This window comes from Chrysochloris asiatica, unplaced genomic scaffold (genome assembly GCF_000296735.1).
Source record: "Chrysochloris asiatica unplaced genomic scaffold, ChrAsi1.0 scaffold00040, whole genome shotgun sequence".
Classification (NCBI taxonomy): domain Eukaryota; kingdom Metazoa; phylum Chordata; class Mammalia; order Afrosoricida; family Chrysochloridae; genus Chrysochloris; species Chrysochloris asiatica.
The window spans coordinates 11,071,529-11,143,617 of record NW_006408558.1 but is presented as its reverse complement, the minus strand read 5'-3'; the positions used below and the strand labels follow the sequence as shown (position 1 = coordinate 11,143,617).

At 45.0% G+C, this 72,089-nt stretch overlaps 2 protein-coding genes across 2 annotated transcripts in view; one reads left to right on the top strand and one right to left on the bottom strand.

The window, feature by feature from the left end:
- GMPR (guanosine monophosphate reductase) overlaps positions 1–21,080 on the top strand; it is a 72,357-nt gene extending 51,277 nt beyond the window's left edge. Inside the window, exons 6-9 of the mRNA XM_006860801.1 lie at positions 2,045–2,151; positions 11,565–11,607; positions 15,737–15,896; positions 20,900–21,080. Coding sequence (XP_006860863.1) covers positions 2,045–2,151; positions 11,565–11,607; positions 15,737–15,896; positions 20,900–21,080 — 491 coding nt within the window. The remainder of the gene's footprint in view (positions 1–2,044; positions 2,152–11,564; positions 11,608–15,736; positions 15,897–20,899) is intronic.
- Positions 21,081–34,401: 13,321 nt separating this feature from the next.
- ATXN1 (ataxin 1) lies at positions 34,402–52,952 on the bottom strand. The gene is made up of 2 exons (XM_006861018.1): positions 51,057–52,952; positions 34,402–34,932 (listed from the first exon to the last, which is right to left on the bottom strand). Exons 1-2 carry the CDS (start codon positions 52,950–52,952, stop codon positions 34,402–34,404), a joined length of 2,427 nt encoding a protein of 808 aa, XP_006861080.1.
- Between the last annotated feature and the right edge of the window lie 19,137 nt (positions 52,953–72,089).

The following is a 72,089-nucleotide window of genomic DNA, read 5'->3' as shown; positions in this document are numbered from 1 at the left end:
TGTGCTGATGTATAGACATGATCCTCTGTCTGAGGCCATCCCTTATGACCCATGGCAGAAATATGTGGCTGCTTTGTGCCTCTGGTGGTGGCTAGAAGCAAGAGTAGAGGCAAGGGTTAGGAGTGCTTCCCCTCTGTCATAGGCAGGGGAGATGGTCACATCCAACTTTCACACTGGGATTCCAAAAAATCAAGCCAGCTGCCATCAAGTTGATTCCAGCTCATGGCAACCCCATATGTGCTAATCGACCCAGGTTCTCTAGGGTTTTCAAGGCTGTGACGTTTAGGAAGCAGGTTGCCAGACCTTTCTTCTGAAGCACCTCTGAATGGATTTGAACTGCCAGGTTTTCAATTAGTAATGGAGAGTTTAATCGTTTGCACCACCCAGGGACTCCTATCAGAGTCACAGGGCACCCATAATCCACACTACCAACTAGATAAGGAGCTCTGGTAGCGTTGTGGTTATGAATTGGGCTGCGAACCTCAGGGACAGCAGTTCGAAACTACCAGCTGTTCCGTGGGAGAAAGATGAAGCTTTCTGTTCCTGTAAAGATTTACAGCCTCAGAAACCCTGTACAGGGTCGCTATGAGTCGGAACTGGCTCCACGGCACATATGCACCACCACCAGCTAAATGGAAGGGTCCGAATGAGTACCGAAGCAGTAGACACAGCTACGTGGATGGCTCATTCATTTTTTCAGTGATGATTTAAGCATGCCCTTGTTAAGCACAATGAGTTCTGGTGGCACTATGGATAGGCATTGGCTGCTAACCGCAAGATCAGGAGTTCAAACTCAACAGCCACTCCCCAGGAAAAAGATGAGACTCTCTGCTCCCATAAAGATTTACAGTCTCAAAAACTTTAAACAGGGCCAGTGTGAGTTGCATCGACTTGATGGCAGTGAGCTGTGTTTGCTTTGGGGTATTAAGCACCAGACTCTATTGTAAACCTCGATATACAGCAACAAATACCCATGATCTTAGCTCTCTATGAGCTTACCATCCAGCAGAGAAAGCAGACCCTAAGCATACTCAAACACATAATTATTTAAATACTTCCTTTTAAAATAGGTGCTAGAAATAAAAGCTTCCCCGAGGTTGTGACATTTCAAATGATGAACGATGAGAAAGGGTTGGCTAGACAAGTGGGGGTTGGTCCAGACTGAAGAAGGAACATCGTGTACAGAGAATCCCTGCGGTGGGAAGACACTTGTTCTGTCGGAGAAAAGAAAGGTCAGTGCACAGGCAGGGAGAGGAGGGAGCAGATGGCTGAAGAGGCAAGCAGTATTTATTCTATTGTTTTATTATGCCCAAAATACATATGTTGTTGTTAGGTACCATCGAGTGGCTTTGACTCATTGCAGCGCTACGCACAACACAACCAAACACTGTCCGGTCCTGCACCATCCTCCGTTGTTACTCTTGAGCCCATTGCTGCTGCCACTGTGCCAATCCACCTCATTGGGGTCTCCCTCTTTTTAGCTGACCCTCCACTTTAGCATGAGTACTTTTAGCATGCCCAAAGTACTAGAGACAGAAAATAAATAAACAGATGATAGATTGATATATAGATAGATAGATAGATAGATAGATATATGCTGGAGTCCTGGTATGATGCTGCAGGATAGTGTACTAGACCAAAAATGGGTTTGAACTGCAAGTCAGTGGTTCAAACCCATCAGCTACTCCTCAGAAACCCCATACAGAGTCACTATGAGTTGGAACTGACTTGATGGCACTTAACAACAACAACAACGTATGTCCTCTATCTCGTTTCACAGATAAGAAAATAAGGCTTAGAGAGGCTAAATGATTTGAGAGACGTTGCAGGGAAAGACTCGGTGGATGGAGGCAGCATTTTGAGAGGTTCCTTAGACTAAATTGTGGTTGCCTGGCCTACTGAACAAGCTTATTTCATTCGCCCTGAGAAGTTCAGCCCTAGGGAGCTGGGGCAGGACTGTGGGACCGTGACTGGGGTTCATTTTATTCCACGTTCTGTACATTCACAACCATCTCTCTTTGGGGTCTACTTTTCTCCATGCCAGGTTCTGTGTGCACCACCCGCACCAAGACGGGTGTAGGTTACCCCCAGCTGAGTGCAGTGATCGAGTGTGCTGACTCTGCCCATGGCCTGAAGGGCCACATCATCTCCGTGAGTCTGTGGGCAGGGCTGGGCTGGGGCTGGGGAGCATCTCACACTGTAGGGACCCTGCTCCCTGCTGCCGTTCACCCGATTATCATTCCATGGGCTTAGGAGTATGTGGACACTGGGTTCACAGCAGACACAGTTCCTGCTCTCCACTTACTCTGTAGTGAGGGAAACAGGCATGTTCAGCAGGACAATAGGAGTTGGTAGGTAGTATAAAGGAGCTCTAGTAGTGCAGTGGGTTAAGTGTAGGTCATTGGTTCAAATCCACCAGATGCTCCATGGAAGAAAGATGAGGCTGTCTGCCTCCGTAAAGATTTACAGGAACCCTGTGGATCAGTTCTGTCCTGTCCTACAAGGTCACTCACTATGAGTTGGAATTGACTCAGTAGCCAAGGCTTAAGGTCGCCCAATGAGAGAATGTACAAAGAGCTTTGATGTTTCATAGAGTATGAATGTAGTTTGGCTATATGACAGCAGTTACTGACTCTTCTTGTGTAATATATGGAGACAAAGAGTCATCCAAAGGCAGAAGGGGGTGGGGGTGTCATATAACAGCAAAACAGCACCAGCAAAAAAAAAGACAAGAAAAAAAAACTAACATAAAAAAAAAAAAAATTAACAACAAAAACTAGACTGAATACTGCAGTCTATAATCACAGAAAAAGGAGAGGAGGGAGAGACAAAAAAAAAAAAAAAATCTGTAACCTAATATAATAATCCCTCATATGGATGCAAAAGCTGGACAGTGAATAAGGAAGATTATAGAAGAATTGATGCCTTTGAGTTGTGGTGTTGGAGGAGAATACTAAAAGTGTCATGGGCTGCCAAAAGAACCAATAGATCTGTTTTGGAAGAAGTGCAGCCAGAGTGCTCCTTGGAGGCCAAAATGGCTAAACTTTGTCTCTCCTACTTTGGATATATTGTCAGGAGGAAACAGTCACTGGAGAAGGATGTCATGCTGGATAAGATGGAGGGTCAGAAAAAAGAGGAAGACCCCCAACGAGATGGATCAGCCAGGTGGCACCATTGATGGCGTCAAGTGTGGCAGCAGTAGTGAGGTTGGCCCAGGATCGGACATTGTTTCATTCTGCTGTGCATGGGGTTGCTATGAGTTGGTTCTGACTCGATGGCACCTGACAACAACAACAACAACAATATGAGTGTGACTTTAATGTCCTCTCTTCAGCTTCTTGCTTTCAAAGCTGCCTGAGAGATTTCAGGATGCCAGGAGTGTTGGTTGTTATGCTATACCTCAGGCTTTAATTTTCAGCCTGTTTTGTTTTTAAACTATCCCTCTCTACAGCCCTGTCCTGCCCTTTCCCGTATTAAAAGACAAACAAGCAAAAAACCTTCAGGGCCTGCTCTTGGGCTGAGTATCTGTGTGCTTGCCTGGCTGCCCACCAGTGTGAGGGTAGGGGGTGTCAACTCGCTCAGGCTCCTCCTCTAGTCACCAGAATGGAGGTGGGCAAACAGTGGGCATGCCAATGACCAGATACCAAGAAAAAAAGAAAAGAAAATCAGAACAAAGCAAAACTGACAAAGTGTATCATCTACCTTTGCTCCAAGGTTCCCGCGGCGATTTTCCATGGTGTTTCTGCTCCCCCACTTGGTCTTGCGTTTGGTATCGCCCAATATGTTGGCTCCGGGCCTCCAAGGCCAGCCCAGCAGAGTCAAAAGTACGCGATTTTTTTACTTCAGCTTCAAGTTCCACAAGCTATAAGCCTTCAAACCTTCAAAATAGTCCTATCTCTGTGGTTCTGAGTTTTGGAGCTCTGCCCTGGGTCTGCTTTGCCTGGTATTCTGTGTTCTTGCAGATGGCGAACTTCACTGCACCTCCACCCTAGCCGCCATCAAGCCCCTCCTCCCAAAGAGTTTTGAAAGAAGGAGGAGAGCAATAGATCCCAGATTTGAAGGAGTCAGGAAAGGTTTCCTAGAGTAAGGAAGACGGAGGCCTGATGATTTTAAAGGAATTTGCCAGGCTAAGGGGACGAAGCGAAGGAAAAAGTATTTCAGAAGCAAAAGAAAATGATTCTTTTTTAAAAAACTGGATTTCACGGTGGCGGGGGCTACTGAGCCAGAAGAGGGCTAGGAGTGAGGGGTGGCAGGGAGTCGGCTACAGGGAATAGGTGGGCAAGAACCTGGGAGGCTTGTAAGCCACATTGTGGCTAGGACTTTATCTTACAAACACTGAGCACTGAAGATACCTAAGCAGGAGAGTGACAAGTGGATGTTGGAGCCATTAAACAGGCTGCCTGTGGAGCATTGGCAAAGAGCAAGAAGGGCAGAAGAGGTCTAGGTGGGGACTTGTTAGTAATTCAGGCAGGAGGTGGTGGTGGGGCTAGAGAGCCACACAGAACTGATAAACATTTCAACAGGACTCGACCATTGATGAGGTGTTTATGCAGGGGTGGCCAGGGAGAAGGGGAAACTAAGGATGCTGCTACCTACCTGCCCACTCACTGAAAACTGGAGCAGCAGCAGCAGCAAAGGAAGAAGTTTTGAGGGGGACCGTGTGGAGCTCCTTGTTGTTTTGGCCTTGTTGATTGAGAGGTGCCTGAAGGACATCTGGAGGAACCTTAGTTGCACAGTCATTAAAGCAGTCAGCCACTCTACAGGAGAAAAAAATGTAATAATCTGCTTCTGTAAAGATTTGCAGCCTTGGAAATGGTAGGGTTTCTATTGAGTCACCATGAATAACAATAGACTAGAAGACAGTGGGTTTTGAAGAGGCTTCTAGAATCCCTGGGTAGTACACAGGTGAGCCGGTTTAGGCCGCCCAGAGGTGCCTCTAAAGAAAAGCCTGGTGATATACTTCTGAGAAGTCAAACACTGAAAACCCCATGGGACACAGTTCTACTCTGACACACGGGGGGTCTCTGTAAGTCAGAGCCAACTCCACAGCAACTGGTTTTTTTGGGGGGCATCTAACAGGAATTCCATTAGGTACTGGCATTCTTAGGTTGGAAACTGGAGAGTCAATCATCTCTGTAGATTTCTGAGACTTACTGCAGCCTTGAGTATAGTTGAGAGAGTCTAGGGAGAATATAAGGGTGAGGCATGATGCTGGCCTCAGATTGATCCCAAGGAACCCCGACTTTACGACAAGAGAAGTCCCTTATACTGAGCACCAAGTAGAAGGGACCTGGAGAGAGTGTTACAGGCTGGAGGAAGTGGGCATCTTGGGATTCTTTCACAATATCACTATAGTTTCCAAAGGTAGAGTGTTAAATGACCGAGTTTTAGATCACGTGTTCAGTATGTGCAATCAATGCCACACCAGGAGTTAATGGGAGTCAAATTGGTTAAGTTTTACTGTGAATTTTTTCTTGAGACACCATATTTATATGTTTCTAGAGATGTCAGGCTTGCTCAGTTTCTAGGGTCTGAAACTGGGCACACAGATGAATCCATGATTGGCCGCCACTAATTTGTTGCTTATTCTAGTAGTCTTATAAATGTGGTGCCTGGACTAGCAACATCAGCATCAATTGAGGAGTTGTTAGGAGTGCAATCTCTGCCCCACTCCAAATCTACTAAATTATTTATTCTGTAGGTAAGGCCCTCGGATCTAACAAACCCTTAGATATTTCTGACGTGTTTGTAAGTTCAAGAAACTTTGAGTGTCATAGAGGAGGCTCCGTATACCCTGGCTAGGTCAATATTCCAGAGCTAGGACTCATCTGCTATTGCCTTTAGGGACAGTGACAGACCAGCTTGTGATGTGGATGCTCCAAAGGTAGGACTTCTGGCCCTACCTGTATGCTCCAAAATTCTTGTGTTTACACTCCTGGTGAGACAGTAATTAACCAGATGGATTATTCTTGTTGTTGTTAGCTGGTGTTGAGTTAGACCCAACTCATGGGGACCCCATGTATACCAGAATGAAACTCTGCCCAATCCTGTGCCATCCCCAGGATCTGTTCCTGATCAGCCCACTGTAATCCACGATGTTGTCATCGGCTGATTCAGAAGTAGATTGCATGGCTTTTCCCCTTTTCTGTGGGTCTGGAAGCTCCACTGAAACGTGTTCATTATCATAGCAACTCCCAGGTCTCCACTAACAGAAAGGTGCTGGCTGTACGTCAGCTGCATTGGCCTGGCCTTCTGAATGGGAAGGTAGACTTCTACCATGGAGTCACTAGTGCCTCTATATGGGGTGGTTGCTGTTAAGTGCCCTCAAGTGGATTCCCACTCACAAGCTTCGCCCTGCAGAAGGTTTCTAAGGAGCAGCTGGTGGGTCTGAACCGTCAACCTTGTGGTTAGCAGTCTAGTGCTGATCTTACAGCACCACACCAGGATTCTGTAGTGGATCAGGAGTTCATTTTATACAGTCAAAAGATCAAGTGAGGTTCATGGCATAGATAGGATTTGGACCCCTTGATCTTAGCTCATTCCTTCTAACCGGTTGAGCGTCTTGGGGTTCAAAGCAACCATTCATTGCCCTTTGTCTAGTGGGATTTGATGAGTCCACTTGCCAAGGTTCTCGTCTTGGAAACACATCAGACGTTTGGGGTCCACATCGTCCAATTTCCAGCTGTCTTCTTTTACACTCTAGTTGCTGAATTAGCATATCTGTGTAGTTGCAGTTCAGAAGGAAGCTACAGCCGGGAATCTGTTCAGCAGGTGATGATTCCCAAGAGCCTGAATCTTATTTCTATTTATTGTGGTTCACATGTGCCTCAGGGAGGCAGGCAGCCGAAAAATTCAGGACGCCCCCCTGGCATATGTGAAGATGAAGGTGTGATCCGTTCATTTTTTTTTGGTTTGTCATCTGCTGGAGATATAACACAAAAGAGAGAATTTTGAAGGTGGCAACCGCTTTAGAGAAAATAATGACTCATTTACTGAGTGCCTGTCATTGTTAGTTGCCGTTGAGCCAATTCAAGCTCATGACAACCTTTTGTGTTACAGGGTTGTTGTTAAGTTGCTATCGAATTGGTTCCAACTCATAGCGAGCACCTAGATAGGGTTTCCGAGGAGAGGCTGGTGGGTTTGAAGGACCGACCTTGCGGTTCAAACCCACCTTGCATTCCAGTGGATTATCCCAGAGAACCACACCAAGACTCAGGGTAGAACTGCTCATTAAGGTTTTCTGTGCTGAAAGGACTCCTGCTAGTGCTTTGGGTTAGATGTTAGACTGCCAATTACAAGGTCAGTGGTTCAAACCCACCAGCCACTTCTTGGGAGGAAGATGAGACTGTCTGTTCCCATGAAGATTTACAGTTTCAGAAAGCCTATGAGTCAGAGCCAGTTTGATGACAGTGGATTTGTTGGTTTGTTTACCCTTAATGGAAGCAGATTGCCAGCCCTTTTCTTCTGCAGTACCATGGGGTGGGTTTGAACCATCACCAACTTTTCGGTTAGTTGACAAGCACAAACTTTGTGTGCTACCTAAACAGCCACTTTCTGCCTATTCTCTGCCAGTCAGACTACACATAGAATCTCTAATCCTTGCAACCACCAGACAAGGTAGCTGTTATCCACACCTAAGAGGTAAGGAAACAAAAGCTTAGAGAATTTATAAGGGGGCTTCAAAAAGTGGATGGAAAAATGGAATGAAGAGATACTGGACATTTTTCCACAAACATTTTGAAGCCCCCTGGTAAGTCACTTGCTCAGCATCCCACTGCTAGTGAGGGGCAAAGACGGCATTCAGACTGACATCTATTCATTACCAGTGGGCCACTCCTTTCCATGACCTGCTGATGTAGACAGTGAGGAGGCTTGAAGAAGGTGAAGAGCTTGCTGACAGTTGCCAAGGGCCTACTGCCACCTCAGTCACCCCCACTGCAGCCTAATAAGTCTTTATCACTCCCTGCCTCACTCTTTGGAACATGTCTTCCAGAGAGTGTCCAGCCAAGAGTCAGTACTTGAACATAAATTCGCAGGGGAGGGACTTGAACAATCAAATGAGTTCACTGTCCACTGATAACCAAAAATAACTTGGACTCTTGTCGCACCTCACAAGACCTCAACATGCCGTATCTATGAATGTTGTTGTTGTTGTTGTTAAGTGCCGTCGAGTCGGGTCCGACCCAGAGCGACCCTGTACAGGGTTTCCGAGGGTGTAAATCCTTACGGGAGTAGAAAGCCTCATCTTTCTCCCGCGGAGCGGCTGGTAGTTTCGAACTGCTGACCTTAAGGTTCGCAGCCCGATTCGTAACCACTACGCTAGGTTTATTCAAATCACTGGTATCTTTTCTTCACTCAAGTTCAACATTTTGATCAGGGGATTTTATAAAGAGCCAGAAAGCATGCTTTATCCAGCTTGTAGGAAGCACTGAATTGTGAAGAGGTTGTTAATGACAGAGGACCAAGCTGGTCTACAGAAGTCCCCCCCCCTCTGTCTTCTCTACAGCTGGGCACTGTTCACTGACCCCTGCAAAGTAGTAAAGGTTAATTAGCAAACTTCCTGTAACTTTAGTGATTTAATGTAGTGTGCAATGCACATTGACACAGATAGGAAGAAAGATCTAAAATAATTCATTCTCCCCTTCCATGGGGGAGACTTGAGTTTGATTTCCTGCCACTATACCTCATGCCCAGCCACCACCCACCTGTCAGTGGAGGTTTGTGTCTTGCTGAGCAGGTTGTGTGTGTGTGGGGGGGGGCGCTCCCAGAACAAGACAAACTAGGAAGGAAAGGCCTGAAGATATGTTTTCAAAAAGCAGCCAATGGAAACCCTATGGGTTACAGTGGTTTCCGCAGATTATCCTGAGATAGTGTAGGACCGGGTAGTGTTCTGTTGTGTTGTGTATGGTGTTGTCAAGAGTCGAGTGCTGCCTCAGTGGCAGCTGACAACAGCAGCAGCAACAACAGCAACACAATGCATTCCAGTACCTTCTGGGGATAGGTGATTCCGTCCCTCCAAGGCCCTGGTGCCCCACCCAGTCCTGGTGATACTTTTAGAGCCACATCCACTCTGAGCTGTTATCACAGTAGACACATCTCCTCTGCATCTTTCCTTCCCTGACTCTTCCCGTCATGTCTGGCAGCTGCTCCACTGTCCCCTTCCTGCCCTTACCCAGTGGTGTCACCAGGAGGTGGGTACACCAGGCAACACCATCAGAGGGCGTGCCACCAGAAAGACTGTCTATCAAGTTTTTGTAGAGTGTTTCAGCTAAAAATGTATTGACCCTGTTTACATAATACCAATAAATCCACAAGGCTCAAACTTTATGCCAGGTGTGGCACTGTGGGTTAATGCATCAGACTGCAAAGCTGTTTGAACAGCAAAGCCGGCGGTTCAAGCTCACCAGCTGCTGCTCAGAAACCCTATACAGGGTCGCTATGGGTTGGAATTGACTCGACGGTACTTAACAACAAAAACATGCTTTGGTCAAAGCTGTCATTATTACCCAATTACAGTGAGCTCTGGTAGCATAGTGTTTACAAGTCGGGCTGCTAATCTCAAGGTCAGCAGTTCGAAATTACCAGCTGCTTTGCGGGAGAAAGATGAGGCTTTCTGCTCCTTTAAAGATTTACAGCTTTGGAAACCCTTTGCAGGGTCGCTATGAGTCAGAACCTACTCGCTGGCACATCACCACCACCACCACCACAGTGATGATTTGAATCATGCCTACACGCACACACTGTTGTTTTCTTTGTTGCTGGTGTCTTTAGAGTCACTGATTTTGCCAAGTTCTCTGGTGTTTAGCTACAGTATTGTGGTAAGCAGCATTTGTGAATCTTTATCAATAACTCTTTTGAGAATGAAGTAGTAATTAAAGGAAAAGAAGGAGAAAACTAGAAAAAGGCTTCCCGCTCAGATACTAACAATGTAACTAATAATGTAATTCAATGTAGATAGATTTTACAAAGCAGTTGTGATTTTAGTATTCATATGATCTAAGAACTATTACATTTAAGAATTCACAACTGTATTTACCACATATTATTCTATGATTAACATTTATAATAAACATTACTAAGGATTCTGTATGGTCCAGTAGACGCAGGCAGGGGTGAAGTGTGAGCCTTTGAAGTTACTGCTCTGGGTGACGTGGTCCCTACTGATTCCACTGCCTTCTTGGACTTCACACATGCCAAACTGGGAATGCCAGGTAGCTGCCTGGTCATTTTGTACCTCTTGTGTTTGAAAGGGAGGCCTGGTGGTACAGTGCTTAAGCATTCAGCTGCTAACCAAAAGATCAGCGATCTGAAACCACCACAGGAAAAGGACTAGACAGTCTGTGTTGGTAAAGATCTCCCACCTTGGAAACCCTAGGGACCAGTTTCCCCCTGTCCTCTTGGGTTGTAATGAGTTAGCAGTGGATTTGGTTTGGTTTCGGTTTACATTTGTAAAGGGAGCCCTGGGATCTAGTGGTTAAGTGTGTGGCTCTTCACTGGGAGAAAGATCTGCCAGTTCACTTCCATAAAGAGTCCAGTCTTGGAAACCTAGGGGGAAGTTCGACCCTGTCTTATAGGGTCGCTCAGAGTTGGAATCGATGTGTAGACAACCAATATGTTTTTAAGGAGACTCAGTGACCAGGCATCCCAGAAACCATGTATTTGCATTATGGGTGTTTAAACATAGTTGCGTATCCTGATGTTGCTGGACAGTGTGATAAGAGTCCTCCGCTAACTGTTAAGTCATTCCCAAGATGTGTCTGAATACAGAGAGTGAATGTTTGATGGTTAAGGTAAATACCCGCTACCCAACTCATAGCAACCCTATAGAACAGCATAGATCTGCTCCCAAGAGTTTCTGAGACTGAAGATCTTTATGGGAGCAGACAGCCTTATCATTCTTCTACAAAGCAACTGGTGGGCTTGAACCACTGACCCTGCAGTTTGCAGCCCAATGCTTAACCCATTGCACCAGCTGGGCAACTTATTAAGGTAAATGAGTACCTTAGTACCTATCAGTAAGATAGATAAAAGGAATTAATTCTATGCCTTTTTCAAGGCTCTTAAAACACCTCTTGTACCAAATCAGCCTCACTTCACACCAGGCAGGTAAGGGAAGGTGAAGATGCAGCAGGAAAATGTGCCCTCTGCTTGTCTCGTGTGGATCGTGGATGCAGATGTGTGGATGGCACGACTGGGAGGGATTATGGGACTGGTGGAGGATGAGCTCAGAGCTCCTGGAAGACAGTGGGCTTTGCCAGTCTTACAGAGCAGGTGACCCCAAGTAAAAAGTGTCTGCCAGAGTGAACCCCGGAGAGTCACTTGGCCACCTCTATGTATGGCAGGGCTTGAGGAATGGACAAGGCAGAACTACGGGGAATAGCCTGGGTCTTGAAACAGCAGTAACTCGGCAATGTTAGGTATGGATCTAAAAGGACCAACTCCCCTGGAGTGTACAAATTCTCAGTCATCAGAATGGGGCTGGTGGAAGGAGGCAGGAAGGTGATACATTCATTGATGAACTCCCACTGACTTCCTTTCCTTTCCTTGCTTTTTTCTGTTTGAAGGATGGAGGCTGCACGTGTCCGGGAGATGTCGCCAAAGCCTTTGGTAAGGCCCCTGCTGGGAGCGAGGCTCACTGCCTGCACCCGGATGCAGGTTCAGGCTGCAGGCTGGCGGACCTGAAAGCGGGAGCCGGGACAAGGGGCGGGAATTCACAACGCCTTTCTAGGGTGGTCAGTTACCCTCTCCCTGGGTTTCTGCTGCGGTGATTTCAGCCCTAATTGCCTGGAATCCTGGCATGGGTTTGGTTCTGGCCAGTGGCAGAGTAGCAGAGCGCCCATGAGATGTTTAGAAATGACATCCTGCATGCCGGGAGCGGAAGGCTCAGGGAACCTTTCACAAGGACAGTGCCAGGTGTGATTGGTACTAAATTGTGAGGATGTGGCTGGACTGGGTGGTGTTTCCTTCTGTTGTGCATAGGGTTGCTAGGAGTCGGGAAACGACTCCATGGCCTTTAGAACTCCACTCGGGAAATCCTTCACGAGAGCCTGGAGTCCCAGCTGTCTCTCTCCTGTTTCCCACTAGGGGGCAGCAGTGTCTGGCGACTTTGTGTTTCAGGGATGCTAGCTTCTGGAGAGGCCCCAGCCAGGTTTCCTGGGGTTTCCTCGGAAAAGCACCTGCAAATCCAGAATCTCAAGTAACATGCAGTAACATATAGCTACCAAATTCTATAGCAGCCATGTTAGAGTTCGCAGCACTATGGGAGGCTCCAAACTGTTAAATGAGAGGGGGCTATGAGGGAGGGATGACGGCGGGGGACAGACGAAACTGATAGGCCCTCACCCACCTTTCCTGGTTCTAGGGCCAAGTTTGCTGTCATTTCTTCCGTCTCATCTTTCTTCTTCTCTCTCTTCCACTCTTCCTTTCTTTCTTGTTGTTAAGTGCCATCGAGTCGGTTCCAACTCATAGCAACCCTGTATAGGATTTCCAAGGAGCAGCTGGTGAGTTTGAACTGCCGACCTTGCAGTTAGCAGTCTAGCGCTTATCCTACAGAGCCACACCATTCTAATTTTTTTTAAACTCTAAAAGTGCCCCCCCTCCCAAGACTCCATGGGACAGAGGTTTTTGCAGCCAGGTTTCATAGCATCCCTAGAGAATATCATTAGAATGGTCAACTTCTATATGGGTTAATGTGCTGGCCTGCAAGGTTGGTTTGAACCACAGAGTCAGTGGTTCAAGCTCACCAGCTGCTCCTCAGAAACCCTATATAGGTCACTCTGAGTCAGAAATGACTCAACAGCATTTAACAACAACAATAATCATAGATCTTAGCTGTGGAAAGGAACATGTAGCTCATCTGCCTGATCCAGCTTGCCTATTTTATAGTTGAGGTGACTGAGGCCCAGGGAGGTGAGGGACAAGGCCTGAGTCACATTCAGACAGAACACGAGAATTCAGGATTCCTTCAACTCACTCACTTCTATTACAGGGCTATCAGCCAAGGGCATTTTACCCTTGATTTGTGAACTGAATCTCCTTATTTACTGATGGGTGTTGCTTTCTGCCCAGAGTGGGTGCCCACCAGTCTTTAATGTGAGTGGTCATTAGGGAAGTGCCTCACAGAGAAATGATCTGGGCGTGGTTCTGGCTGTCAGACTCTGGCACAAACCCGAGGCTCCGCTCAGATTCTTCTCACCCTTCACTGCACTCCTCCCATTAAGTGCAGTGCTGGAGGCTTAGACTGTAGAGAGACAGGGCCAGAGAAAACACTGATTTCTGAAGGCTAGGAAGGGACTCAGAAACAGAAGAAACTGGAAACTACTTCAAAGCATTCTTTAAATGGATTTGTGCTCTGTGTTCCTGCTTATCTACTGAATCTGCTCTGCAGCACATGTGTTCTGTTCCTGAGCCTGGTGGACACCAGTTCCCCTCTGTCCCCTTAAATTCATGGCATTTGGGCTAGGGAGCCAGCATTCAAGTTAGGAACCCTAAAAGGGAGGGTCTGCAAAGCTTCCTTTTGAATAGAAATACCCACTTGTGCTTGCCCACCTGAAGACCAGGCCAGCCACAATCCCTGCAGTGTTCCTTGTAGTAATGCTAAAGGCCTGGTGCAAATCCCCAAAGCCTTCTGGTAGATGTTTGAATCACCACTTTTCAGGAATGGCTGTGTTTTCTCTCCTTTCAGGGTTTTGATAGGTTCCTTCCCTCCTTCCTCTACATCACTGTTGCTCTATGCCCTGATACATCTGTGCCCTGGTGTCATGTTCTGTTCTAAACATAAACTCTCAGGAGGACTTATCATTAGGATGAGAGATTGTTATTGTATGCCGTCAAGTCAGTTCCAACCCATAGCGACCCTGTATAGGGTTTCTGAGGAGTGGCAGATGAACTTGAACTGCCGACCTTACGTTTCAAACCAACTTAGCACCCTAACGCATTAACCCACAGCGCCATGCCAAGACTCCTGGAGGAGGAATGGTAGATGTAATAGAGATATACCTCACTTTTTTGTACTTTGCAGATACTGTGCTTTTACAAACTGAGGTTATGTGGCAGCCTTTTGTGCACTGAGCAAGTCTATTGGTGCTATTCTTCCAAAAGCATGTGCTCACTTCGAGTCTCTGTGTCACGTTTTGGTCATTCTTGCAACACTTGAACCCTTTTTGTAACGCTACTACACACTTAATAGACCACAGTGTGGTATAAACCTGAGCTTTATGTGCACTGCGAAATGGAACTATGCGTGCAGCTCTCTTTACTGGGATACTCACTTTATTGTGGTGGTCTGGAAAATGCAGTATCTTTGGGGAATGCCTGTATTGTATGTAATTGTTGCTGTGTGCTGTTGAGTCAGTTCTGACTCACAGAGACCCTGTATAGGGTTTCTGAGAGCAGCTGATGGGTTTGAACTGCTAACCTTGAGGTTACCAGTCTGTTACTTACCCTACAGCACCATATCATGTATAATAGAGATTGAACATGTGATGTAGAGTGTCTCTGCACAACTGTCTGTGAACAGGAAGAGAAGCAGCCCATTTTTATTTTTTCCATTGTCACCTTTTATTTTCTTGACAACTAGGTGTTCTGTACCTGCCACATACCACGTCCCATGAAAAGGCCCTAGGCCTGTTCCAATCTTGCCTACAAAGGCAATGCCAGTATCCCAGTCTTCTTTGTACTTGACCTGGGAATCTCATGTTACTCAGTGGTTAGTGTTGAGTATGTTTTACCCAGAAGTCTAATATCCATCACAGTTGAGGTACAGACAGAGTTTGAACAGCTTATATAATACAGGATCTTCAATCCTCCATACTCAGCCTCTAGTGTGTGCAAGGTTTGGTCTGTTCCAAGGCCCTTCCTTGATCTATGTGAGTAAAGAGTTAGGAGAGCTGGCAGCTTAATGTAGAGACTAGATGTCTGGTATGGCAGATTGGAGAGGAGTCACTGCACTGGGTAGGGAATTGCTTGCTTTTTCAGATGCTGCCCAATTCTTAATGTTTCTCTGATCCTAAAAGAGTTAGATCTCTATTCGGAAAGGCGGTCATAGGTGCTGTCCCATCGGTTCTGACTCATAGCAAGCCTGTAGAAAATTTCCAAGGTTATAAATATTTGTGGGAGCAGAAAGCTTCATCTTTTTTTCATGGAGTGGCTGGTGGGCTTGAACCGCTGACCTTGTGGTTTGCAGTCCAGTGCTTATCTTACAGCGTCACCATACTCCCTGTGGTCCTGTTATGGAGCTGTAGGTTCAAAACCACCAGCTGCTCTTCGGAAACCCTTATACAGGGTCACTATGAGTGGGAACCAACTTGATGGCATTTGACGAAAACAGCAATCATTAAAGATTAATATATTAGCCAGAGTCCCTGGGTGATACAAATGGTTAATGAGCTTGCCTGAGAACCAAAAGGTTGGCGTTTCAAGTCTACCCAGACGTGCCTCAGAGAAAGACTTCCCAAAAGTCAGCCATTGCAAACCCTATAAAGCACAGTTCTACTCTGACCCTACACGGGTAAGGTTGCCATAACTGTATTAGTCACCAACCCTTAGCAAACTCCATTTGCTCTTCTGGGAGCACTCAAGGTATGGGTGACCTTGACACTTATTTTCCAGATGGGAAGAGGTTGAGCCTTTCTCTTGACCATAGACGGGGGAAGGTGAGTTTGGAAAGCACTCTGCTCTTTCCAGAACTGATTTCCTTGGGCCTCCACTTCCTTTTTCCCCCACTGTTGGAGTGTAGGTGCTGGAGCAGATTTTGTCATGCTGGGAGGGATGTTTTCTGGCCATACTGAGTGTGCTGGAGAAGTGATTGAGAGGAACGGCCAGAAACTCAAGCTCTTCTATGGGATGAGCTCCGACACGGCAATGAAGAAACACGCAGGAGGAGTTGCTGAATACAGGTGAGGAGAGCCACCAAGCTTTTAACTGATAAGGCCTCCCGTGTATAGAAAAGGAGCTCTGGTAGTGTAGTGGTTACGAATAGGGTTGCTAACCTCAGGTAAGCAGTTTGAAGCAACCAGCCATTCCAGGAGAGAAAGATGAGGCTTTCTGCTCCCGTAAAGATTTATATCCTCTGAAACCCAGTACAGGGTCGCTATGCATGGGAACCGACTCTACAGCACACCACCGCCGCCCACTGTGTATAGAAACGGGATAGACACAGGGCTTAAAGAATACCAATTCTGTTTATATTAACATGCTGTGAGAAGGGGCTAGGAAATGCTTCTTGATTCTTTTTTTAAAGTATCCTTAATTTCTCAATGCGTAGTGGTTATGAATTGGGCTGGGAACTTAAAGGTCAGCAGTTCGAAACTACCAGCTGCTCCGCAGGAGAAAAATGAGGCTTTCTGCTCCTGTAAAGATTTACAGCCTTGGAAACCCTATACAGGGTCGCTATGAGTCGGAACCGACTCCACGGCACATAACAACACCAACAATAACAATTTCTCAACAGTCTCTGTGGTGGTGCAAATGGTTAATATGCTCAGCTGCTAACTGAAATGCTGGAAGCTTTCACCACCCTGAGGCACCTTGAAGAGAGACATGGAGATCTTCTTCCTAAAACTCAGTCATGGAAAACCCCACAGAGCACAGTTCTACTCTGACCCACATGCATTGCCATGAGCCTAAGTGGACTCTATGACAATTTACTTTAGTTTCTATCCAGCTAGTATTTGTAGTATTTGGGGGAATACTTGAAAGGAAATGCAGAGGAAAACTGTGTTGGGGACTGGCTGGAAATTTGATGGGGTGAAAGTGTGGGAAAGGTATGTGTTAGCATATTCAATTTCTACTGAACAGTCCTTGGAGGTGACCTTCAGATGTCCAGGGGATGGGTGAGGGTGTGCCTAGTCCTTCTGACAGGGCCTAATGAGCTCGCTCTCTAACCATGGCACCTGGCCTGAGATGGCTGAGGCTGTGAGAACTGGCGTGGAGAATGGATCTCCCATCGCCTATGAAATGACGGTGGTTGGTTCTTTTTTGCAGATGATGAAACGAGCAGCATTTTCAGCTGTGTAATAGAATCACTGACTGCAGAAGGGATCTTTGCTTATGCTAAGCTTTTTTTATTTTCAGACCCAAGATCCTGAAAGCTAACCTGGTCTTTTCTATTGCACACCATTTGAATTGTCTTCTTGTGTGCTATCTCACCCGGCTCTGTAACATACACTGTTGCTTCTCATTGGGGTTAGCACCGATGCCCTGTGTGTGTGACACAAAGTGGACAGGACAGAAGGCTTGACAACCTCAGAGGGAAGTCAGCTGTGAACAGGCTGATAGTCTTTCTCTGGGAAACCATGGGTTTCTTCCTGAGACATTAGCTCTGCCCCAACACTGCGAGGTAAACCCAAGCAAGCTCTCCCTCGCTGGCACTCTCCATTCCCTATGTCTCCCCACACCCAAAAGCTTGTTTTGAGCACATGAGGTTCGGATGCATTTGATAAGCTTCAGGTAAAAATCTCAGCTCCCCATTGAGATTTCCAGATGGGAGGAGGGCTGTGGGGTGTTCTACCAGAGTCTGCCTTTTACTGGTCTCAGAAGCCAGCATGCTCTAGTTGGGTTCTGGTGACAGACTTCAGTGCGTATTCTCCCCAGTTTGAGTATGGGGAGGGGCGGGGATGGGAAGAGAGATTGAGGACACATTTTTGTGCAGGCTTCAGACAATGAGGAACAAGACAGACAGTGCCTTTCCTGGGAACCTTCAGAGGCCGTCTTATTGTGATAACTGAGAGTGCAGGTTGTCTCTCTTTGTTAATTGTGTGTATGTGAGTGTGTGTAGGCACAGGGAGTTCCTGCCTCAGTGGCTAGCAGAGCCTGCGTCCACAATGATGCTTCACTCTACCAGGACCCCAGTACTGTTATGTAAGTGGAAACACATAGTCAAGTGCTAACTAGATGCATAGCCTAGAATAGATCTTTGTGCCCTCCTGCTGTTGCATTTGTTTTGGGTTCTGAGACAAATTGGAGATGGAGAAGGCCAGGCGGGGCTGTACTAAACAGGCAGGAGCTAAGGGAGCCCACAGACAAGCCAGCTATAATTTCATCAGGACTTAGTCTTCACAGAAAATAAAAGATTCAGAAGCATCTAGACCCAGTTCTGGAAGCTGATTCCCATCCCTGGCAAGGAAGGGATTAGAAAGGGAACCAAAGGCAGTCCATGCCCAGTACAAAACATGCAGCCACTTGCCTCTCTCTCTCTCCAGCTATTTTCTGCCTCATTCCAGTGATCTCTTCAGAAGAATGGTTCTCCTACTTTGGCATTATGTTTAATTATGGCAGAGCTGTCTCTGCTTTGTGAGTTCCTTCCTTATCATTAACCATTTAGTTCTCACGCTGTCCCTGAGAGGCAGGCCAAAGTACCTTCATTTCACAAGTGAGGAGACATGAGAATCAACAATAAATGAACTGTAAAAAGTGATGTAGCCAGTTAGGAGAAAAGCAATGATGAGAATCAGAATGATTTCCAACAAGCCATGGGGAACTCCTGGAACGCTCCTAAGAAAATAAAATGGCAGTCACCTCAGGTTCTTGTGCACAAGTGTCTACTATCTCTGGTCACACACAGTATGGTGACCTGAACCACCCTGGGTATGGCCAGTAACCTTGGTTTCATTTGCTTTTGACTCTAAACCAGTCAATATGCCAGCCCCTCTTATAGCTGATTGTTTAAGTAGTTAAATTCCCACCCAAGGGTAGACTCATATGTATAGATTTCAGTGAACAACAGTTACTGCCCTTTGGGAATTCTATGAGTTTCTGATCAAGTAATGAGTTTCTGATCAAGAGATACTACTTTTCCAGTTGAAAACAAGTAGTTAGACAAAGTTCCAGAACATGGTTGACTGTTAGAATATCCAGACTGCCTGGTCCTTCGAGGAGGATTAAGGTTTTGCTTAGTTTTTCCAATCTCCTTCTTGTAATGCCCTTTCCAAACCAAGTGTATATTTTACAGCATGGAGAGCTGACACATGGAATGAAGCAATGCTATTTGATGGCCCAAGAGGCTCCATGGTTTCATACTGCTTCGTGCATTTGCTATTTGCCAGAACTATGAAATTTCCAAAAACTCCTTGGTGGTACAGGTACAAATGGATAATGTACTTGACTGCTAACCGAAAGGTTGGTGGTTTGACTCCAGCCAGAGATGCCTTGGTAGAAAGGCCTAGAGACTGATTTGTGAAAAATTAGCCACTAAAACCCTATGATGTCCAGTTCTACTAGGCACACATGCTGTTGTCAGGAATTGACTCAGTTGGTTTGTTAATACTGTGAAAGATGCTATTTAACTTACCTGAAGCTGTAGGCGGTAAGAGGTATTTAGTTCTACTCTGGTTCACCTGGTTTGGATCCCCCACTATGCCCAGGGGTTTAGGACAGTGAGGTCTGTGAACTTGGGGCAGTGAGGTGGGGCTGAATGTACCCAACCAAGGGTGCCCCTGAAAGACAGACTGTTAGCGTGAAGCCATTGTATGGTACGGAGCGCTTGGGTTGTCCATTTGTATATCCTCTTCCTCCTGATTGTCACCTTGAAATGCCAGCTCTACTCTGTGAGACAGCGTGAACCACTGGTCTTTTCTGATATTGATCTGGGAAGGCATGAAGAGGGGGCAGTAGCCAGGTAGGGCGCCCTTCCTGGGGTCATTGGCCTGATCTCTTCTTCCAATCGATTCTTGGTCCATTGGAGATAACCAAAGCACATATTGCCGTCAATTCCTGGAGATCCCATGTGTGTTCCATAGGGTTTCAGTGGCTGATTGGTGAACCTACAACCATTTTGTCAGCAGCTGAACCAGTTAGCCGTTTACACCACGCAGGGAGTCCCTGTTGGGGGCTGAGAAGAGTGGCGCTCATTGTGTAGAACTCTGGGTCTGCAGCTTCTCGGGGGTGGCTCACCAAGTCTTTCCTCACCAAGCACCCTGTGTAGCCAGCAGTGAGGCTGAGTCCCTCAGATGAGGCCTGGAATGAGCTGTGGGAGTGGGTTCAGAAGGTGAGGTAACAAGGCCTTTAGCTACCTAAGTCTTGGGGCTGCAGGATAATTCTAGCTGGTTTTCTAAGGGATAATGTTGTTAAGTGCCCATCAAGTTGCTTTTGACTCACAGTGACCCTGTGGAACAGGGCTGTTGTTAAGTGCCGTTGAGTCAATTCTGACCCATAGCGACCCTGTATAGGGTTTCTGAGGAGCGGCTAGTGAGCTTGAACCACCAACCTTGAGTTTCAAACGACTTTGCAGTCCAGCATATTAATCTACAGTGCTACACCAGGATTCCATAGCAGGTGTGGGGAACCTTTTTTCTGCCAAAATGTATAACATCATTCGCGGGCCATACAAAATTATCAACTTAAAAATTAGTTTGTTGTATTTGGTCAAACATTTAAATAACTCACCCATAATGGAGCTACTGGTGTGGTGCTGTGGGTTAATGCGCCAGACTGCAAAGCCATTTGAACTGCAAGGTCAGCGGTTCAGGCTCACCAGCTGCTCCTCAGAAACCCTATACAGGGTCGCAGTGGGGTGGAACCGACTCAATTACACTTAACAACAACAATATATTCTAAGTACTGGACCACAAGGTTGGTTTGAACTGCAAGGTCGGTGGTTCAAACTCAACAGCTGCTCCACAGAAACCCGAAACAGGGTCGCTATGGGTCAGAATCAACTTGACGGCAAACAACGACAACAACAAACGTGAAGGTTGGAAGTGTGGTTGCCTTGACAGGACAAGATCAAATGATTTCGCAGGCCTGATGTCTCTCACCCCTGCTGTACAGGGTTTCCGAGGAGTGGCTGGTGGGTTTGAACAACTGACCTTACTGTTAGCAGTCCAGTGCTTATCCTACAGTGTCACACCATAGCTAATAGATGAGATTATAAAAACAAACTTTAAATTCCTTTTTCTTCCAGAGCCTCAGAGGGCAAGACTGTGGAAGTGCCTTACAAAGGAGATGTAGAAAACACAATCCTGGATATTCTCGGGGGACTGAGGTCAACTTGTACGTATGTGGGAGCCGCCAAACTCAAAGAACTCAGCAGGAGGGCAACGTTCATCCGTGTGACCCAGCAGCACAACACGGTGTTCAGTTAACCTTGGGGACAATGACGTGCGGCCTGCTCGCATGGAAGCCTCCATGTGCACCTGCTTGCTCCATTTCCCTCCTTGTCCGTTTGTCATGTCAGAGTTTCTGCTGCTCTTGAATGGTGGAATGCTACTCCTCTGTCCCCACTTCTGCCACCCGGAGGCCTTGGGACTCTCGCTGGTCCCTAGGAGGCAGAGCGCTGATTGAGTTGGTGGTCTGAGCCCAGCTGCCCACAACTCATAACCTCATTGTTAAAACTAATAATTGCACCTTTTTCTTTCTTAGTGTTACTGTTTTTTTTTTTTTTAAGAAAATGATTTCACTTTAATATAATGCTGCTATCTTAATAATTGAGTGCTGGAGTTTCCATTAGCAAGAATCAAACTATATGAGGTGGTTGGGCATTTTCTATTTCCTTCCCAGATGCTCACCTACAAAGGTAAGGTTGGCAGTTCAAGTCCACCCAGAGGCACCTCGGAAGAAAAGCCTAGCAGTTTATTCCCGAACGATCACAGCCATTGAAAACCCCTCCGGAGTGAAGGTCTACTCTGAAACACATGGGGTCACCATGAGTCTGAATTGGCTCAATAGCAGCTGGTTTGGTTTGGAGTTGGTTTTCCTAGATGGGTGAGTGACAGACCACTGTGTCTACTAGTAGTCATGGCAACTGGTGATGGGACTTCTCAGGGAAAACTGTGTCAGAGTAGCTGATACCTCCTCCCTTCAACTACCGGTTGCTGGAAAAGAACAAAAGCAATGAACTGGGCAGAAGAACACCAATAACTGACTTCTCAGCTGATGCTTACCAAGTTCTGGTAGGATCTTCTCGCCGCCTTCATCACATGGACATTTTGGGGGTACATTTTCTGTCTTTACCAGTGGGTTTGCTGCTCCCAGGAAGCTGTCTCTTGCTTAGTTTTAGCTTTTTTATCTCTTGATTACTTGCTTTTCTTCCATCCATTTTCTTTCCCTTCTCTGTCCCACCTTGCCAGCTGGGTTTCCCCTAAGGAGGATGTAAATTATTTGAAAACTCCCTGGAATGTTTTAATAGAAGATCTCCTACTAAAAACTGAGCAGGTGAGAATCTCCCAGGAAACCAACCAAAACCTTGACCGGTGACATCCTGAAGGGTATTGGTCTCAAACACAAGTTAGAACCGTTTCCCATCATGGAGTTAATACTTTTCAGGAAGGACCCCATCGCGGTGCTCTTTAAGGGTTAGTTAACTGGCTGGTTACAATACTATTTTCTTTGAGAAGGGCTAAAACTGTGAATGAATTAATGATGACTGGCCATTGCTATGGAAGCATTAGGACTAGAGAGCTTCAGCAGATCAGCATGTTTCTCTGTATTGAACTCTTTACAAGGCCAAAGAAGTAGATATTGTTATTGGCTGCCACCACATTGTCCCTTGATTTGTGACAACCACGTCCATGATGAAACGCAACACTGCCCAGATCTGTGCCATCCCCATGATGTGCTGTCAATCAGATGGCTGATTTTTTCAGAGGGACATCACCAGGCCTTTCTTCCTAGTGTGGAAGTGTTGTTGAAACCTGTTGAGCAATATGCAAGCCTCCACTAACTGTTGATGGCTGTGTATGAGGTGAACAAGGCAGGAATCGATCCTGGGTCTCCCACGTGAAAGGTGAGATGTCTACCAGTGAATCACCAATGCCTTCTGAAGATAAAGCAGCAAATTTTCTTTGTGAGGGCAAGCTGGGTAGAAAAACCTATTGGACTTAAAAGGCAGGGCCACACAGTACTATTATGGAATGCCAACCTCATAGCCGAATCGTGCACTGTGGCACATTCAAGAGCTACAGGTGTGCCTGTTCTTGGTCATAGAAAGGAACCAACCAAACCCTCTCACTCTGGGAATTGTTGTTGTTGTTGTTGTTGTTGAGTGCTGTTGAGTCAGTTCCAACCCATAGTAACCCTGTCTAGGGTTTCCAAGGAGTCGCTGGTGAGCTTGAACCTCCAACCTTGCAATTCAAACCAACTTTGTAGTCCAGCGCATTAGCCCACTACACCACACCAGGACTCCTCACTCTAGGAACAGACCGGTCCATTTTCTGAATGATCCTAGCACATTAAAAAAGCCAGCAACCTAAACCCTGTTCTAATACTCTCTCTGCTGCCCTGTCCCCCCACCCCCCATAAGGGCTGGTGAAAGGCTGCATATATTAAGATAAGAGGGTTAAGGAGGATGTTGAATGCAGAGTAAGATTTAGGCTTGCTGGACCCCTACCCCCACCCCACCCCCAATTGGCCTTTTCTACCTGTATGCATGTCTGTGTGATCGAGGTTCAAGCCTCTCACGCTCTCCTCTGGAAGACTTGTTTTATACACATGCCTTCAGAAGGGATTTATTTAATTAATACACTTGACTGTGAGGTTCTAACCCATCCAGAAGTGTGTCTGAAGAAAGGCCTGACTTTCTACTTACCTCAAAAAAAAAAAACAACAAAAAAAAAAACCCAGCCATCAGCCTGTACAGCAGTTTACTCTGGCACACATGGGATTGCCATGCGTTAGTACCCACTCAGTGGCAACTGTGTGTGTGGGGGGGGAGGGGGGATGTAGATAATTGTAACATAAGATTGGGAGTTGAAGGAAAGGAAATCTTTTAAAAAAAACAAAACAGATTTGCAGTAGTGAGGGAACGAATTTTGGAGCCGTGGCTTTCTCCACAATTGTACCCCGTCAAGGACACCAATGTCTCCTTGATCAGACCACGTTCCTGTGTTAACCCTGGGTGGTCAGGGAGGCTGACACCCTGTCATTCACGGTAGCAACACTAAGGGTGGCAGTGGCCACAGCAGACACTCATACTCAGGTATGAGTCTACATGATGTGCACATCAGGTGAGCATCTTACAGACTTGCTCTGTTTCCAGAAACTGAAGAAAGCGGGTCCCCTGTTCATCCACATTTTATGGATGTGAAAACTGTGTTATTGCAAAAGAGCCGAAGACAAAAATCTACAGGATCATTTTGCAGTGGAAGATTAAAAGAAAACAATTTCTCTGGTCCCTTGCTTCAGCAAGGTCTATCTGCCTCTAATGAATGGACCAAGTCTTGAAACCAACATATCACAGAAGCAGGAGGTTGGAGCAGGTCAAGAGGAACAGCAGTCTTCAGCTACAGCTTTTCCTTCCAGAGCCTCTACTCACTCAGGCCCGGGAGAGCCTGCAGGTCAGCAGCCAGACTGCAGTTCATCATCTGTATTAACAACTGATCTGGGTTGCTCTATTCAGACTGCTTTGGCGAAGGAGGGTTTCCAACATCTATTCTAGACTATTCTACAGGAGTCAAAGTTCACCTAATTGCCACTGGCACAATGCTCACTTTTTCATGTACACAACATGGCAGGACTTCAACTCTAAATCCTAAGGGAGAGCTCTGGTGAACCCCACTGCCATCTAGCAATTCCGACTCCTCGTGACCCAACAGGAAGGAGTAGAACTGATCCATAGGGTTTCTGAGACTAAACCTTTTGAAACATTTTATAATCATTTTTCTTAATTCTTTCTCAGGCATTTCCAAGGCCTGCCCTCCTTCCAGAATGGAGTCCAGGTCTACCTCTAGGTCATTTGTCTCAGTCACTTTATCTCGTTTCTGAACATGTGTAGATATGGTAATGTGCTTCTGTTTTTTGGGGCATATTCAGGGGTTATCTGTGGCCTTAATACTTAATTGAATATGTGTTATAGTATTTTTTATGCTTTCTGATTGATTCCAGGTAGATGTGATCAGGCTGTGGGCTTCCCTTCTCACTCTTCTTATTGCTTAACTCAGAGTAACTTTCACAGGTGTTGTCTGTTTCCCTGATATATGGCAGTTGGTATTGGTTCTTGCCTGGATTTTGGTGTTTTATAGAGTGTGATTGTAGGTTGGCTGACTCTTCTTGTGTAATATAGGGAGACAAGAGAGTCCTCCAAAGGCAGAAGGGGGAGCATATAACAGCAAAACAATACCAGCGGGGGAAAAAAAAGACTGAAAAACAGCACCAACAAAAACAAGACTGAATACTGCAGTCTCTAATCACAGAAAAGCGAGAGGAGGGAGAGAAGAAAAAATAAATTAAAAATGTATAGCTTAATATGAGTATCACTTTAAGGTCCTCTTCAAGTTCCTGCCTTCAAAGCTGCCCGAGAGATTCCAAGTTGCCAGTGTTGGTTGTTATGTTATACCTCAGGCTCCAATCCAACCTTTGGCCTGTTTTGCCTTTAAACTCTCTTTCCCTCCCTTCAGCCCTCTCCTTCTCTTTCCCGTGATAAAAAAAAACAGAACAAAAAGGAAACAGATAATAAAAGTTCAGGACCTCTGCTTGGGCTGAGTATCTGTGCGCATGCGTGCCAGAAGAACCCACCAGCGGTGAGGGTGGGGGGTGGCCACTCGGCTCAGGCTCTCCCTCTAGTCACCAGAATGGAGGCTGGCAAACAGTGAGCGCGTCAATTACCAGATACCAAAGAACAAAAGTAAATCAGAACAAAGCTAAACTGACAAAGTATATTGTTCACCTTTGTCCCAAGGTTCCCGCGGTGATTTTCCATGGTGTTTCTGCTTCTCCTGTTTCGTCTTGCCGCTTGGTCTCGCCCAGGATGTCGGCAGATTCAAAAGTGTGCAATTTTTTACTTCAGCTCTAAACCCCACAAGCTATAAGCCTTCAAACCTTTAAAATATTCCTATCTCTGTGGTTCCGAGTTTGGGAGCTCTGCCCTGGATCTGCTTTGCCTGGTATTCTGTGGTATGGCTGACGGCGAACTTCACTGCACCTTCACGCTAGCCACCATCAAGCCCCACCTCCTTCGAGACTAAACCTTTGTAGGATCAGACAGCCTCCTTTTTCTTCCATGGAGCTGTTGGCAGGTTCGAATCACTTATCTTATGGTTAGCAGCCCAATGCTTAACCCTCGGCAGCACGGGAGCTCCCATAGACCCCAAAACACCTGCTGGAGAAAGTACTAGATGGAAAGGAGATACCCAGCCCTCCTTGGGTTAAGTAAAAATGGAATTTAACTGAGAGTTTCCTTCTACCTCTGCATAATGGAAGGGTGTGATAGGCACGTATGCAGGTTTGGGCGTCCATTCACCTCAAAATCAGGTGTCTTTGAAGAATTACATTCTGGCAGTAACCACTAAGCCCCGACACCGAGCACAGTGCAACCCTGTGGTCCACAAGTCTTCAGATGCATGCCACAGCTCCTGGTATGTGGGAGATGGAACACCCTGTCTGAGTCTCTAACACAAGGAACCTTCCATCTTCAGACCACTAACCAGTTCATAGTAGAACTACAAAGTGTATCCATTGTGCCACAAGAGCCCTTAAGTTTGTCAAACGGGTGTAAACAGCATGTTCAGAAGAAACAATAAATGTGAACTAGAGACACCAGATGTGGAAATGTGCCTTTTAATCTCAGGACCAAGGAGCCCTGGTGACGCAGTGCTTAAGCCCTCGGCTGTGAACTAGCAGTCAGCTTCCGTAAAGATCATTGCTGTTAAGTGCCTTTGAATCAGTTCCGACTCAGCAACCCTGTATAGGGTTTCTGAAGAGTGGCTGGTGAGCTTGAACTGCCGACCTTGTGGTTCAAGTCAACCTTGCAGTCCAGTGCGTTAACTCACAGTGCCACACAAGGACTCCAACCTTGGCAAACCCTAGGGGGTAGTTCCTGCCCCTGCCTTACAGGTGGTTGTTATTGTTAGCCTCAGAACTTCATCTCAAGCATTACTTCTCCCCCCCACCCCAAAACATAACAAAACAAAACAAACTTAGTAGGAAAAGTAATGCCCTGTGTCACTCTTCACCCCTCAGCTGACTGTGGTGGGAGTAAATAAAATGGAAGAACACTCCTGTATTCTCAACTGCATCTCTGAGCGCCTAACACACGGCAAAGACACACATCTGCAATTGGCACTGTTATTTTATTAGTACGAGTATACTGAAACAATAAACTTGTACTGGTATACAGACAATTTATTTAAAACAATTTTGTTCAAATTTTGAATCAAACATTGTTTTATTATAATAATGAAATAATTTCTACCTAGAAAACCTGCAAGCACCATCAAAGAAAGGGACCATAAAATTCAATAAACAGACTCGAGTGTATCCTACAAATAGACACACCACGATTAGAAAATAGAATATGAATTCTTCCATTTTTTTTTTTAATATTTGTCTTAAAAAAGCTAGTGCAAGTACAATATTTTACACTGGAATTACAGAGAGTATGCACGCATATGGAAAAAATTTCTCCTGTCACAATAAAAGCTCTTAACTATGTATGCACTTAATTTTTTTTTTTTCTTTTTAATAAGGTGCAAAACATCATTCCTTCCCTAGTTCTCCTCTATAATGGTCATGTCAGTCTGTGAGTGTCCTTAACCCAAGTCCTGGTGTCTCTTTTCCCTTGGTGGGGGTTAGGGAGAGCCATATGATTAGAAGAAGAGGCCCAGTATGGAAACATCCAATGGTACACATCTCAGAGATGGCCCTGGGGCCAGGACCCCACTGCCTAGAAAGGAGACCACCACAAATACTGGCAGGGCTCTACTGTACCTCCCTACTAACTGACACTGTAATTTGGGTGGACGGCTGAGCAGTAGAGGCTGAATGGAAGAAACATAGTCTGAGGCCAGTCTTCCTTGGAACAGAGTACACAGGATGCAGAGTTATCTGGTATTTGTAATTAAAGAAGTCACCCTACTCCTGGACCACACACTAACTTGAGAGTAGGTGGTCCATCTAGGAACCAGAGAAAAGGATGGATGAATGACTGCTCTGTAAAGACTACAGCTCTACGTGAGTACCACCTCAGACTTGGCATTTTGGAGGACAGTGTGTTATTTCGGTAAGGATTTCTGTAAACAATGCTTCTAACCAAGGCCTTCAGATTGGCCACGGAAAAGGAGACAGGTTCATTGACCATCCAGACAGCAAATAAACACACAAACATAAGGGAAAGAAAACATGGATGAAGTCTCCAATTTGTTTGCAGTGGAAGACATGAATTCTTTCAGATCACAAGAGAAGTTATGGGAATTCTTAAGAGACTCATAGTAGAGTTACTTACTACCTATTGGCTAAATGTACTTGGTTTGGTTTGCATACAGTTGAACCATTGGATGTTTGTCCTGGGGATGTGGCTCTCTCCCTTGCACAGGTGAATGTTAGCCACCAGAACAACTGCATTTAGCTGGAAGGGAGGGGATGATATTTTGAATTGAAGAACTGTAGTTGAGTTTGTACAATACCCCCAGCAGCTGTCCAGCTTCCCATTCTCAAACTTGATTTTGGAGGGCGACAGGAATAGGACTTTTCTGAGAAGTTGTTCCACATTGATTTTGGCCTCTTAAAGAAAGATTAAAGACTGACGTAAAACGAGGCATGTCAATTGATTTGTTTTGTTTTTGTTTTTTATCACCGCCCCTATTTAAATGAGGTATAAGGGGAAAGAAGGCTGAACGTTGTTTCTGTCCCCTAATGAGTCCTTTTTTTTTAAATTGGTAACTAGGATCCCTTATTACAAACACTTCCTTGTTCAGGATTATATTCTTTGGGTTTATTGGAACAGGAAGTGTTGAAAATATCCAACATCATCTCTAAAGGAAAAAGAGTCGCAATGGCTTGAAGTTGAAACTAAGAAGGGAGCTGAGAGAAATACCATCAGCATAGGAATGGGTAGTATTCTCAGATAGCAGAACACAGAGTCTCTCTCTCTCTCTCTCTCTAAAGAGGGTTATGTGTAACAAAAATTTAACAGTAAGCATAGGTATAGTTTAAGAGCCTTTTACGTAGTAATTCTTCCAGGCCATAACCATACAAATCTAATCGTTTTGACATGACAAATTTCTATGTACAAAACAAAAACGAAAGCCAAACATGTAACTTTCAACCTTTCTCTGTTTTGTCTTTTTTTTTTTTTTTTTTTAAACAAACAAGGTATGAAACTCATTGTTTCAACAAATCCACATCTTTCAAACACTGAATGAATCATTTCAACATTCATTTTTCTTTTGTGCAATATTTTTTTAAAACATTACTTAGTACTCCTCAAAGTTGAGCGCTTCAAAAAAAAAATTTTTTTTTTTCTTCAGCTTCTCAAATTAGGTGTACATTCAAAAATAAACTAAAAGTTCCCACAAGATAGAGTGCTACAAGAAAAGATCCTATCAGTAAGGTAACATATTTGAAGCGAGGTCATCTATGTAAAAGACATTTCAGCTCCGGAGTAGAGAGGTGCAAGTCGTTTGGAATTTCCCTATCAACAGAAAACACAACACTGTCTGTGGAAAAAGAGAGGGAATCAACTCAACACGATAGCATATGCATGTGCTTTATAGAAAAGTATATTCTCTGTATATTTATTACTTGATGTATTCTTAAAGGTTCTATTTCAGAAATTCTGGGTTAAAAACATACGTGGAAGCAAAGGCCTCCACTTAACAACAAAAACACAGAAAAAGATTCATTCCCTTTCCTTTCTTATCACCACCAAAGAAACTGGTTTGGGGCAAAGAGAATACCCCGGATTTCCCCTGGAATCATCATAAGTGGCTTGGAAATAGGAATTACAAAGGGCGTTAGGGGAAAATAGACGTAACTTGGTTGAGCTGCTTGTTCCAGAACCAGTCGGCTTGACAAGCATGCAGCTCAAAAGCCTGGTTCCTCACCCAAGAACGCTCTTCACTCAGATCTGAAATAGCATGGCATTAGTGTCTTCAAAAGCATTCCAGAATTTTCTCTCTAGGAAAGAAATCGGGTTCCTTAGTAGTCACAGATGTTAAGAGGGTATTGTCAATAGCTTCCTTAAAACACACACACACACACACACACATACAAAATCCACAGCTACAACAAAAATAAATTTTGGCAACATATTTCAGTAAAGATCAAACTATGTGCAAAGAGTGGATTTTATGATTACTAGGTAGCTACTGTTCATCTCGAACATGCAGCATTATATTGCAATCTATGCAGTATCTAAGGAGTAATCCACAAGATGCAGGAAATCCAAACTTTCCTTGAAATTGTACAACCCTACTCCAGAGCAGTCAAAGTGCTGCTTCAGCATAAATCAGTGTGCCACACACGCGCCAGCCCCATCCCTGAGTAAGAGGTGTGAAAGATTCCGCAGTTCCTTGTAGGGGACACAGAGGGGGGGATGCCACTTCCTGGTGTGTGTGGGGGAAACCCCACAAAACTCACCTAACAGAAAACATGGGATTATAAATGGGATCACCAACAGTAACAACAACAAAAATCAAATCATCTCAAACCAAACTAGGTAGGCTGAGGGAAAAAAGCAAAATAAACAAACAAAACACAACACAATACACACACACACACACACACACACAGATAACATAGAAAATTATCCTCTAAGTTCAAATAAAAAATTCAGTTTGAATTTCCACTTAAAAAGGTTTGAGGTAAGTGGCATCCAACTCTCTACCCCCCAACCCCCACCTCCCAATGTGGCCCAGACCAACTGAAATCATCCTAAATTAACATTCTAAGAACAGTCATTTTATATATTTAGAAATCCCTATAAAGAGAGGTTCTTATTTGTTGATTTATTATGTTTTCTTCTCGCCCTGACTAATTTTCTTGGTGATTGTGTTCCATTGTAAACGAAAAGGCCTGTTTGTTTTTAGTTCATAAAAGGAAAACAGGAAAGAAAACAGAACTAAAGACGTGTGTTCGTAAATATTGCAAAGTGGACATTATACGGAGGCACATGGCTGATCCTCGGTAGCTGAACGGCACTGAAGAATTTCTACGCCTGTCATCTGTAAGTTCGGCTACTCACCAAGGGTTGACATTAGCTGTTCTGGGAGCCATGGGCCCTCGTCATGGTCTGTGAACCCAAGAAGGCTCCCTGTCATCTGGTGGTCTTCCTATTTGCAGAGAAACTGCCACGAAGCAGGCGTGACCATTGTCGGCAGGGTGGTCCCCTCCGCAGTTACCGTCCAGCAAGCTCAAAATAATGCATGCACAATCAGACCTGCCTTGCCCAGAGTTAGGGCTCCAAGTCTCAAGCACCCAGACCCAAGGAGGGGCCTGTCTGCTTGATCGCGGGACAGACCGAGGCGTACCGGCAAACTCTGGCTCAACTGCTCCAGAATGCACTCTCCACACTCCAGTCACCACTTCTGGTGGTGACAGGGGGAGCTGCAGCTTTTCCCCTAGAGTTCTTTTCCTTGCTTTCTTTTTGCAACACGGTGACAGACAGACAGACAGAGAGACAGACAGAGTGGGGTTCCTGAAGGCACCCAGCCCCAGCACGTAGCATCCGCAGGAAGGATAGAGACGGCGGGGGTGCAGGGCTCTCCCCTTCCTGGGTCTTTCCCTCAAGCCTTTCTCTGGCTAGGACAGAGTTTGGACATGTCAGGGAAGAGCAACCAAATGAGGCAAAAGGCCAAAAGGGTCTGAGCTTTAACTACTAGCACACTGGTAAGACTATATTGGCACAGAAAGTATTGCACATGCTGGGGGGTAAAAAAAAGCAAGAGAATGAAATGGGACAATGTTTTAGAAAGAACCAATTCTTTTGATCACTCCTATACCTGAAATAGAAGCACATGAGTTATGACGGTGTTCCTATTGCTCTAAACAGTGTGATGTTTGCCCGTTTTAATGTTGGTAAATCCAGTCCGTTCAAGACTCCGCTTCCTCTTGAGCCAAAAGGTGTGTGTTTTCTTTCTGAGTCCACACAAGTAGCTGTAAATAGTGGTACTAATAAGAACAAAGTTTCTGTGGCTGCCCCGTATTCCTCTTACCATCGAAGGTTAAAGAACGAAAAGGAAAACCAAACCTAATAATTGCAAGTGCCCTGAGCAGAATATTTGGAAGATTAAGCAAGTTCTCTGAACAGAAACAGTGAGAGAGAAAACAAACAAACAAACAAACAACAACAACACTAACTAAGCAGTCATGTGACCACAAGAATGGGCCCACTCAGTTCCCTCACTGGCAGGTGGAAAGGGTAAGAAAATTCAAGAAAAGCTAAGGAAACGCTTTGAGCCATTCTCAACATAATCAAATGTTTTTTTTTGGTACACCCCAGAAAATGGTTTCTAGAAATCATTCGTTCTGGTGACAGCAAAATGCAAAGTAATACAAGATAGCCAAAATGTGGGTTTATATTAGGATTTCTTTTTTAATTTGTGAATAGGATAAGAAAGACCTATTTTTGATGATAGAAGAAAAACCAGATAAGTAGTTACTCAGATTAGTTAAGACCATTCTAAGTAGGAATATTGTTTAAAGTTCTCCCTACTTATAAAACTTTTACTTTTAAAGCATTTTATGATGCATGCTCAAAACCCACCAACAATATTTCAGATCTCTGGGAAAGAAATATTGAAACTATGAAATAACCCTTTCTGGATTTGTACCAAACATGATATCTTGATTTGATTTCTAATGGGGGGGACAAAGAAAAAGCTGTTCTTAACATTCATGACAACAATAATAAAGTAATGGTTTGTGTTTTTAAAAAAAACTTGCTCACATATTTTCATGGAAAACTCTCTCAGTGAATCTGAAGAAAATTCTCAGAGTTGTTCTATAAAACCTGATTTCTTTATGATGTGGTAAAAAAAAAAAAAAAAAAAAAAAAACCAAAATAAGTTTTGAAAGTCACATAGCCTTATAAAATGGCCTAAAAGGTTAGGCAGGTTAGAAAGTAACTGCTACATTTATTTACGCTACTTCATCCCCCCAAAGCTTCCCCACAATGTTATTGGATAAAAACTGCAGGAATATCACACAAATTATAAACTCAAGATGTGCAAATCGCAAAGGTTCTTTAAAAGTTCATCTTAAAAAAGAAAAACACTGGACAAAAATGAGTATTCTTTTCTCCATTCTTTTTCTCTCCGTCTCTCTGCATATGCCTTTAACTCTTTCTCAGATAGCGAATCAAAGTCCCTGCTGTCTGGCAGTATTTTGGTGGCCATTTTTCGCCACATGCTAGTTCACAATTCACAATCATCCCTTGAAACCACATGGAAACTTCCAATAGCTTGCTCATGAGAAATTTCTGCAAAGCCGAAATGTAGTTAACAGTGTTGAAAAAAAAAAAAAAAAAGAAAGAAAGAAAGCAACTTATTACTATTATTATTAATTTTTGTTCTTCCCAAACAGCTGAAAGTGAAATACAGTACTTGTTGAATGCTAGACCAAGATGCTTGGTAATAAAGTGTGAACAGCATTTTTAAGTGCTTAGAGAGAGTAATAAAGGTTCATCTTTGAAATCGAATTCCTTGCATCACACTGGAATCTGAAAAAAGTGGCACCCAAGTTGTCCATAATCATGAACTATAAACAGTACTAGAGTTTAAAAGACAAAAAGGATTTGCAAACTCAACTCAGCGAGCTTCAGCTGCTCTCACCCGAAGGGCAGTTTGCATCTACCTCTTGGGCTTGAAGTCTATGCAATAACCTGATTAGTTTTCCTACACTGCACAAAACCCAGCGGGGTGTTCACTCTCATGCTACCCCTGCTCCCCACCACCCACCCCCATGAAGCGGTGCACGCCTGGGTTCCCTGCCACCATGCCACCGTGGCAAATCACTGCATTAGGAAAGCAGAAACGAAACCCCACGTGTGGCAGTTGCTCTTTTTTTTAAAAAGAAAAAAACGAAACAAAAACAGTACAGTCAGGCCCCATGGGGGAAATATATATATATATATCTATGATTAAAAGTTGCTTTTATTGTAAAATATGTTGGAAGGGGGGAAAACGTTCTTTTAAATGGTAAGCTTTCCATCGGATGTCTACGATGTCGCTGGAGGATATCCTACAGCTGTGTTCTGGATGTTGATTTTGCGTGTGAGAACCCCATCCCAACACTGCTCTGCACCTGAATCCCACACAGAGAGCAAGACAGAGGGAGGCAGAGAGAAAGATAACCTCACTCTTGTGTTCCCAGGCACGTACACACATACACAAGCTCACCGACCCACAGAGAACTTCCCCCAGGAAACCAGCCGGCAGCAGTCGGTGTCCCTTGGTTGTTTCTGTGCTGATGAACAGGTGGGTGTTATGATACGGCATTCATTTCTACCTAGGACACATACCCCTGGCTCTGCCCATCCACCAGACCGCCCACGCCCACTCGCTGACAAACACTCCTGGAAAAAAGCATATGCACCAGCCTCCTGCAAAACACCAGCTGTAACTCTAATGACAAGGTTATAACATAAACCTAAAATAAGAGGATAACATGTAAATACTGTGTTATTTAGCCTACAGTACAGTAATCTGGATAAAAAATGACAAGGGATAGCCAACTTTCCTATCCCCTTCACGGCCTTTACTTGCCTACGTTAGACCGGCCTTCAATGCATATCTTAACCTCCTGGGGAATTAGAGAAGGCTTAGGAAGAGTCAAAGGTGGCTCATCATCCGACTTCTCCAGTTTGCGGGTCTCCGGTGCGGACCACCTCCTCTTCCTTGTTGCCGTGGGCTTGCTGGGTTCTATTTTGGTGAGCAAGGGTGCTTCAGGCAATCCTATTTTTTCTGGAAACTTCAGTTCTCCGTTCTCAGAAAACATCTGGGCACTTCCCTGATTAATTCCGTTTTCCTGCTCGGTGTACCTGTGTCTGATGCCCACGAGGCTGTCGGTCTTCGAATGCTTCAGCAGGACGCTGGCAGGATCCACGGACTGGCCCTTTTTAACTGAACCGTTCTTCAGGTTCTTGAGGGTAAGCGAGATGCAGACATCCCCAACTGAGAGTTTGGAACACGGCAAATCAAAGAGCTGGCTGGTTCTTTCTGGACAGCAAGATGACCAGCCCTGTCCAAACACAAAAAAAGGGTACTCGACCAAGACCTCAACGCTGACCTGTGGAAACAGTGGGAGAGGAAGAGAAGAAGACAGAAGGAAACAAATGAACACAGTTTATTCTATTTGTATACCTATGAAGGCTGAATAGGGGGGAGGGGAAAAAGATAGTTCTGCAAAATGCTCTGTTTCCCAACAACACATACAAATGAGGTTCTTCACTCATACCTGATCTTACTATATTCGAATGTTGATTAGAAGGCAGTGAGAAGACCATCCGGTATCAAAGTTCATTCAGTAATTGAAAAACGTCATTTCACTTAACATTAACTCAATAGCTGGTCTCCATTCAAACAGGCAAATCACCCCACAAGGATGAGAACTTCTACCCACACATGCATTGATCCAGGCTCTGTGAGTGACTCAGAAGCCCAAGGCATGCACCGTCTTGTGCATTAGTAGCTCACCAGCATAGGTCTAAATGGGAAGCAGAGTCAGGCAGCACATGAGCTCCACGAGGCAGACATTTATCTGTTTATCACAGATCTCCAGACCTTAAAAAGGTTCCTAGCACCTGACTGGAGTGTAATAAATATTTAGTGGCTAATGCACTGCACCGCAAGGTTAGTTTGAATCACAAGGTTGGCAGTTCAAGTTCACCAGGCGCTTCTTGGAAACCTTATACAGGGTTGCTATGGATCGGAACCTACTTGGTGGCACTTAACAACAACAACAACAACTGAGTGTATACTCTAGGAATTGAGGGGAAGCATACTCAGTGACCACTGGTCATGCTACTTGTCATTTTTCACGCTGTAGTGTTGCTGTGAGGCAGGAAGCTATGTCCCAGTATTTCAAATATCATCAGAGTCACCCATAGTTGACAAGTTTCAGTGGCGTTTCCAGGCTAAAACAGACTAGGAAGAAAGGCCTGGAGGTTTATGAAAATTCTACGAGTAACAACAGATTCAGTACAGTGCTGGAAGATGAGCCCCTTAGGTAGGGAAGCACTCAAAATCCACAGTGGACTCATACATACCAAAGATCATACCGGATCAGGTGATGTTCCTTCTGTTATACGTGGGTGGGGTCACTAGGAGTCAGAGCTGACTTCATGGTGGTGGTAGTGTACCATGGAGTCAGTTCCGCCTCATAGCAAACCTGCTATAGGGTTTCTGAAGGTGTAAATCTTTATGGGAGCAGAAAGTCTCATCTTACTCCTATGAACAGCTGGTAGTTTCAAACTGCTGACCTTGAACTTAGCAGCCAGATTGGTAACCACTACTCTTGATGGTAACTAACAATACTCAGGCCCTGGTATGGTGCTGTAGGATCAGTACTAGATTGCTAGTCACAAGGTCAGCAGATCACATGCACCAGCTGCTCTCTGAAACCCTATACAGAGTTGCTATGAGTTGGAACTGACTCGATGGCACATAACGACAACAACAATCATCGGTGAGGGGCAGAGTAGCCAGGGAGGGCTTTCCTGGTACCCTAAAAGGATGGGTAGGAATCCCACCATCATGGAAAAGATGCAGGTTAATGTGCTGGACTGCAAGGTCCGATTGAACCGTAAGGTCGGCGGTTCAAGCTCACCAGCTGCTCCTCAGAAACCCTATACAGGGTCTCTATGACTTGGAACCAACTCGACGACACTTAATAACAACAAGAACAATTACATATCCTCAGCTAGGTCTACAAATCCTAGTTAGGGCTGAAAGATGACTCAGATAACCTGTTTGTAGTAGGCAATGGATGGGATACGTCAAATCAAATATTATTTCTTCCACACTAGTGATCTCATTTGAATTGCAAGGTCGGTGGTTCAAGCTCACCAGCTGTTCCTTGGAAACCCTATACAGGATCTCTATGGGTCGGAATCGACTCAACGGCACTTAACAACAACAACAACAACAAGTGATCTAGTCTGAATTATTTAAATAACACTTGTTGGTTTATCTGACTGTATGTGAACTTAAAGTAATTTCTTCCTTGATTTGGTGAGAGTCAAAGTATTGCCTATATCTCACATACATATAACTAAAACATTTATAACAAATCCATTTTTATTTTATAATTAAGATGATCATATTCATTCACTCACTTACTGCACTGAGTCAATTCCAACTCATAGTGACCCTGTGTAGTGTTTTCAAAGCCATCAATCTTTATGGGAGCAAAAAGCCTTCTCAGTCTCCTAAGGAGCAGCTGGTGGGCTTGAACTGCCTGCCTAGCATAGCAGTTAACTTATCCTACAGGACCACCAGGCATAAAATTGCTCACTGTGAAGGTTAAATTCTCAGCTGTTAACTAATGGTAACAGTTAATGAGGAAATCACACGGAGGAGTTTCTCAGAGATATTTAAGGTCAGGGCTGGCATCTGGAGATTCTTTTGGAGTGCGTATCATCAGCCTAAAACAGTCTGTCCATGGTAATAGGAACTGTTTGGGACTAGGCCTTGAAGGAGATGGTGTGATTTTGTGACATAATGCCACTTTTAAATTACAACAGTGAGTCTTGAATGAACTCCCTGAATTTGAGAATCATGTGGGTCAGTCTTCCCTATGGCATTGAGATACAGATTCAGAACTTTTATTGTTCATTAATTAAGGACCACAGACAAGTAGCTATTGTTTAAGACATAAGTCTTGCTTTCAATGAGGAGACAAAACTTACATGTAGGACAGGAGACTTCACAAGGGACCATTAAGATACTGGCTACCATGTAATCTGAGGATCTCCATTTGGGTGTCTAAGAGACATCTCAAACTCAACACATCCAAAACAGACCATCTGATACCCTATCTTTTTTCCCCCAGCGATATATAATATCCCCAGTCTTCGAGTCATTCGTTTCCAAGGCTAGGGAATCACATTTTACTCCTCTCTTTTTCTCAAACCATATGCATCCAAATTCAAAGTAAATAACATAATTGGTTCTCATTTCAAAAATATAATCTAAAATCAGAGCATTTTTCACTCTTTCCACTATCACTGTCCTGGTCAAATCAGCATCTTACTGACAGCACATCTGATGTCGTCTGTGTCCTACCACCTACTCATTTCAGTGTAATGACATTGCTCTCCTGGCTGGTCCTCTGGTTCAACAGCTACTTCAGCCTCAAGGTCTGTGAATTGGTTACACCAACGACAGGTCTATGTGCTCCAGTGGTCCTTCTCAGTTCATCTTTGAACACACTCCTTACAAGAATACCCTTCCATTCCTGGTTTCCCAATCCTTTTGATACTGTTTTTTAATTTTTTTCCATAGAATTTATGGAAATGTATTTTTTTAACTTTATTGAGTATTTGTTTTTTGGCTGTTTCACCTCCTCCGCCAACCACAAGCATGATAAGGTGTCCCATGAAAGCTGGGGTATTGTCTCCCCCCACCCACTGTTCTATCCTCAGAGTCTGGGGAGCACAACAGTGGCTTTGTAGGAAAAGCACTGGACTGTGAACCACAAGTTCAGTGTTTCGAGCCCACCAGCTGCTCTGTGGGGGAAAAAATGAAGCTTTCTTCTCTCATAGATTCAAAGCCTTGAAAACCCTATACAAGGAATGAATCTTTACAGCAAGGATCATTCCCACCTCCTCGGTACACAGGGTTGACAGGGACAGGGAACTAAGACATTAACTACCCAAAATGGGAGGGGGGTGGGCAGACTACAAAGGCACGAAGTGACTGGTTTACTAGCTTTCAAGAGGGAGCCTAGTTTCAGAGGGTATGGGAGAAGGTAGAATCTTCACTGAATGGTTTCCAACCTGTCTGGAGGGGGCTGGTGAAAGGAGATGGGGATAAGACTTTTGTGGTTCAATAGTGAGTAATTGCTATCAGGACTGACTGTGAGGGTTGCAAAAGTAAAGGTAGACATTTTGTAACAAAAGGAGGGGAGTGGCTGATCTTGCAGTCTAGGAGTGAAGGACCCTGGGACCATCAAGGGAGAAGAGCTGAGAATGGGACCCTATCCAGAGAAGCAGCGACATCAGAGATGGAGGCAGAGACGATGAAGTGGAGAGATGGAGGGGAGGGGACTCTGGACTAAGGGAGGGAGAGAGGCTGTGTGCTGATGGCCAGGGGTAGGGGTGGGGGTTGGGGAAAGCTTGCAGGGGTGTGTGCCCTTTGGCTGTTTGATGATGCATACAGAGAATTGTAATCATTGCAATGAAACAAAGATAGAATGAATGTAAAGCTAATGTTCTCCTGTGTAAGTATTACCTAATTCACAATAAAAACCTAAGAAAAAATTAAAAACAAAACAAAACCCTATACAAGGTCATTATGAGTTGGAATGGACTCCACAGCACTTAACAACACCACCCTCAGCGTCTAGATTCAGATCTAGACTTTCCAGAATGGATTCTGGTAAAACTCCCTGATCCGTAATAGGTGCTCATATGTAACAGGAACACTGGATAATAAATAGTGCTATGTTTGCCTTATAGGGAGTCTCTGGGTTTTTGTACATGATCGGCATTCTCAACTTCTAAACAAAAACGTTGGTGGTTACAGTTCACCAGGTTTTACGACCTGATGATCTGAAAAAAATCAGCCATAGAAAATTGTATGGAACACAGTTGATTCTGACAAACAGGAGGTTGTCAGGAGTTCACTCCTAAAATTACAATTGGATTTTTAATTCTTTTTTTGCCTTGCATATTGTAAAAATGCAGGAGTCCTGGTGTGGTGCTGTGGGCTAATGCGCCTGACTGCAAAGTCGTTTGCACTGCAAGGTCAGTGGTTCAAGTTCACCAGCTGCTTCTTAGAAACCCTATACAGGGTCGCTATGGGTCAGAATCAACTCCATGTGACTAACAACATAGGTTAAAATACTGCAATGACACAACTGGCCACTAGAGGTCAATATTTAGACCACGGAGAGGCGGGTCCCTCCCGTTTCTTTCCACAGGTCTAGTCTAAACTTGGGTTTACTTTTGGAGAAGTGCCTTCTCCAAGTCTGGCTCACCCTCAAGAGGCAGATTTCTGTACTGAGTGATAGCGGTCTCATCAAGTGTTCCCTGTCAGACCCTGAGCTGGTCAGGAGTTCAGTGAATCACATTTTAGCTATTTTCTCTCGTTTTAAAATTTCCTTTTGCACTTTCTCAGCTGCGTTCATCATCGATTTATTTTATGACCTCTTCAGAGTTCAAAACAATTTCCAGGATGGACTCTGATAAAACCTCAGTAAAAACAAATTCATGAGGACTGTGTAATATAAAACCAAAGCATGTTACATAACTCTCGGCAGCTCCACATAGCTCATTTTTTTCATTCTATAAACATACTCCTTGAAGCAGATGAAATGGAATGAAATGCGAGTGTGGGTAGCCTTTGTCATTTTGAGGTTTTGCTCAGTCTCTCATCTCGATGTCTGAAGAGTAGTTGCATTTAGGCACGTATAGTCTTTCCTCCTTGGACCTCTTTTCCCACCTTCCTCTTGGGCTGTAGACATGCCCACTTACAAGTCCAGGTATGAGAATAGCTGCTTCACCTTACCCCTCCACACCTATACCTCCAAAACCATCACCTGCTACTTCTTCCATTAAGGATGGAGGACCCAAGACAGGGAGGAAACACAACCTTCTCTTTAGCTGATAATGATAAGGTGCTCTGGGGGCACAATACACAAGCTGAAAGGTTTAGTGATTAGAACTCACCCTGTGGCTTCTTGTGAGAAAGACCTGGTAATCTCTTTCAATAAATACTGTCGTTAATAAGTCCCTTTGAGTCGGTTCTGACTCATAGTGACCCTGTATACGGTTTCCAAGGAGCAACTGGTGGTTTTGAACTGCCAACCTTTTTAGTTTAGTTCCTCCTTCAGTGCCTCCAATAAAGATTGTAGTCAAGTAAACCCTATGACTAGGGCTCTGGTATGGCACTGTAGGCACTGGACTGCAAACTACAAGGTTGACAGTTCAAACCCACAAGCTACTCCTAGGAAACCCTATATAGGGTCGCTATGAATCGGAACCGACTCGAAGGCATTTAACAACAATAACAACAAACCCTATGAGGCAGTTCTACTCTGTCACATGGGATTGTTACGAATTGGAATCAACTCAATGGTATACAACAATACGTCATCTTGCTATCATTTCCAGCTCTCCTGGGCGCAAGGTCCACCAAATCCCCTTAACTACTTAGTCAGTAACTAAACATTTGTATCTGTACACACATAAATTTATGCTGTCTGACTGTATATTTCAGTCTTAGATTGGGGCTATGGCTATATACACACATATGTACATATCACCAAAAACAAGATATAAAGAAAAACAAAACTTCTGTTGTCTAAATATGTCTCCTTTTTCCTTCACAAGAAGTTCTTGTTTTCACAAATGTGAAGGGCATCTGTTTTACAAAACATTTTTGCTCGACACTATCCCAAGGAAGACCCAAGAAGAATTGATGCTTTTGAGTTATGGTGTTAGAGGAGAATATTGAAAGTGCCATGGGCTGCCAAAAGAACCAATAGATCTGTTTTGAAAAAAGTGCAGCCAGCGTGTTCCTTGGAGGCCAAACATATTGTCGGGAGGGACCAGTCGCTGGAGAAGGATATCATGTTTAGTGAGGTGGAGGGTCAGAGAAAAAGAGGGAGACCCCCAGCAAGATGGATGGGCCAAGTAGCATCATCGATGGACTCAAGCGTGGCAACAGTAGTGAGGTTGGCCCAGGATCAGGCAGTGTTTCGTTCTGCTGTGCATAGGGTTACTATGAGTCAGTACCAACTCGATGGCACCTAACAACAACAACAACAACAATCCCAAGTTCTGGTGTGGCACTGTAGGATAAGCACTGGAGTGCAAGGTCAGTCTGAACTGTAAGGTCAGTGGCTCAGACTCACCAGCTGTTCCTCAGAAACCCTCTACAAGGTCGTTGTGAATTGGAGCTGACTCAACCACACTGAACAACAACGTCCCTAAATTCTCCCAGCTGGGAGCAATGAACTCTCTCGGAAGGTGGGCTCTGGTGCATATGTCTGGCAGGTGGTACAACGAGTAAATTGGGAATCCCTAACCTTGTCTGCCAATTCGTAACTACCAGCTGCTCCACGGAAGAAAGATGAAGCTTTCTGCTCCTGTAAAGATTTACAGCCGCTGTGAGTCGGAACCGACTCGACGGCACTTAACAACAACAACCTTGTCTGCCAGTGCTCAACCCTCTTGTACCCATGGAGAAAACCAATCTGCTTCTCCTGAAGGCCAGTTGGCATGGCTATGTCTTTAGCATCAATAGAATAAAAAACTCCACTAGCCAGATTAAAAGAAGTGAGACCCATCTACTTCAATGTTTTAAAATCATTAATAAAAACCGTCAAAACGCTTCAGTGGAGTGTAAGAATATCTGTGAGTGTTCTATTTAAAACATTTAGTCACCCTAATGCTGAGCCTGACTCAGTCTTTCTTTAGTGGAAGCATTTTAGGCTGTTCAGTAAGCCCACATCCTTGTGCAGTGACGTCTCTATAAACACAAATTCCAAAGGAAAAGTTGTGTTCACTGTTGTAGCACAGCTCATATGGGTATCCTGTGAGAAGCCTGGGACTGGCCGGCAGACGGGCTTCAGCAGAAGAGCAGGGAACAGCTGGGGAGGGGACCCAAGCCTTCTGACCTTGCAGAGATCATTGGAGCAGAGAAAAAACTTCTACCCTACTTGCCCACCTCTCCTAGGGGCCGTCAACCTAGCCTTTTACAAATACGACATATTCTTCAGCCATAAAAAGAAATGAGTTGTCATACCACAAAAAGACCTGGAGGAAACTTACATGCATATTTGCAACATGAAAGAAACCAGTGTATAAAAGCTATACCGTGTGACTCCAAGTACAAACGTGCCTCTTTTATTGTGTTTCACTTTATTGTGCGTCCTAGATAGACATTGTTGTTGTTGTCTTTTAATTTTAATTTAAGGTTAGTAACAATGCTGTGTTGATCAAGTCTAGCTGTGCTACTTTTTCCAACAGTATGTGGCCTACTCGCATGTCTGTGTCACACATTGGTCCTTTTTACAGTATTTTCAATGTTTCCATAGTATTAGTTCATATTTCATAGAGTAACCACCCACTGCCATGGAGTCAGTTCTAAGTCACAGTGACCTTGTATAAGGCTTCCAAATCTATAAATCTTTACAGGAGCAGAAATCTTCGTCTTTCTCGCATGGGATGGCAGATGGGTTTGAACTGCTGACTTTGTGGTTCAGTCCAGTGCTTACTCTACAGCACCACCAGAACTCCTACATTAAGATATAAACATAACTTTTACATGGACTTGTTGTTAAGGGCCGTTGAGTAGGTTCTGACCCATAAGTAACCCATAGGGTTTCCAAGGAGCAGCTGGTGAACTTGAACCACTGGCCTTGCAGTTCAAACCGACTTTGCAGTCCAGCATATTAACCCACAGTGCCACACCAGGATGCCATTTACAGGAACTGTTTTAAGTGCTTTGAGTTGATTCTGACTCATAGCAACCCTGTATAGGGTTCCCAAGGAGCAGCTGGTGAGATTCAACCAGTGACTTTGCAGTTCAAATGACTTTGCAGTCGGACGCATTAGTCCATAGCATCACACCAGGACCCCATTTATAGGTACTGGGAGACCCCAAACTGCCCGTGACCCGCTTTATTTCAATACTTGCTTTAATCCGGTGGTCTGGAACAGAACCTGTCATATCTTTGAGGTTGGAAAAGACAATTCTGGGAAAGGCAAAAATACAGAGAGAGGAGAAAGATGAGTGGTCGCCAGGGGTTCAGGGGGTGGCAGGAGGGATAAGTAGGGCAGTGAAATCCTTCTGTGTGACACTGTGATGGTGGCCATATGGCATCATGCACTTCTCAAAATCCATACGGCTGGTCAACACAAAGATTGACCCCACTGGAAACTATGGACTTGAGTTCACAGTTATGTATTGAGATTAGTTCACCAATCATACCAAACACACCACAACAATGAAGAGATACAATAAGGCAAAAGAAGTAAGTGGGGTGGGGTGGAAGTGCTTATCGGGGAACTCTTCTGCACATTTCTTCTGTAAACCTGAAATAGGTCCTGGTGTGGCGCTGTAGGAAAAGCACTGGACCGCAAGGTCAGTTTGAACTACAAGGTCAACAGTTCAAACTCACCAGCCGCTCCTCAGAAACCCTATACAGTGTCACTATGACTTGACAGCACTTAACAACAACAAAACTACACAAACAAACAAAAAGAACCATAAACAACTGTCCAAGATAATCTGCTTCAACAATACATGTAGAATACGCCAGATGATAAACTGGGGCACTTACACTAAATGAAGTTTAAAATAGAACCTTTTTCTCTTTTTTATTTCGGAGGGGTACACAGACAGACAGATACACAGACACACTTGGCTTGTGAATGCTTCTCCACTGGAATCTGGATCAGAAGTGATAGATGGATTTTATCACCAACAACTTGGCCAGAGGCCCCATACTGGACTTTGCACACAGGGTAGGCATTAACTATCTGTTTTTCGGATATATTAGGATTCATTTTCAACCTGGCCTGTATGTTAAATGTTGGCAAATAGGTTTGTCTTGGCTGTTAATGAACTCCACAGGCTTCTGGGCTGCTCGCATGAAAGCCTGGGCTATTTTTAGGCACCAGCTAATCCATTAAACACACAATACTGCCACTCACAGAACACAGCAGTCAGATTTTTATAAAAGCAAAAAAGGAATGAAAGAAAAGCCAATGGCAGTCATGCAATAAGAACATCTTTACAGCACGCTGTAAGAGCACGCGAGCTTGCGTGCACAACACCCCCCCACCCCCACCCCGCCAAGGCAGTGGGGAGAAGAAAATGGCACTGAATATTAAGTAGCTAGCAAGTAGGTAAAGAAGCAGTCACCTCCGGAGGGCCAGGGAAGCGAAAGCCAGACCTAAATAACAGACAAGGCTCAGCATTTAGGAAAGAAGCAAAGTGTCACTTTGGAGCGTCTTACAAATGAAATTTACTACAACTCTACTGAGTGCATCTCGTGTACTTGTTAGAAGAGCTGGACTTGGGTGAACAAGACAGAGAGGTAGGGTGGGAGGTTAGGCAGGGGTTCTCCCAGTGGGCACATTGCTAAGAGATTTCACAGGCTTGTTTCTGCCTCAACTCTCTTACTGGTGGAGGGATGGACCAGGAATCCATGCCTCTACTCCAGTTCACGCTCAGAGGAATGCAGACTGCCTATGTTCACACAGTCTAGTAGGAGCTCATTTAACCTTCCCAATAGAAATAGCACATGGGTGCTCTCGGTCATGCAAGGGAACACGTCACATGGATAGATGTAGGGTAAAAATGGCTTATCGGGCTCATGGGAAAGAGTCAGCCTTCTTCATAGGTTTCATAAACTGCTTGGGTGGTAGAGGCCCTGGGTAGTGCTAAAGAAACAGTTGGAGGTTCGAGTCTACCCAGAGGCACCTTGGACTAAAGGTGTGGCTATCTGTTTCTGGAAACATCAGCCATTGAAAGCCCTATGGAGTGCAGTTCTACTATGACACACATGGGGTTGGCATGAGCTAGAGTCAACTTGATAGCAACTGGGTTTCTCCTTTCATAAGCTCTCTTTGAAGCATGTGACTTAATTTATTTTTCTGGAACTAATTTTTTCTCTCTTCAGGGCCACAGTCACCTAAATTGAAGCAGGTAGACAAATTAACATTGCTGAGGGCTTACTCTGGGCTATATATTGTGCTGGTTCCTTTGAGCACATTACTTTTAGTTCTTACAATGCTACAAGGAAGGTACTGAAGGATTAGAAATGGCAAATGATTTACAGAAAGTCTTAGGACTACTAACAGTGGAGGATGGATCCAGACTTGGATCATTTTGGTTTCAGAGCCTGCATTTTTCTAGCAGCCAAGCTGCTTCTAATCCAAGAACATAGAACACCCACAGCCATCCAGAAAATTCCAATTCACAGACTCTATAGAACAGATTAGAATTGCTCCATGGGTTGTCCGAGCCGTAAATCTTTATGGGAGAAGACAGTCTCATCTCTCCCTCTGCTGGAGGGTTTGAACCACTGACCTTGTGGTTAGCAGTCCAATATTTAACCCACTAAGGTAAGATATCAAATCCTCTAATTCCTATGCGCTGGCTCCCAACCTGACACTGGTGCTGTATGTCAGGGGGTTCCTATCTCCGACCTGCCCCAGATTTATGACCTCAGACTTGGCAAATATTACTTGTTGCTGTTGTTTCAAGTGTCATCGAATCAGTTCCAATTCATAGCATCCCTGTATTGGGTTTCCAAGGCACTGTAGTGGGTTTGAACTACTGACTTTGTGGTTAGCCAGTCCAGTGCTTATTCTACAATGCCACATCAGGACTAGTTGCCTTCCATCTAACTCTGCATCAGAATGAAGTGATGTTCCTTAGTGTCTTCATGGCTGTGATCTTTCAAGAGTAGATCACCAAGGCTTTCTTTTGAGGTACCTCAAGGTGAACTCAAACCTTCAACCCTCCAGTTCCTGTTAACCATCTGCATCTCCCAGGGATCCCTGACAAATAATTCAATGGATTATATTTGGGTGGGAGTCCCAAGAGAAGCAACTGTGCTATCTATCTGGGCTCTCAACAAATTCACCTTTCTGTGTAGACAGAAATGCCGTGTTGGGTATGGCGATACCACAGGGATGGTGATGAATGTGTGGAAGTATTTCTTCTGCTGCACTGCAATGGCAGAAGCTTCAGCTGGAGGCAACATTTCAGGGCATCCTTCCATGATGATAATTAGGGATTCAGCTCCTTACACATAAATCACCCAAATGAAAAGAACAGACAAACCCTCAATTGTAAACAGGCTGTCTGTAGTTCCTATTAGATCACTGTGCTGATTAGCACATAGAGGTCAGGGAAGGCTCCCTTCCTGTTCCCTCATGGTTTTTGGTTAGCAGATGTTGGTAACATTTTCAAGGACAGTAGAAGGCAAGAAAGAAGAGGCTTAAAAATCCAAATCGGTCCTGGGGATTCTCTTGCAGAAGGAATAACTGGACTATGTTAAATGTACGACGTGAAGTTCAAAGAGGTGAAAGAACTTGTCTTCCCAAGAGGTTATCAATAAGCAAGACCAGAGCCGGTCCCTGAAAAGTGGCTCCTTCCTCACTGCACCACACTGCCTTTCCTAAGGTGATGGTGGAAGGTTTGGGGTCAAAGGAGCCCTGGCACTCTCCTTTTTAGGTGGGATTGGGGTCCTCAAGCCATCTGATATATAGAAACCATCCCTTCTTGTACAACTTCCCCCAAAGAGATCCGAGATGTTGCTAAAGTTGAACAATTTTCACACATCTCAGTTTTTCCTGTGGGTGGAAATGCTGACACTTTCGAAGCAGATGAGAAGACGCAGGTTGGTATTTCAGGCCAGGAGGCCCTTGGGATGGAAATGAAGTCTAGGTCTTCTTTCTCTCCTCTTCCTCTCTCTGCTCCTTCACTGAATCTGAGCCTGTCACTTGTTAGTGGAGGATTTTAGTTGTGAGGAGGTCAGCCTATTTCTGATAGGCTTCTAGGGAAAGAGATACGTCATCGATTGCTCAAGACCTTGCATTAGTGTATCTGCTGCTTGAAATCTAAGCTTCCCTGAGAGCCAACCACAGCCCTACTGTCTAGGCAGAAGTCCTTTCCCATTATAAAGACCCACAACACAGGCTGCCATGGAAGACCTGTGAACACATTGGACAAATAGTCTACCTTCTAATTTGCACCTCAGCTGGCCAGCAGTCTGGCTTCAGGAAAGAGACTGCCTATGGAAGCCAGTGTCTCCACCATTTGATCGCTCATTTCATGGCAGAGTGCACAGGGGAAAACAGATTCGTCCTGTTTCTCAGCTGCCTGGTCCATGCAAGACCTGCAGGGGTCTGTGAAGTCCTCATAGGGGTGTGATCACCAGTTAGAACCACCAGCCTTAACTGTCAGTTTTAAACAGTGTAAAGGAGTCTGGGTGATGCAATGAGTTAAGTGTTGGGCTGCCTTCTGAAGGAGAAACCTACCAGCCACTCTGAAGGAGAAAGATGAGGCTGCCTGCCCCTGCAAAGATTTACAGTCTCAGAAAGCCTAAGGAGCACGTCTACTCTGTTCTATAGGGACACAATGAGTCAGACTTAACTCAACGGCACTTGTTTTGGGTTTGGTTAAGGAACCAGTCGAATTTCAAACTAAAAGCCCTATCTATCCTTGCCTATTTCTGTTGACAAGAGCAGTTTAAATAAAAGCACCAGGAAGATTAGTAAACAATATCCACCTTGAGTGTTGTGTTCATGTCAAGAACTATTACAGCAACTTGAGAGGTTTGACAGGAAGTTGAGGGAGCAGTGAGTTTCTGTGAATGGAGAAGGAACTATTCAGAAAAGGAGGATGAGAAGAACGTGTGTGCAATGTGACTAAACTGGACATGCAGACATTGTTGAATTGGTATGTGAGGGACTTCAAGCAATTGGTGGGAAAATTCCATTACCTTTTCATTCCATTTTTTCCCCTTGTATGTTGCTTCAACAACAGAATCACAACAATAACATAAATTATTTTTTGGAAGAATACCAGGAAAAAACACACTGACTTTCCATTCTTGCTTATTTCCCATGCTTCACCTGGTGTCTGCGTAGAGTCAGCTTTGCACAAGGCGGTTCATTTCCCTTCTGCCATTATTGTTCATCACTGTGGCTACAACTCATGAGGACCTTATGGGCACACAGGACAAACACTTCCCAGCCCTGCATCATGAGCTTTGATATGTTTGAATTCATTGTTGCAGGCATTGTGTCAGTTCACCATAAGAAAATGAGTCTCTTGTTTTCATGGACCTTCTACTTCACCAGGAGTCCGGGTGTGGCACTGTGGGTTAATGTGCCAGACTGCAAAGCTGTTTGAATTGCAAGGTCAGTGGTTCAAGCTCAACAGCTGCTCCTCGGAAACGCTATACAGGGTTGCTATGGGTCAGAATTGACTCGACGGCACTTAACAACAACAACTTCACCAACCAGGAAATAATTTTCTACTAGTTGTTGCTGTTAACTACCATCATGTTGGTTCCAACTCTTAGCAACCCTGTATAGGGTTTTTGAGGAGCAGCTGGTGGGTTTTGAACTGCCAACTTGGTAGTTAGAAGTCTACTGCTTATCCTATCATGCCACATCTTCCCCTAATCCATGTAGAAAAGTGGTAGGGAGCAGCAACTATATACTGGTGCTGAGTTCTAAATAATGATCAGAAAACTACTGCTTTGGGCTCTTTTTCCTTCTTCGTTTTTTAGAATTAGAACTCTGAAAAATCTTTTCTGGACCTTACCAAAGACTGTAATCCCAAAATTACATCTCACTATAAAAGAGAAAAGTATTCAGGGCCCAAAGCACTTGGCAACAGAAGGTTGAGTTGTGTAAGATAGCAGCTCTGGTCATTCCCAAACAGTTCTGGAAAATTCTTGGGCATTTTCTCTCCCTAGTTTTATGTATTTATTTTTTATGAAGTACAACTCAAACCATGAACTAACTAGCTTGTGTTGTTTTTGCTTGTGTTATTTTCTTTGAATGTCCCAGATATCAGCTCTAACCATTTTTAAACCTAAACCCAGATGAGGATCTGTTGCCATATGTGAATGTTTCAAAGTGTACCATGGAACATTCCCAGATAAACGGAGATTTACAGCCAGGGAAATATCCGGTCTGGGACCAAGCTTCTTTGAATCCAAACAACAGGGCAGTGAAATCATGCTTTCATAGAAATACTGCTGTTGTATATCTTCAAGTCAGGCCACAGGAAAACTGCCCCAGGGATATTTTTACTTTTCTTTCTCCTCTTTCTTCAACAGAACCACTGGGTGAGTTCAAACTGCCAAGCTTGCAGCTGAGTGCTTAACCGCTGTGCTACCAGGGTCCCTTTCATAGAAATGGATCATGGAACAAATGCATTCAGGTGATGTTAAGAGACTTGAACAAATAGCTTGAAGGAGCCCATGGAAATAAATAGGGTTAATTCTACTTTTGGAGTTTTTGAGTGGGATAAGCGTTAACACTCCTGGCTGCTAAACAAAAGGTTGAAGGTTTGAGTCTACCCCAAGGCACCTCAAAAGAAAGACCTGGTGATCTACTTCTGAAAAGTCAGCCATGAAAACTCTTAAGAAATACAGTTCTACTCTGACAAGCATGGGGTTGACATGATTCAGAATTGACTTGATAACTGGCTAATCACTTTCAGTTCTTAACATGATTGGGCTTGGTTGTCATCTGACCTCTGGGGTTCCTGTTGAGCCTAAGCCCAGGAGGTCAGCTGGGACAGCTCTGACCTCGCAGGTGTGGGATGAGACGTGCTGGCTGTCAGTGGACCAGCAGACTCTGTCTTGTTCTGAAACTGGGCAGAATAAATTGTGGAACAGGCTTTTACTTTTCTCAATCCGGGTTCCTCTTCTGAAGCAGACCACAAAGCATCATGGGATTGAGGATTTCCTCGGTCATCCTAAGGGTGGTACATTATGTACCACCTCTCTCTGCTGTTATTAAGTGCTGTCAAGTTGGTTCCAACTCACAGCAACCCTGTATAGGATTCCCAAGGGGTGGCTGGTGGGTTTCAATCACCGACCTTGCAGTTAGCAATACTTATCCTATAGTGCCACACCCGGGCTCCATCATCTCTCTGTTGTTGTTAAGTGCCATTGAGTCAGTTCTGACTCATAACAACCCTGTATAGGGTTTCCAAGGAGCAGCTGGTGAGTCTGAACCACCAACCTTTTGATTCAAACCAAACTTCCTGTCCGGTGCTTATCACAGCAGCATCTCTGTTGGTGCACAAAATTCATTACACTGTGAGGTACTGAGCTTAACTCTCTTACAGAACAAGGTAGGAAAGGTTCAAACAATAAGATCTAGATATAAAGAGAACCCTTAATCCTCCACACAGAGGTCTGGGTGGTGCAAATGGTTTCTGTGCCTGGCTGCTAACTGGAAAAGCTGGAGACTTGAGTCCACCAACACACCTCGGAAGAAAGACCTGGAGATCTACTTCTGAAACATCAGCCCTAGAAAACCTTATGGAACACAGTTTTGCTCTGACACGCTTGGGATTTATCATGATTTGGGCTCAACTCGATGGCAACTGGGTAATCCTCGTCACTGTATATGGGGACTGAGAGACGATGAAGACAGTGGGGTGATGTGCTCACCAACCCGTGAGTCCCCGCATGCGCATTACCTGAGCTCGATGCTCCCCAACCGCAAACTGTATCACGGCGACGCCCGGGCTGTGGCTGTCCTCGATCCTCTCCACGGTGCTAGAGTCGATCTTCAGGTCGTTGCTAATCTCGGCGCTCTGGATGAAATCCTCCGTTTTCAAGTCTTCCACCTTCTTCAGCTCCCCGTTGGCCAGCTGGATGATGGAGCCTTTCATGAAGTAGGGAGGCAACGTCGGGGGCGCAGCCGAGGGCGAAGCGACCGACTGCACCACGGGCAGGTGGATCTGGGCCTGCACCATGGCCGGGTAGGCGGCCGGTGGGGCCAGAGCCTCCGGGCTGAAATTCTCACTCTTGGGGATGGCAGTCGTGACGAAGGTGTGAGGCACTGCAGCGAACTGGGGCGACGATGTGACGATGGCGGAGGCTGCGCCCGAGGCTTCCATGTCCGTGTTGCCGACAGGGATGAGTAGGGGCTGGGTGCCAGGGATCACCAGGTGCGGGGGCAAGCTGCCGTGATAGGTGATTGCTTGCTGCTGACTGCTCAGGTAGCCGATGACAGGGGGCTGGGTCCCTGCATAGAAGGCTGTAGCGGGCAGCCCGACAGGGAGTGGCTCCGAGGCGTTGTGCGTCGTCTGGATGACCGTGTGGGGGGAGAGAGTGGCGACGGCGGCCTTCACGCCTTCGGGGCCCAGCGCCTGCTGCGGGGACAGTGCGTAGGACCTGTGGCTGGCCTTCCCTAAATGCAGGCTGCTCTTGTCGTTGAGGGTGGAGGGTGACGCCTCCCGGTGGGTGACCTGCTGTACCTCCAGGTCCGCGGTGGGCGTGCTGCTGTTGGGCAGGACCATCACAGAGGCCCGGACCCCGGGTACATCTCGGGTGCCGTAGTCGGCAGGGCTCGGGTGGACCACCATGTGCCTGGACTCATACGGGTGGGCCGCCGCCTTCCCGCCCGCTTTCACCAGGCCCAGGTCCGTCGAGGAAGGGACCCCGTACCTCCGGCTCTTCTCCAGCTCCCCATTGAGGATCTCCTTGGCCTGTAAGGCCTGCTGCAGCCGGCTGCTCTCGGCCTTCTTGGTGGACTCTCGAGGAATGAAGTGACCCCCGGAGTCTGTGTATTGCACAACCACCTGGGAGGAGGGCCCCAGGGTGAGCGTGTGTGGGATCATCGTCTGATGGGGGTGCAGATGGACGGGGAGGGTGGGCGGAGAGACCGTGCGCCCTGAGCTCTGTGGGGAGCTGGAAATGTGCACGTACTGGTTCTGCTGGGTGGGGGGAGGGGACCCCGCGGCGGTCAGGAGCCCCGGAGTCCTGCTTAAGTGCTGCTGTGGTTCAACCTTGTGCCCCGAGGCCTGGCTCAGACTGCCCATGTTGGCCAGCAGCGTGGAATAGGCCTCCAGCTGGGAGCGCTGGGGCGGAGTGGTGGCCACAGCAGCCGAGGCCACTCCGCTGGTGGCGGGATTGGCAGTCGGGGAGATCAGCTGGGAGGGGATGAAGCCGGTGTAGGGCCCGCTGTACTGGGAGGACCCAATGAACTGGAAGGTGTGGGGCAGATGGGCGTACTGCACGGGGGATACCGGAGTCCCTGATGGCGGGGGCGGGTACACCGTGGGGAGCGTGGTGGTCGCCGGTACTGACCGGGGGGCGCTGGGTGGGGAATAGTCTAGCCCCGTGGACAACGATTTATGTAAACCTATTCCCTGCTGTAAACCGAGTTCCACTGCAGTCCCTACTGGCCCATGCCTGCCGCCCCCATGGCCTTGGCCCCCTGGATGGCTGGAGAGCCATGCCAAGCTCTCTGCCCGGTGGTTGTCGTTGGGCAGCGCCTGGGCCTTCTCCTCCGAGGGCCGGCTGGTAGCGGGGATCTCGCGTTTCTTGGGAGGCAGGCATTCGTTGCTCCTTTCTTGGTTGGATTTCATTTTTCGCCGTCCCCCCTCCACGGTGGCTGTTTCACTGTCTGGCTGGCTCTGGTTTTAGTCTGATAAACGGAAAGTCACATTTGATTTCTGTAGGGGACCCAGGCTCTTCATGAGGAATCATCTCCCCGTGGGTACAATCCGCCAACAGCAGCTCTGGATTCTGGGGAAAGAAAGAGGGTTGTGACAAGGGGAAAAGGCAGGGGAGGGGAGAGGAAAGGAGGGAGGGGAATATAAATATCAGCATCAGAAAAAAAACACCCTCCATGAAATGGCCATTTTGGGATATATTGAGTTAAATAAAATATTAATATTTTTGTAAATCCTTGACAATACAGTCCCAGCATGTAAAGAGCCCATATTAGTTGTGGTGAGGATTATTAAGACATTGGTTTTCTGGAGTGAATAACCCTCCTAAGGCATGTTTCCCAAGACCCTCACTCCTCCCCGGTCTTTTTTTCCTTAGAGAGTAGAAAATGCATTGCTCACATTTTCTATTCAAAAAAGCTGGTCCCATGCCTCAGCTCTTCTTTATCTCATTCAAAAATCAAATGAAGCCTACAGGGTGGATGACAGGAGTGGAAGCCAGCTGGCTCTCTTGCTCAGAGAGTCAGGCACCAGGAGGAGTAGGTCCTGAGCTGTCTGCACACAGGACTTCTGATGTCTTACCTGACAGATTCCATGAGACTCTGACTCTGGGTCCATACAAATCAACAGTGATTCCCTCTACCCTAGCATACTCACACGCCACACCACATATACCATATAGTGCATATATACACACACCCACTCCACATATGGAGTCCTGGTGTGGCACTGTGAGTTAATGCACCAGACTGCAAAGTCGTCTGAATCACAAGGTCAGCGGTTCAAGCTTACCAGTTGCTCCTTGGAAACTCTATACAGGGTCGCTATGGGTCGGAATCGACTCAACGGCACTTAACAACAACAACTCCACATATATAATAAGCACACATACACACACACACCACACGGTTTCAGTTCAGCAGAGGCAGCTACAAATAATCCACACGCTTCAGCATTCCCAATACAGCAACTCATGGGACCAGAAAGGTAAAAGAAAACTCTAGAACAGTTAGTTGAAAAGTGATATGGCTATGGTTAGAATAAAAACCAAAACAAAAAAACCAACCACATAGGATACTTGGGCTGTTGCATTGAAAGTTTCCTGAATGAGGCTTCACAGTTCCATTTTTACTGCCTCGTTCTTTCCAAACTGTCTTCCAACTTCTCTTCACATTGCCCCCTCCCAGTCTCATTGTGAAACCCAACTCACCATTAACCCTAGAGATGAAACCTCGTTCAGACAAATCACAACAATGTGTTTAAACCTAGACACATAGGCAATGGTCAAGGACCCAGTTTTTCTGGACAACATCTTTCAGTCTTCTAGTAATCATTGAGTCTTGAGTTACAACTATTGTGTGATTAAGGCCATTTCTACTTGGCAGGAGGCAGAACATCAACCAAACCCGTACCAAGCTCACTAACAAGCAGTAGAACTGAGTGTGCGTGCGTCTGTAGCAGCTGTAGAAGTTGTCAAGGTTAAGATGTTATGATCCCGAGGAGCTGTGGGATTGGGCTTTGGGAATCCCAGGTCCTTGGGTTTTGGTGTTTCATCTCCCCAACAAGGTGCCAGTCTCTAGTATTCAGCCCTTCTGTATTGAAGCAAATACCCTTCCCCTATTGTGCTGTGCCCCCCCCCATCTTATCCCACATCTCATAATTTATGGTCTCCCACCCTAATTTTGTGTGGGGTTATGAGTTGGGCTGCTAACCTCACGGTCAGCAGTTCGAAACAACCAGCTGTTCCGCAGGAGAAAGATGAGGTTTTCTGCTCCCATAAAGATTTACAACCTCGGAAACCCTGTACAAGGTCGCTATGGGTCGGAACTGACTCGACAGCACTTAACAATAACAACCCTAATTTTAAACTTTAATTTTCTGACCAATGATTTAGTGGTGGTTGTTAACTACCATGGAGTCAATTCCGACTCATAGTGACCCTGCACAGGGTTTCCGAGGCGGTAAATCTTTACAGGAGCAGAATGCCTCATCTTTCTATGGAGGAACCACTGGTAGTTTCAAACTGCTGACCTTGAGATTGGCAGCCTGAATCGTAACCACTACGCTACAGTGGTAAATGTTGGTTTTTATTCACCATTATGAGTGGTCTCTCAATGATTGATGATTAAATGACAAAAGATCAGAAATAAACACGTCCCTTTGCGCTCCTCTCATCTGTACTGATTTAGAATTTTGATGTCTCAATACCAAAGGACATGGCAGTAAGAAGAGAAAGATTTCTCACATGGTAAGAGAGGTACTCTAAAGACTAGAATAGAAACAGAATAAAAAGACCGGAAATAGTAATGCTGGAGAAACGAAGTCTCTGCTCAAATAGTTGTTGTTAAGTTCTGTTGAGTCTGTTTCGACTCATAGCAATCCTGTATCAGGTTTCTGATGAGCAGCTGGTGAGTTTGAACAGCTGACCTTGCGATCCTGTGCATTATCGTGCAGCGCCACACCAGGGCTCAAATAGTAATATCAGCGATTTCACAAATAACCATGTTCTATGGGATGGGTTAATGCGCCAGACTGCAAAGCAGTTTGAACTGCAAGGTCGGCAGTTCAAGCTCACCAGCTGCTTCTTGGAAACCCTATATAGGGTCGCTATGGGTTGGAATCGACTCAACGGCACTTGACAACAACAACAACATGCAAGGCCTTCAGGAGGTATTGTTGTTGTTGTTAAGTGCCATCGAGTGATTTCTGACCCATAGCAAATCTGTATAGAGTTTTTTAGGAGTGGTTGGTGAGCTTGAACCACCACCTTAGCAGTTCAAAGCAACTTTGTAGTCCAGGGTATTAACCCCTGCACCACATTGGGGCCTCTCAGTTTCTATGCAGGAGATATGGGTTTGATTTGAGACCAATGTGCATCATGCAGAGTGACAAGTTTAGGGACGTTTCAGTGGAAGTTTAGGGTTGCTAGCATGCTGATCAGACTAGGAAGAAAGGTGTGGTATTCTATTTCCAATTACAAATGAAAAGTCCTATGGATTATTATAGTTCTATCCAAAACCAATCATAGGGATGGCACAGGATTGGGCTGTGTTGTGCACGGGGTCATCATGAGTTGTACCTAACAAACACAGTGATAACAACAGTCAGTATGGTGGTGGTGGTGGTTATGTGCCATGGAGTCAGTTCCTACAGAACCAGATAGTTTTGAACTGCTGATCGCTGAGAGTAGCAGCCCGACTCGTAACCACTACACAACTAGAGCTCCTTATTAATTAGTATGTTATTGTTTTTGAATGCCATCGAGTCAGTTTAGACCCATAGCGACCCTGTATAGGGTTTCCAAGGAGCAGCCTGTGAGCTTGAACAGCTGACCTTGTGGTTCAAGCTAACTTTACAGTCCAGCATTAACTCTCAGTGCCACAGCAGGACTCCACAAACAGTAAGTATAGACTTCTCTTATAAAGAACAAAGCATAACATTTGCAAATGAATTAAATTACAGTGTGCTACTTTCAAAGCAATGATAGAATCAAATTAAACTACAAAAGCACTTTAAAGAAACCCCCAAACTAGCCTCTTTTGGTTGCTTGATGCTTGAAGAGTACTCATAGTAGTCTGCTTACCTTTAGATTTCATGAGTCACTCTTACGAAAGGGAACTACATATGCTTCCACTGACAGACCAACTAGGAAAAGTTCCTTTAAGAGATCTTTTCAAAGAGAACTGTTCCGTGCGCCCCCTGCTGGTTAAGTAGCAGCACGGACCCAATAAAACCCCACAGGGTTTCATTAGGGATATTCATGCTAGAGTGATATGTCAGACTCAGAAAGAAGAGCATTTGCATATAGCAGGCCCTGCCAGTACAGGAATAGGCTAATTAGCCCAAGGCAGCTCTTGGGGAAAAAAAAAAAAAAAGCAATATAAAGGGCCTTTCAAAGCCCAGAGAACTGTCAAACACATTCAGAAAGAGGTCCATCAGCAATGCAAATGTAAAATTGCCTGGCACAATGGAATAAATGCACAATATACAAAACTAGAAAACCCTCCTGAAGGTATTTCTTTAGGAACTGCTTTAGTAAGCTTGAAAAGAATGCTGGCTCATTCTCAGGAGTCCAGGGTGTATTTATACTATTGATTTGAGACTCTGGCTTAGTTTGCCCTAAAGATTTCTGCAAAGACTTCAAAGTTGGTGTTGTGCTAATGGACCACTAAGATTTTATCCTCCTTAACCCATATATTTATCTCTCTTTCTGAAAATCTGTTCTGTTGATAAGTAACGTTCTTTTCAGATTAAAGAAGAAAAAGAAATAGTCACCATTGAGTTGATTTTGATTCATAGCGACCCCATGTGTGCCACAGTAGAATTATGCATCACAGGGTTTTCATTGGCTAATTTTTCAGAAACACATAACCAAGACTTTCTTCTGCAGCTCCTGAACAGACTCTAATTTCACAGACATGAATATTAACACACAAACTGTGTTAATTTTTATATCTTTGACTTGTACCAACCAGGGATCCAGAAAGAAACTAGGACCTGGGCCCAAACCAATAAAAATCTCACCCTATCCTCCTCGTACACTTAGAAGGGCTCTGTCTCCTATGTACCAATACTGCAAAAAAGGGACAGTGCCCCTCTAATTCTGGGCCCTTCTCTGTGCGCCATTAGCTCATTGTATTGTTTCTTTCTCCCCTCTGTAGGAAGTGTTGTGAGGATAGATTTGTTGTTAAGTGCCACTGAGTCAGTTTGACTCTGTATAGGGTTTCAGAGGAGCAGCTAGTGGATTTGAACTACTGACTTTGTGGTTCGCAGTCCAGTGCTGATCCTACAGCATCATACCAAGAATCCAAGGATAGATTGCCATTGTTGTTAATTGCCATAGAGTCAGTGCTGGCCCATAGCGACCCTGTATAGGGTTTCTGAGGACCGGCTGGTGGGTGTGAACTGCTGACCTTGAGGTTCAAACTGACCTTGTGGTCCAATGCATTAGCCTGCAGCAACATACTTTGCTATGTTTTGGTGAGCCACAAGAGGGCAATACAACATGCCACCAGGTCCGTGGTACCTACGCCATATTGAATTAAAGAATGGAGAGGTAAATTATGAAGGTGGGAAAGTAGAGATGAAAAAACGGAAGGGTGAGAAAAAGGGAAACGAAATAAGTAAGGAAGAAGAGAAGAAACAAGGCGAGTGGGATTTCAGCTGCAGACAAATGGCCTCTGTGTTCAGAATTCTCCTCTTAGAGGAATTTGCCTCTGGGTACAGCTGCCACAGAAAGATTTATTTGAGTCATGTGGCTACACACAATAATATAAATGCCAGGCAACCAGAGAACCACATATGCAGATTACGTTGTTTAAGCACTATTATAACAAAAGGAAAAGTGAAGGGGACTTAATAGAGGAATCAAGATAAATGTATTTGGTCTGGAGTCCTACACATGGTTTGGAGTCCTGTTGTGGAATTTTAGGATAAGCACTGGACTACTAACCACAAGGTCAACTGTGTAAAAACCCATTAGCTGCTCCTCGGAAACCCTATGCAGTGTCTCCATGAGTCAGAACCGACTCGATGGCACTTAACAACAACATTGGAGTCCTGGTGTGGCACTGTAGGATAAGCACTGGGATGCTAACCTCAAGGTCAGCAGTTCAAACCCACCAGCTGCTTCTCAGAAGCCCTAACACAAGGTTACTGTGAGTCTGAACTGACTTGATGGCAGTTAACAACAACAACAACATACATTCAATGGAGTCCCTGGGAGGTGCAAAGGGTTAATGTGCTCAGCTGCTAATGGAAAGGTTAGAGGTTTCAGTCTATTCAGAGGGGCCTCAGAAGACAGGTCTGGTGATCTACTAAAGAAAAATATCAGCCATCCAAGCCAGAAACCACCTGAGATGTGAGCTCAACACTGATCTCCACTCTAATACCCATCCCTTTTCCTTGCTTGCTTTACACCCCTGTGGTAAAGGAAATAAGGCTGTTGCTGACCACTGTCCAGTCGGCCCCTGACTCATGGTGCCTCCATGCATGACTGAAGGAGCCACTGCCTTATCCTAAGCCATCTCCATGATGGATTGTGGATAGGGCCATTGAGATCCAAAGCGTTTTCATTTGCTAAATTTTAGAAGTAGATAGCCAGTCCTTTCTTCCTAGTCTGATTTAGTCTGGAAGTTCTGCTAAAACCTCCTCTGCATCATAGCAACTTTTTAAGCTCTGTTCCATTTACTGATTGCTTGGCAATGTACACAATGACTAGATTTCATGCTATGATGAAAACATTTAAAATCTACTCAGAATCTCACAGTCCCATCTGAGTATTGATTGGTTTAGTGAACTCTAGGTTGAGGGCAATAAACGGACATGAAGATATTCTTCTGGTTAAAGGCCTTGAAGGACAGTGCTAATGCAGTTCCTCAAACCTCACAGCGGTCTTTGGAGTCCTGCGGCTCGGCCTGTGGTTAAATTGTTTTCTCTTTATCCGAAAGGAATGCCTGGGTGGGACAAATGTGCTAAACTGAAAGGCTGGAGGTTCAAGTTCACTTAGAGACACCTCAGAAGAAAGGAAAATCAGCCAATGAAAACCCTATAGAATATAATTCGGACACACATGAGTTGGACCTGACTCCATGGTAAGTGGTTTGACTGGTTTTATCCTTAAGAGGTAACTTAAGGATAAACTTGCGTTCTGGTGGCACAGTGGTTAAGCTCCCAGTTGCTCACTGACAGGTTGGCAGCTTAAACCCACCAGCTTCCTCTTCCTCGTGAAAGCAAAGACTTGGATGGAGAACTGCTCCCTTTATAAAGATTTACAGCCTGTGAAACCCTACGGGGCAGTTCTACTTTGCCCTATGAAGCCATTTTGACTCAGAATAGACTGGAAGGCACACAACAACAGTGGTCTGGACCCTAAGAGGGCCTCAACTCTTTATGACTGGAGTCCTGGTGTGGAGCTGTGGGTTAATGCGCTGGACTGCAAGGTCGGCAGTTCAAGCTCACGAGCTGCTCCTTGGAAACCCTATGCAGGGTCACTATCAGTCTAGTCGTCAACACTTAACAACAACATTCTCTGTGACTATCTGGCAGCATAATACCGAGGAAGCCTTCATCAGAACCTGGGTGAAGCTTTTCTTAAGACTTTTCTGCATTCAGCGATTACGTCCTGAAGTTAACAGGACAACAGGTACTACTAGGGGCGTTTCCAGTGAGTTTCTATATATTGTGTGGGCAGGGGTGTATGGCATATGGCATGTGGATATGCCCCCTGGAGGATGGGCATGTGTGTCTTCAAGAGGCTGGAAGGGGAGCCTGCAGCTGGGCTGTGCTGTCCCTAGAAGCCAGCTCCCACGGAACATGGCTACGGTGATTGGGCAGCCAGTGTCCTCTGGCAGCCTGCCCATGCTGGGATTCCTGGAAAGGCTCAAGGCGGAAAAATAATCACTTGGAGGGAAGACCATCTGGATCCAAACTGGTCCCCAGTGAATTGTCCAACAGAGGTTGAGCTTGAGTTTTTAAGAGAAGCTGGAGATGCGTTTCTGTCAAGACCTTCCCTAGATTTAGTTCATAAGCAAACAGCTTTCTGCATTCAAGTTGCAAGGAATGCCAGATGAGCTAGTCCCAGGCCCCCAAATCTCTACTTATCCACTACTGTCTCAGGGCTGGGGCAGTCTACAACTGCTGCACAGGATGGCTCCCATACCAGTCTGAAATAAATGATTTCAAAGCAAGACGCAGCTCTGTGCTCTTCATTATCTAAGTCACAGGACTGGCGAGAGAAGGTGAAGAGAGTTGACCAAGAAACAGCATTAAAATCAGGGCTGAGAGGACAAGAACCTGAACTTCTGACTCTCCATTTAATGTCTTTCCAGCCACAATGGCATGTCAAATTGCAGGTTTCAGTGGGCATGCACAATCACTGGTACATTTGGGATTTGTTGTTGTTGTTATGTGCCGTGGAGTCGTTTCCCACTCATAGCGACCCTGTACAGGGTTTCCGAGGCTGTAAATCTTTACGGGAGCAGAAAGCCTCATCTTTCTCCCGCGGAGCAGCTGGTAGTTTCGAACTGCTGACCTTGCGGTTTGCAGCCCAATTCGTAGCCACTACGCTACCAGAGAATTTTATTACTAATAATAATGATAGGAAGATGGTGGTGGTGGTGTTATGTGCCGTCAAGTCAGTTCCAACCCATAGCGACCCTGTATAGGGTTTCTGAGGAGCGGCTGGTAAGCTTGAACTGTCGACCTGTGGTTCAAACCAACTTTGCAGTCCAGGACACTAACCCACAGTGCCACACCAGGACTCAGGATAGGAAGATGTTGTTGTTGTTGTTGTTAAGTGCCGTCGAGTCGGTTCCGACCCATAGCGACCCTGTACAGGGTTTCCGAGGGTGTAAATTCTTACGGGAGTAGAAAGCCTCATCTTTCTCCCGCGGAGCGGCTGGTAGTTTCGAACCGCTGACCTTAAGGTTCGCAGCCCGATTCGTAACCACTATGCTACCTGAGCTCCTTCAGGATAGGAAGATAACAGACTAATATTATCACTAATGATAATAATAATGTAGCAAAGAGTACTTGTAAGAATTGGCTATGGTAGATGGTAGAATTCAAGTTCAAAACCTGGTTTTACTCTTCACTGTGTGGTCTTTTTAAATTTTCACTTAATCAATTTTTATTTTACACAATTATACATGCACCATATAAGGAAGCATGCATTTTAAAAATGTACACTCCTGTAATACATATCTTTCTGATTTAATTCTTTGCCTATAAAATGGGAAGAAAGTAGTATTCACAGTGCCTAAGAGGACGTATTGCATTAGGCAAATCTACTGCACAAGACCTTTTTAAAGTGTTGAAGAGCAAAGATGTCAGCTTGAGGACTAAGGTGCGCCTGACCCAAACCATGGTATTTCAGTAACCTCATATGCATGCGAAAGCTGGACAGTGAATAAGGAAGACTGTAGAAGAATTGATGCGTTTGAGTTACAGTGTTGGAGGAGAATATTGAAAGTGCCATGGGCTGCCAAATGAACCAACAGATCTGCATTGGAAGAAGTGCAGCCAGAGTGCTCCTTGGAGGCCAGGATGGCCAAACTTTTGTCTCTCATACTTCAGACATATTGTCAGGAAGGACCAGTCACTGGAGAAGGATATCATGTTTGGTAAGGTGGAGGGTCAGAGAAAAAGAGGAAGACTTCCAACGAGATGGACTGGCCAAGTGGCAGCATAGATGGACTCAAGTGTGGCAACAATTTCAAGGTTGGCCCAGGACTGGGCAGTGTTTCATTTTGTTGTGCCTACGGTCTTTATGATTCGGTACCGACTCAATGGCACCTAACAACAACAACAGTAAGAGGAGAGGTACATAATAAATAACTATGATAAGTCCACGACTTGTCTGCTACTTAGGAGTCCTGGTGGTAGAGTGGATTGTGCGCTGGGTCACAAACTGAAATGTCAACTGTGTGAACCTATCAACCACTCTGAGGGAGAAAGTTGAGGCGGTTTGTGTCTGTAAAGATTTTCAGCCTTGAAAACCCTAGGGAGAAATTCTACTCTGTCCTATAGGGTTGCAAGGAGTCAAGATCAACTTGATAGCAACAGGCTTTGGTTTTGCCAAGCTATTTCACTATACTGTGGTGGCTTGCATGTTGCTGTGATGCTGGCAGGTATGCAACCAATATTTCAAGTGCCAACAAGTTTCCCCATGGTGGACAGCTTTCAGTGGAACTCCCAGACTAAGAAAGACTAGGAAGAAAGGCCTGGTGATCTATGTCTGAAAATTAGCCAATGGTAACAGAACACTGTCTGGGTGGCCTTCTTCGGGCTTGTCATCAGGAGAGATCAATTGCTGGAGGAGAAGTATGTTTGGCGAAGTAGACAGGCTGGCAGAATCCCTTCAACAGTGGATTTGAACACGCCGGTGACTGTGAAGCAGATGCTGTGGGACTGGGTAGCACTTCATTCCGTTGTCCACAGGGTCACCTATAAGTCGGAGGTCACTCCATGGCAGATATCTATCTCTGAGCATTAAAATTCAGCAAATGCTTCCTTCTGAATTCCCAGTTATTATTACCACATTTGTTGCTAATCTTTCCTGATTCCATGACATAATCTTTACAACTCTGATTTTTTCCCCCCTTTTTATTATTTACATAAAAGAAAAAAGCAAGAATGCTTGTGAATTTGTTTTCCTTTCTTCAGCTGAAGGAGGGGATTATATTTCTAATATTTCCCAATGCATAGGCCCCCATTCACAAGAAAAAGCATGAAAGCAATTCAACATATACAAAAATAATAACCACAAAGGTCGGGTGCAAAGCTTAAGCTTAACACTTCTTGGTCAGGGTAAACTCCTTGTTCCATTCTACCTGCTTTTCCACAATACTTTTTGCATGAGTCATCCCCAAAAGACATGGTGAGGAAATGCAGAATTTTCTTTCCACATCACAAAGGGAGGACTGCCAGCTGTCTCCTCATACATACATACAAAGCTACATACCACAAAGCAAAGGGCCAGCCCCAGCTACCATGAAGCTGCAGATGATTTTTCCGGCCACCAGGGGGCGGGATTTCCAGGAGACAGGATGGTCCACATTTATGAAAAGAGAACTTGAAAATCTTCATCAAATTATAAAACATCTTTTTTGGAATTGAGGCACTCTGGGAATATCTTAAAGTATTTATTGCTCTTGATGTAGCTGGATGAAATGGAATTTGAAGTCTCTGGGTAATCCATAAACTGACAAGTCATTCCTCCGAGGTAGTAATGCATTGGCTTTCCTTCAAGAGTTGTTTCACAGTCTCGGGGGGCAATGTAGAATTTAGCAATCCTCTTGACAAGGTTCTGAGGCCTGCTGGGCCTAGCCTTATCAAGGTCAAGCAGGTAGAATAAGGGTTACTATGTGTGCCACAAATGTTTCCTGTAAGTAACAATCAGGATATTATCATCCCATTTTAAATTCCAGGATACTGAGGCTAAGAGAGTAGGCAGTTTGCCTAAGACAAATGGTGAAAAAGAAGTGAAAATACAGGCTCATCTGATACAAAAACCTGGGTTCCAGGTCTTGGGTTGTATAGTGGGTTAGGATTTATATAATTTGGCAGGGGGAGGGAGGTAAGAGACACAATTCAATTCATAACAACTGGGGTGGAGTAAGTATAAACGTTACTCAAAGAAAGTCTGGCCCCTGGATTATAGGAGAGTCTTTGTGTGGGGACATTGGCTGGTGGTTACTCTAACAGTGCAATGTGAGCTTTTGTTGTTTTTAAGTGCCATCCAGTCATAGCAACTCTGTATAGGGTTTCCAAGCAGTGGCTGGTGAGCTTAAACCGCTGATTTTGCAGTTCAAACCGACTTTGAAGTCCAGCGCATTAACACACAGCACCACACCAGGAGGTTCAGAGGTCTGGAGGAAGGTGCTAGAAAAGTTCAGCCACATGGGCAATGTGGGACTGATCTTCAGTTAAAAACTCTGAGCACTAAGGGTTGGTGAATTTCTCTTCCACGAGGAGGAGAAAGCTGGAAGTTCCACATTTGAACTTTTGACGGATTGAAGGGCCTTCCCAAATTATGTATTCTAAATCTTAACCTCTATGCCTGTGGTTGGGAGTCCTGGTGTGGCGGTGCAGGATGAGCACTGGGCTGCTAACCACAAGGTCGGCGGTTCAAACCCACTAGCCGCTCCCTGGGAACCCTACACAGGGATGATATGAATCAGAACCAGCTCAATAACACTTAAACAACAACTATGGCTGTGGTTATCATCCCATTTGGGAACGGTTGTCTTTGTTATGTTACTAAAACGGGATTAATGTAGGGTGTGTCTTGAGTAAACCTCTTTTGAAATATAAAAGAAGATGAAACAATGAGCAGAGAAAAGATGGGGAGAGATGCCCCATGAACATTGCCTGGGAGCAGATGCTTGAAAGACATCAGGACCTTTCTCCAGAGCTGACATAGAGAGAAAGCCTTCCTCTAGAACCAGAACCTTGAATTGGGACTTCTAGCCTCCTAAACTTTGAGAAAAGAAAATTTGTTTGTTAAAGCCACCACGTGTGGTATTTCGGTTATAGCAGCGCTCGATAACTAAGACCGGCATTTCCTGGACTCTGTCCCATGTGTCCCTTCTCTTAGCTGACTTTAATGTGTATCTTTCCCTTCTACTAAGTCGTAACCATGCGTGTAACAGCTCCCAGTAGTTCTGTTAGTCTTTCCAGCAAATTCTTAAATTTCAGGGTGGTTGTGAGAACCCACCCATTCACCCAGTTTATAACTGGTGTCAGAAGTGAGGGTGATCTTATGGGGGACTAGTCTCTCTAGCTTTGTAGTTGGCCCACACCTCATTCTTAAAGCTGGTAATCATCATACTGAGAGTATATTTAGACATCTTAACTCATAAAATAAACATCAATAAGGTCCATAAAGAATTCAGGGAGAAGAGTGCATCATGAACCAAGGATGAAATCAGTCCATATCTGTGCACCTCCAAATAGCGGCCAAACAGCCAGACGATGGAACAGAAAAAGGCAGGATTATAAATGACCCATTCTACAGCCATACCACCCTGAATGCAACCAATCTCTTCTCAGCTCAGAAGATAAGCAGGGTTGGGTCTGGTTAGTACCTGGATGGGAGATCAGCTGAGAATACCAGCTTCTGTAGGATTGGACTTCTGGTGTGGTACTGTGGATCAGCACTGGACTGCAAACCACAAGGCCGGCAGTTCAAACCCAACAGCTGCTCCTAGGAAACCCTATACATGGTTGCTAATACTCGGAACTGACTCAAAGGCACTTAACAACAACAACAACAAATATATTATCCATCGTAATTTGACCTGAGTGGAGAGTCCGGATGCAATGCTGAAGAATAAGCTAACCTCAAGGTCAGTGGTTCAAAGCCATCAGCCTCTCCTCAGAAACCCTAATAGGGTTGCTATGAGTCAGCACCGACTCAACAGCACTATAAAAGCAACAACAGGGCCCCAGAGAAAAAGCCTCCCTATGAAAATCACCTAGTGGCACATACATGTAAGATTCAATACATCAATTTTCTTGGTATAGAGTTCAAATTGTTAGGGCAGTAGGGAAAGCCTTTAGCTGAGAAGTTAGTGTCTTACAGAGTCTGAGCACTCCAAGATGAATTGACTCACTAGACATCTACCAGTCACTGGATACTGAGCATCCGAACAGAACTATTGGGGGACTGGGCCCCATCAACTAGATCCCCAGATTTTCAAGGAACAATGGTTGTACAATACTTGACTGCAATGTTGGTTTGAACCACAGTGTTGGTAGTTCAAATCTATCAGCTGTTACACGGAAACCCTATATAGGATCACCATGATACAAGGTCATTACGATTCAGAACCGACTCAAACACTTAGCAATAACAACAAACAACTTCTTCCAGAACACTTGAGAAAGCTGCGTGTGTACCTGAGGCAGAACTGGCTTCATGTTTCCATGGTCATGCCAATCAATGGCCATCTCTCTCAGCTCAAAGAGACAAGAAACCTTGGAGCTTTAGTCTCAGAGACTAGCTCTCCTCACCTCAGAATGAGGTATCAGTCCTGCCTCCATGTCAGAATCATCTGTTGAGCTTTAAAAAGAATGACAGTGTCTAGATTCGGCCCCGATAGAAATGAATCAGAATGCCTACAGATGGAGCCAGCATCAATTTTTTTCTAAAAATGCACCAGGTGATTCTAATGTGCAGCCAGAGGTAAGGACCACAGGTAATGCTGTAGACTGTCCTCGAGTCAACTCCAATTCATAGTCTAGTCCTGTATCATCCTCACCATCACCAGCATGCATGGCTTCATCACCATGTTGCTGTTCTACTCCATATCACTGAGGGTCTCTCCCTTTCCCTAGCTGGTCCTCTACTTCATCAAATATTGTGCTCTCTTCCAGCAATTGATCCCTCTTGATTTCTGCATTGTTGGGTCACCTCTTTTGGGAATGGTCACAAATATGGATCTCTCCCAATCAGCTGAACAGGTAGCTGGTCTCCCAAATTTATTGACATAGACGAGTGATTACCTCCAGTGCTGCATCCATTTGTTGAAAGAATTTCAATTTGTATTCCATCAATTCCTGGAGCCTTGTTTTTCACCAATATCTTCAGTATAGCTTGGACTTCTTCCTTCAGTATCATCATTTATTAATCACATGCTACCTCTTGAAATGGTTGAACATTGAGCATTTCTTTTTAAAAGTTTTTTATTGTGAATTGTGTGATAGTTTACATGGGAGAACATTAGCTTTACATTCATCCTATCGTATATCGTTTCATTGTCATGGTTACAATTCCCTCTGTGTATCATCAACAAACCAAAGGGTATAAGGGTATACCCCACAAACCTGCCCCTTGGTTGTCAGCACACAGTACCTCTCCCTCTCTGGGTCTAGAGTTCCCAGCCGCTCCATCTCTCCACGTCATCATCTCTGCCTCAATCTCTGGCAACACTGTTTCTCTGGGTAGAGTCTGGCACTCCGCTTTTCTCCCTTGATGGTCCTAGGGACCTCCGCTCCTGGACTGCAAAGTCAACCACTCCCCTCCTTTTGGTACAAAACATCTACCTTTACATTACAACCCTCACAGTCAGTCCTGATAGCAATGATTCACTATTGGACCACAAGAGTCCTATCCTCATCCCTTTAATCAGCCCCGCCCAGACAGATTAGATACTACTCAGTGGAGATTCTATCTTCCTCCACGCCATCTGGATCTAGGTTCCCTCTTGAAATCTTGTAAGCCAGTTACTTCTTGCCTTTGTAGCACCCCCCCCCCCCATTTTGGGTAGCCAATGTCCAAGGTGCCCATCCCTGTTGTCTACCCTGTGTATCGAGGGGGTGGAAATGATCCTTGCTATAAAGATCTGTTCCCTCTTTAGAGCTAGTGCATCCATAGGTGTAGGTCAAGTTCATTAAACTGTATCAGATTACTCTTTTTTTTCCTCTTTTCTTTCTTCTAGTTGAGCTCTGGTCATCCAACCATTGAAGCCAGTTGGAGTGGGGATTATCTGCAAGTGTGGGTGTTCTTGTGCATATGCCCTCTCTTCTTATCAGCTGGACGCTTCACTCTCCACTCTAGTCCTCTGTGGCTATGTCACTTACTCTGGGCCCAAGAGTCCCCAGGTCTTACCATACTGCTGGCCAACCAGGTCTCCACCCAGGTTCACAGGAGTCTATTGTACGTGGTAGGACTTAGCTTACAGCTTCATTGCTGTTTTTCCCTCATGTCCCCTTATCGGTGACCAATGTGGTCACCAGTCAGAGCACATGCCTGCTCGTGTATTCCCCTTGAGTCTTAGTCTTGGAAGGGGGTTTGCCCTGAGGGGACCTGACCACTTGCCTTGATGGCTCCTCGGTGAGCAACTTGCTTGTTCTTGTAGTAGTCAGTTGGACTGCCATTATTGTTTTTTATTTTTCCTGTTGCGGGGGGTCTTTCTTTCAAGAAGTATTATCTGTTCTTCTAACCTCTCCAAGCTGGTCTGCTTGTCCTTTCAAGTGGAGATTTCCCACCTCAGAAAATTCTGGATGGGGTTCAGGTCTTATGCAATGCAAAGGCCCACCTCCTTCACTAGGCAAGTTGTAACCCCATTTTAGGTATTCCAATGACCATTTCTTTTTGATATAGTGACTCTGTGTATTCCTTCCATCTTCTTTTGATGCTTTCTGCACCATTCAGTAGTTTGCCCAGAGAATCCTTTGACATTTCAAGTTGAGGCTTGGATTTTTTTCTTACATTCTTTCAGCTTGGGTCTAACTGACAAAAAAATTCCTCACAATTAAACTAATAAATGTTGGTTGTTGGTTGGTTGTGTGCCATGGAGTCAGTTCTGATTCATAGCTACCCTGTATAGAGTTTTCAAAGCTGTAAATCTTTACAGGAGTAGAAAGCCTCATCTTTCTCCCATGGAACGACTGGTAGTTTCAAATTTCTGAGCTTGAAATTAGCAGCCCAACTCTTAGCCACTATGTTACCAGAGCTCCTTGAACCAATAAACAGCATCATTTTACTTGGATCCACAATCACTTGCATTAGGCAAATGTCACTTTGAAGACTCAGGTGTGCACCTGACCCAAGCCATGGTATTTTTAACGGCCTCACATGCATGTGAAAGTTGGACAGTGAATAAGGAAGTCCATAGAAGAACTGAAGCATTTGAGTTGTGCTGCTGGAGAAGAATATTGAAATACCATGGGCTGCCCAAAGCATAAATAAATCTGTGTTGGAAGAAGTATGCTTCTAAGAAGCAAGGATGGTAGTAAGACTTTGTCTCTTATACTTCAAACGTGTTATCAGGAGGGACCAGTCCCTAGAAGGACATCATGCTCGGTAAAGTGGAAGGTCAACTCAAAAGAGGAAAACTTTTGAGAAACTATAAGACAATAATAAAATCCAACCCAATGAGATGGTTTGGCACAGTGGCAGCAGCAGTGGGCTCAAGGGTCACCATCGTGAGGATGATGCAGGACTAGGCAGTGCTTTATTCTGTTGTGCGTAAGGTCACTATGAGTCTGAACTAACTTGACGGCACCTAACCCTAGCAATCCCTCACGAGTCTCAATGATTCCAAATACACAAATATATATATACCTAATCCTTCCCATTCCCATCACACACACACATACACACACAAATCACGTTCTCACTTCCTCTAATTGCACTTGAGAAGAAATTACATGTCATGATTGAACAAATAAAGTGACAAATTGCAATTTGTTTTTAAAGTACACAGTACCTCCTTCCCATCCCCAAATTCTGTTTGGTGCTACACAAGTTCCCAAATCCTTTGCCAGGGTTAACGTGCACTTCATGGTAGGGATTTCATGACATTTTTAAACTATATGTATTTTCTCACGTTCTCAAAGAGAACTAATGCTTGATAAAACGTTAAGACGCATCAATTCAATGCATCCTCCAAAACGATCATGTCACTCACTGCTTGTTTAAGACAGAAAGCTGGATGATACCCCCCACCGCCATCTTCCTCTTCTCCCTATAATCTATTGTCACCTATTTCAGTTCCACCTTCTAAATCCACGCTTGGCAACCTTCTATACGAGGTGCATAGTAGATGCTTTTAGCTTTGCAGGGCAGACAGTCTCTTTTATACCCACCGACTCTGCTACTGCAGCGTGAAAGTGGTCATCGATAACAAAAGCATATGGGTCCAGCTGTGTCCTGTCCTGTCCTCAAACTTGTTTGACTCAAGGCCATTGTATATATTCATTCGCTCTATTTAGAACAGTCTCTGGATGGTGTCAACAGCGTGCTCAGCTGCGAACTAAATGGTTGGACATTCAGGTCCACTTTGGAAGAAAGTTCCGGTGATCTGTTTCTGAAACATCAGTCACTGAAAACCCTGTGAAACATAGTTCTAGTGTGACACACATGGAGCCGCCATGAGTTGCAAATGACTTAATGGCAACTGGTACCAGTCTGCATAATGCCCTTTCTTCCCCAGCCCCTCCCAACCTGGTGTCTGTTCTCTAATCTAAGGGTGCATCCTGAGCATGCCTGAAAATCACCTGGAGAACCAACGCTGCTGTAGGCTGCCAGGTGTCTTTTATGATGGGAGGACTAATGACCTGACATTCTCCCCTCTCCAGCTTCATTCCCCAGACCCCTCTTCCATGCCGCATAGGCACCTTGCTCCTATAACTTTCTGTGACTGTCTTCCCAAGTCCCCGTCTGGGCTTTCAGTGGCCAGTATTTTCTTTATGCCTTTGCCCATAGTGGGTCCCCTGACTGTGACTTCTTTTTGGGCAATTTTGCTCATCTCTTCCTTCTCTAGGACCACTGACACTTCCATCACTAAGATAGTTTATTCCTTTGTAGTTTTTTTCTTTGTGTTCCTGTGACTTCCTATTTAGATTGTAAATTTCTTTTGGCTGGGGTCAGAGACTTTCATAACTCCTTGGAGTCTACAGCTGTCCTATCTTTGTTAGTTTAGGTGTATATTCAGTCTCTGTTTCAGGTTTGTCAGCCTTAGAGGTAGCTTGCTGTTAAGTATCATCAAGTTGGTTGAGACTCACAGTGACCCTGAATAGGGTTTCCAAGGAACCGCTGGTGGATTTGAACCAATGACCTATCGGTTAGCAGTCCAATGCTTATCCTACATTGCCAAACCAGGACTTTTAAAAGGCAAAATGTTTCTTGACCTTCTTGTAGATTTCTTATGTAATGATAAAGTATTGGATCAAAAATTGAACCCCCGACAGAGGAATATAAAATAGTGTGTATTTGCAATGAACTTGAACTTAAAAGATTCCGTTTCTAACACAAATATTCAAGAGGTATTACTAACTGCTGGTATTTCCCATATCTGGAAGTACAAGTACACTTGAGACATTGTTAAAGATGTAAAAGCTACATGGTGGGTGGTGGTTCTGCACCCTGGAGTCGGTTCCGACCCATAGCGACCCCTGTACAGGGTTTCTGAGGCTGTAAATCTTTATGGGCGCAGAAAGCCTCATGTTGTTGTTGTTAGGTGCCATCGAGTCGGTACTGACTCATAGCAACCTTATGCACAGCAGAACGAAACACTGCCTGGTCCTGGTGGGCCAACCTCACTATTGTTGCTATGCTTGAGTCCATCAATGCTGCCACTTGGCCAATCCATCTCGTTGGGGGTCTTCCTCTTTTTCTCTGACCCTCCACCTTACCAAACATGATGTCATTCTCCAGCAACTGGTCCCTCCTGACAATATGTCTGAAGTATGTGAGACAAAGTTCGGCCATCTTGGCCTCCAAGGAGCACTCTGGCTGCACTTCTTCCAAAATGGATCTATTGGTTGTTTTGGCAGTCCACGGCACTTTCAATATTCTCCTCCAACACCATGACTCAAAAGCATCAATTCTTCTATGGTCTTCCTTATTCACTGTTTAGCTATCGCATGCATATGAGGTTATTGAAAATACCATGGCTTGGGTCAGGTACACCTTAATCCTCAAGCTGACATCTTTACTCTTCAACACTTTAAAAAGGTCTTGTGCAGCAGATTTGCCTAATGCAACTTGCTGTTTGATCTCTTAAATTTCACATTCGGTTATCCAAACTACTCCCAGACTGTCCC

Bases quoted from the DNA above. Each gene is read 5' to 3' on its own strand.
- ATXN1 (XM_006861018.1), bottom strand. From the start codon at position 52,952: ATGAAATCCAACCAAGAAAGGAGCAACGAATGCCTGCCTCCCAAGAAA. The intron at 34,933-51,056 runs GTAATGCGCATG...CTGTTTCCACAG, and splicing joins TTGGGGAGCATCGAGCTCAG to GTCAGCGTTGAGGTCTTGGT.